At 42.7% G+C, this 72089-nt stretch overlaps 3 protein-coding genes and 2 long non-coding RNA genes across 10 annotated transcripts; 4 read left to right on the forward strand and 1 right to left on the reverse strand.

Annotated features, from left to right (window-relative positions):
* The first annotated feature begins 3174 nt into the window (after positions 1-3174).
* LOC145653043 (uncharacterized) lies at positions 3175-5126 on the forward strand. Its single transcript, XR_014119288.1, has 3 exons — positions 3175-3491; positions 3945-3995; positions 4717-5126. It is a non-coding gene; the product is annotated as an uncharacterized LOC145653043 (long non-coding RNA).
* A 14014-nt stretch (positions 5127-19140) lies between these two features.
* LOC145653051 (uncharacterized) lies at positions 19141-20616 on the forward strand. Its single transcript, XR_014119308.1, has 3 exons — positions 19141-19296; positions 19640-19722; positions 20195-20616. It is a non-coding gene; the product is annotated as an uncharacterized LOC145653051 (long non-coding RNA).
* Positions 20617-22435: 1819 nt separating this feature from the next.
* lactbl1b (lactamase, beta-like 1b) lies at positions 22436-34293 on the forward strand. The gene is given in 10 exon segments (XM_081705604.1): positions 22436-22582; positions 23666-23740; positions 24948-25105; positions 26798-26997; positions 31218-31354; positions 32045-32282; positions 32285-32428; positions 32431-32901; positions 32904-32943; positions 32945-34293. Coding segments are annotated over 10 exon segments (1707 nt in total). The 3' UTR covers positions 33042-34293.
* Positions 34294-34415: 122 nt separating this feature from the next.
* nmur3 (neuromedin U receptor 3) lies at positions 34416-42156 on the reverse strand. Of its 6 annotated transcripts, none has more exons than XM_035520146.2 (5): positions 42016-42156; positions 41490-41854; positions 40929-41018; positions 37484-38462; positions 34416-36632 (listed from the first exon to the last, which is right to left on the reverse strand). In XM_035520146.2, the coding sequence occupies exons 4-5, from the start codon at positions 38352-38354 to the stop codon at positions 36181-36183; spliced, it is 1323 nt and encodes a 440-aa protein (XP_035376039.1). In that variant the 5' UTR covers positions 38355-38462; positions 40929-41018; positions 41490-41854; positions 42016-42156; the 3' UTR covers positions 34416-36180. The 6 variants fall into 6 exon arrangements, with proteins under 6 accessions (XP_035376039.1, XP_035376042.1, XP_035376040.1 ...); XM_035520149.2 differs by lacking the exon at positions 42016-42156 and having other exon boundaries at positions 40929-41012; positions 41490-41525; positions 41678-42005; XM_035520147.2 differs by lacking the exon at positions 42016-42156 and having other exon boundaries at positions 41490-41525; positions 41678-42005.
* Positions 42157-57858: 15702 nt separating this feature from the next.
* On the forward strand, positions 57859-59224 carry si:ch211-220m17.5 (guanylin family protein). Its single transcript, XM_027025130.2, has 3 exons — positions 57859-58017; positions 58455-58650; positions 58853-59224. Exons 1-3 carry the CDS (start codon positions 57946-57948, stop codon positions 58909-58911), a joined length of 327 nt encoding a protein of 108 aa, XP_026880931.2. The 5' UTR covers positions 57859-57945; the 3' UTR covers positions 58912-59224.
* Positions 59225-72089: the final 12865 nt, after the last annotated feature.

Here is a 72089-nt window from a genome sequence, read left to right on the forward strand (position 1 = left end):
ATTTATTAATAACACCGCTCCTTTAAGGAAGTGCCATAACTGCTTTTACAGATTAATTCAGAGATGTTTTGATTATGACTATGAATGGCTCTCTCTTCGTAAGCATCTAACACAGGGCGTGATTTTATCATAACATTATCGTCATGTTATGTAACACACTAGCTGGCTGTCTCCAACTGCACTTTCAGGCACAGATTTTTTTTTTATGTGTATTTAGAATATAATTTGCCTTTATTTGTATATTTGACTTTCTCTGCTGGTTATGACTGCACTGTTTGTCTTTACAGGAGACAAACCACACTGTCACCCTAGTAGCATTTGAGTAGCCATTTTAAGCCATTAGTTCTGATTCTGCTTTAATAGTATAAAAATTGTTTGAGAATTTCTTCAATTTTACGTCATCATTTACATGAAACTTTACCGGGTTATTTTTTATTTTGTAAATATACTGTATTCGATATTAATACAATATTAAAGCAATAATATCAGCAATAATATCATAATCATAATATCAAAATAAGCATAATACTACATCAATCATAATAATATCATATCATAATATCAGGAATACTATCAGAAAATATGCCATATGACAGTAAATCTCTCCCTCAGAGTAAACCTATATGCCATCCAGGGCTGCTTGAACATACGAACATTAGCAAATATGTTATATTTTCCAGGGCAGGGCAGCAAAACAAGTTGATCTGAAATTACTGGACATGACAGCAGACATTTGTCTGCCTGCATGTGCTGTTTAGGGAGCGATCGTAGCAGCGCAGAAGGCCAGAAGAGGACTGAAAGAGAGGAATGAAAGAGAAGAAAAGGTGTTTCAGTTCATCATACCCGAACAGAAACAGCGAGTGGGTATAAAGAAATGCAGGTCTAATTAACGTAGGTGATGCTTGTCAAAGCCTGGATGTGTGTGTGTGTGTATGCGGGAGCACAGTGGAGAAGGACGTAACTCTGCCATGAAGGAATCCAGCACAGATTTGCGCCAAGATGCACATGTGCAGCAAAGACAGCAGACCGTGGGATTCAGAGGTCGTTCCCATAGCAACCTTTGCCCGGGGAGCTCTCTGACCCCTAGAGTCGGCCAATACAAGCACAGTACAGATTGTAGGTCGCATATGGTACGAACATTCCAATCAGGACTAATCTGGCTTGACTTGTGGGTCAGAGAAGATAGTGGAGAGCAGGTTTGAACAGAGCCCGGTTCAGGACTACCTCTGAATTCTCCCGTGACAGGCAAACACTTGTTTGACCTCACCTGTTTGAATAGATTTTAGCAAGAAATTGGGAGATTTTTTGAGGGAAGGGGTTTGCTATTATTGAAAAATCTGTTTTCTCAGTGTTATCCCTTCCTCTAAATTTAAATTCTGATTATGTTTCTGCTTGGCCCTGTTCTGTTTTTGATCTGTTGCCTGCCCCAAGTTGGATGTTACATATATGAACTGTGCAAAGTAATCTTGAGTGGGAGAAATGTGCTATATAAATAAAACTTATCAACTGATACTTTTTACAAAACTTTCTATATAGTGATGTATAGCAGTGACCATTATATTCTTGCACAGCTCCAAATGATGAGAAAAGATAAATTATTAAAGGTTTATTGATTAGAGGAAGTGTGTTCGAGGTGAAAGGTGCATCAGTAAATTCCTGCCCTTAAGTCAAACACCGTTTGATTAAACGCAGATCTCTTTGCAGCACGCGGTCATACATCCACCCAGCGGAAACAGGCCTCCTGCTCACCAGTCTGCTGGTTGTCTGGTACCTGTGACTCTTACTGGTGCTCGTTTTTCTCCAGAACCCTAGCGTGAGCTGCGAGAGTACAGAGGAAGCGAGGCACGTCTGCAGGGGAACGCACGGCCGCCGCGAGCGACCTGAAAAGAACCAGCCACGCCGTCAGCCGTGTGCCATTTGGCCGTTCGTTTATATGGCAGCACTATATAACAACTCCCGCCCACTGCCTGGAATAAGAGATCCTGACTTATGGCACATTGTCAAAGTATTGTGGAAGCAGTTTCTCATGCTGTTGAAATAATATATATGCTCAACATGATTATTACCACAGATGATATTCTTGGATGTAATATATATTGCAGTATATATTCCTTTCAATAGGATTCAAAAGGGGGTGGGGTGGGGTGGGGTGGGGTTGAGGGGGGGGCTACTTTCTTATTTTGTTTCTCTTATTGTATTTGGATGATTGTGATTTATGATATTGTGCTTCTTCTTTTTTTGGATAATAGTGATTGGTGGGCAGCTGTGTGTGTTTGTGTGTGTGTGTGTGTGTGTGTGTGTGTGTGTGTGTGTGTGTATATATATGTGTGTGTGCGCGCGCGTGCGTGCGTGTGTGTGTGTGTGTGTGTATATGGTGCATGTATATATATACGTGTGTGTGTGTGTGTGTGTGTGGTGTGTGTATATATTTATATATGTGTGTGTGTGTGTGCATATGTTCAGCTGGTCTTTAGCTATATGAATGATTTATTTGTCATGTTTTTAGAATTCCATTATAAAAAGCCCAATGGGTTCGTTTGTTAAAGATCAGAGAGATTCCAGGGCCATATGTCCTTCTACAGCCGCACACGCTTGTACTAGTCTTACTTCCACATTGTTGTTCAAGTCTTGCTTGGGGTCAGGTGGGTTTTATGGTCTGTATGGGAGAAGGTCTGGGATATGTTTATACGAAAACCATTCATTTATTCAGCCAAGAGGTCAACCAGACAAAAGATGCATGCACACACACACACGCACACACACACGTGCGCGCGCGCGCACGCACTGCATCCTCACTCATATGTACCTATAAATTAGAGAGTAGTGGCAATAAATATTTAATCGAAGTGGAAAATCAGTGCTAAGAGAGAACAGGTCCTTGGGTAAGTGATCCGGTACCTTCAGCAGATCTCAAGTGCTGGAATAAATACTTGTGTCTATCTGTCTCGCACCCTCAGCCCAGATAAAAAGACCACCCTCTGCACAAAAGCCCCATCTGACAGAAAACCTCCAAAAATATTTCTTCTTCATGTCTCTGACCTCTGGTTGAAGATCTCATGAGTCTACCACTCATAATCACGGTTGACTGGAGTCTCACTTCCTGCTCCAGATGACTTTTGGGAGGGGCGTGGCTTTTAATAGACGTTCCCATGCGGAGCAGCGACAAATGAGGTCTGCAGAGGCTAGCTCAGGCTTGCATTCTGGTGAGCTGAAACCACTCTGACCCCAGACAGAAGTTCTCCTCAGAACCTAGTATTCCAGAACCAGGAGAACTCCGGGAGAAGACGAACGACTGTCTTTTTTCTTTCTTTTTTTTTTTGGTAGGAATGGAAAGCAACCAGCACCCACAGAGCCGATCTCGCTCAGACTTTCTGTAGTAATTGAATTTCTCACATGGGATCAGATGAAGGATATTCCAAACTGCTGAATAAATTGCTCTGCACACTCCGATTCATTAAAGATTTAAGGGCCTCTTTGTACTTTTCTCCAAGGTTAGTCTACTTCCACTCAGTCCAGCGGCACCGTCTCATGGGGAAACAAACGAGAAACAGGCGTTTTCCTGTAATATCGTACTGACTCGGTGTGGTGTTAACTTTTATTATATTAACACTGTTGTCGATCCATCATAGAATACATTACTATTGGCCTAATAATCCTGACATTTTGGTAACTGGCTGTAATTTCCTTCTTACCAAGTCATTACCATTATGAGCAGTTATTTGCACTAAATATAGTAAATGGCAAAATAGTTACAGATGTTGTACTCAGGGGAATTATTCTGACATTTTCAAATGCTATACTCCAACTTTCTCATTCTGTCTCTAGCACACAAACAAACACATGCAAACATACAGACTCAAACACACTGTGTGTGTGTGTGTGTGTGTGTGTGTGTGTGTGTGTGTGTGTGTGTGTGTGTGTGTGTGTGTGTGTTAACTCTTTAGGTATGAAGGGGCCTACATTTGTCTACAGATTGCACCTCGCTAATCCTAAAGGTGAATTTGTCCCTGACCTTAACCTGACCTTAACCCAGAGTCCAACTATCCTCTGCCATGACCTTAAACCTAAGGGACAACCCACCCTAACCCTTTTATTAATTACGACCATAAGCATAACCTAACCTTAACCTCAGTGACCTCACACACACACACACACACGTCATACATCAGACTAATAACTGGTTTTATTTGTTGTAGCACATAAATATTAGGTAACCATACCTAAGAATACACTAGAGATAGTCTGCATAGTCGTTTTACTGTTATTTTCATAGACAAACACACACACACACACACACACACACACACACACAAATCCTATTATGCGTCAAGTCAGTTTGAAATGTACAGAGCAGTATAATGAGAGAAAGCGTGTCAGGATGTGTAGCACGGCTGTACTCAGGGACATGCTCCTCCCTGTAGCCCCGCTGCATATCCTGGTGCCAAAAGACTTCAGCAGATGTTAGTTTTACCTGTGTGACAGCAGGAATGTGATCTGAATCCAGACTCTCTCCAGCATAATAAATATAATCAGTTCTTGAAAGATTTTTTTTCTTTCCTTAATTTCTGTCTACACTAACAAGACTTTTTTTTTTTTTTTTTTACAAAACGTGAGAGATTTAATACGCAGATTATTGCTTTTGTGCCCATCATTGCAAATATCCAATGTCCTCTAACGCTCCGCCCTTGTGCCGCGGAATTCTGACACTTCCTTCAGGTTCGGTGAGCAAAGATGGTGGTCTCTGGTCCTGTCGAGTTCAAGGGAGCGTGAAGGTTTCCAGTTGACGGTTGTGCGCCAGCTGACCTCTGGAGCCCGGTGTCGGGGGGAAGCGTCTCTTCCAGAAGGGTTTGAGAGGCGCACAGCGGAGGGGGAAGGCAGAGGGACACTGTGGACAACCGAGGAGCTTTGACGTTAATTTGATTTGAAAGGCTCCGCTGCAGAAAACGGGACAAAACGACCTTAGCGAGAGAGGTGACACTCGCTGGCACCCACGCCTGTCCAGGAGAAGGGGGCGGGGCTGGCAGGGTAATCCCTCGGAGCTGCTGCCCGAGGACAGAGCCCGAGCAAGCGTTTCACGACTCATTTAATATCTGGAACGTGGACGCGGCACGAGGGGATAGGGGGGGATAGGAGGTGAGGGGAGGTGTGCTTAGAATGGAGGGGAGGGGATATGAGGTGAGGGGACATTAGCCGCTGCCCGCCGCTCATTAAGATCCGACGTGGGCGGGGTCGCAGCTCGTTAAGATGAGACGTGCGTGTGAACGTTTAACCTGCCTTCATCGCACCGGGTCCGCCTTGACGAGTGTGTCGCATACACACAGTCCGAACAGCACGGATGAGTTGTGTGAACTGCATTAGAATCGCATGAAAGCATTAGAAATTAAAATTTCATTAGAAATGAAAGCTTATTATTATTTTGAAGGCTACCCATTATCATGCATTATCATTGATAAAGTGAGGTATTAAGTAAAAGACCTTTGTAATCACTGTAGTTTTACACTTTGTCCTGTAACATTGCGTAGATTAACAAGCACCTGAAAATGCCTCGTCATTAGGAATGCAAATCCATTACAGACATCACTCCAAAATTAGCATAATTATGTTATATTTTTTTTAATTTAAATGCTTAAAGAGGACTGCTGCTTGTCATGTTTAATCGGCGATATCAGCAGTGTAGATTGTGTGAAGGTGAGTAAAAGAAGAACGCATTCTTCTCGAGAAAGCCGCACTCCGTCGACAGCAGCGGGGATGCTTCTCTCACACGGCTGCGGTCGAATAGCATAAGCCGCCTGGCTCTCTCCAGACATGTCCGAGTGAGACCCGAGGCATATGTCACATGCAAAATGCAGCAGCTCATGAATGTTTGAACGGAGTGAGGGAGTGATGACCTGTCGGGGGCATGGGGGGATGTCATGCAGGCCACGGTCTTCATGCCGAAGCAAACACAGCATAACACCTTGAGGAAGAGCTTCCCATGGGGGGCAGGTTAAACGGCACACAGGCACTGCAGGTTATAACGCTGGGTTACAGCGTCACGGTTATGGGGTGTAATTTGCATTAAGTACTGTTACAGCTTCATGTGATTAATTAATTGTGTGACTCGGTGTCTCTATAATGTAAAGTATTATTACATAATACATAATATTCAATGTTCTATCATCTCACAGGTTTACTCACGTTATACAGTCAGAAGCTCCATATATAGACTTACAGCCTCAATGGGTCCAAGGCAATCGTTGAAAAAAATAATATTAAAGCAGCGTCAGCAGAGGGCAAGCAGCTCCACGAAGCATCTGAACCCTGTTTGGCATATCGGCTCCCTCTGCTGTCTGCATAGCCCCGAGGAGAGCGCCCTGGTCAGCTGATCAGTGCAGAAAGGTCATCCAGGTCACGGGATCACCACCTCACCCAAGCCTCCTGAGGTGCTGCGTCAGCCGCTGTTGCTGGGCAGACGTCGCTATTCCGGGACGCGAGAAAAAAAGCGGTGCCGCGCCGAGCTCCAGTGCAGAGGGGCTAAAGGCGGGTCAGTTCCAGCCCCACATCCCCCCATCCGAGGACGCATCCGAGGACGCTGACAGATAAATCGATGGCTGTCAGTGTTGCTGGCGTTCCCCGGAGCATCGCGGGAATGCTGCGATGGGAAATGCGGCAGTGGCTGATGAGGTGTCACATTAGCGCACGGAGTGTGTCGCCAGCGGAAAAGAGCAAAGGTCACACCTCAGACGAACTGTCACGGGCACAGTGCACCTCATGAAGCACGAGATAGAAATTATATCAGAACCATAACAGAAAGCCACGAGTCACACTATTCAGTTATGATGTTTCACTTGTTGTACTGACACATATTAACTTTAAAAAGGGCATCACAAAACTGTGCAAAACTGAATAAGTCTTTATTCTTTCAACATTCTTCTAACACCATTTTGTTCTATGGCACCTTCTCTTCATCGTCTCGTATGCAAGACGTCCCATCTGCATCTAAACTGCATATGGAGAACTCGCACATGATGACTTACTGGTAAAACTAAAAAGTATTTGAGCCAAAATGAGCTCCATCATTTTGTCTAGGTTCACAATCGCATATCTTCAGATGTGTATTCTGATCAAACCTCTTTTAATCCTCCTACATCTTGTGCACACTTATTCCAGTATAATTTACCCCACTGCTTTTCCTCTAAGCACTAGAATTTTAAAATATTTTTTAAGAGGTGAAGAGGGGATGCAAACATCATAGTAATCTGGAATAATCTGTTATAATCTGTATGGTGAAGAGCAGTGCCTAAGTGAACGATGTGCAAGTCCATGTGTGTGCATCTGTACTTGCATGTCTGCTTCCCATTCTGCATGCTTGCATATATGAGTGTGTGTGTGTGTGTGTGTGTGTGTGTGTGTGTGTGTGTGTGTGTGTGTGTGTGGAGTCCTTCTGGATCCAGGCTGAAGCAACAGAGTGAGGCAGGGTCACTGACTAGACAGAGCTGCCCTGCTGAACTCCCAACACACACACACACACACACACACCTGCTGCACGTTTAATCTGTGTCAGAAGAAGAGCAAGCAGAGACGGTTGCAGCTCAGTAGAACCCAGCAGACCACAGTCAGATCCGACTCCTGCACAGGCTCAAAAATCAATTTGTCAGGCAGATTAATTAACAAGTGTGATTAACAAACCATCGGTCCAGATAGTGATGTTGAAGGCTTTCATTGTCCAATAAAGATTTCTCTTGTGCAATTAAAGAAACGGTTATTCACATTGACCTAGATTCTAATTAAACTGAATCGTTCCATTTGATATTTTTCCCCCTCTGATTATTCACTCAGTGTGCTGTCTTCTTACTGAATGTCCAATTTATGCTTTAATTGCGGATGAAACTGAAATGTATTTGCTACTGCTCTACATCAGCAAGCCAATCCTTAATCTTCGGATTTTTAATTACGTTTTTCAAATGAAGATGTACTTAAAAGAGATTGGCACATTTTTGACATTAAATATCTAGTACCTTTTGAGGGGGACTTTACGGACAGCTGGAAGATCTCTTTAGGAAATAACAAAGTTACTTTGCTGACCTCAAACACTTACTTCAGAGTTTCCAGATAAAGGAGCCGGATCGTGTAAAACTAATCACAGGATTTAGTCTATCCAGCTGTAGGTTGCAATACTCCTTGTGCGTGTGTGCTAGATTAATTGTGGATACACCAACCATATTTTTATCCATTTTGTTAGGTACGTACGACAAGAAGGTAATTGGAGATGTAGACATTTACATGGAAGACAGTGTCGAACTACAGCTAGTGTTGGCTCTCCTTGGAGAAAACAAGCTTTTTTTTTCCAGTGGAGGGGAATTGTATTCCAGTTCCAGCACACGCTGGTAGACTACAAGATCTGCCAAAAATCCTAACAAGGCTCTCTAGGTAGGATTAGGGAGATGGCCCTGACATTTGCTGTCAAGTGTAGAGGTTTATCTTTGCCGTTGAGTAATATAATGTAATGTAATGTAGCACAACAGGTTTCCTGTGTAGTGCCCTGGTTTGAAATGCAACTCTTTCTGAGCTAAAGCGCAGAATGGCTTTGTTCAGTTGAAGGATATTAGCTGAACCAGGCAGGAAACGGAGACCTTGGTATTCCACTGCAAGGCCAAGGGTTGTTGGCGCATTAATAGGTGCTGGCGGAGAGAGCTACCAGGAGTGTTCGAGGTGGTTGTAGACGTGACAGTAAAGCAGGCCATCAAGAGACCGAAAAGGTCTACAAAAAAATCAGAGACATGGCTGCGTCGTTAGTTGTGCCAAAATCAGATCTTAGGAAACTCAGCAAAATACTGACAACTAAGACAACTGCCCTCCAGGATGCAGGCATGGATGTGTCAAAGTCACGTGAATAGAAGATCATACCAACATGACCTCGGACAGTTTTCCCAAGACCGTTTCCCAAGATACCAAGACCACTGGTAAACCACAAGAACACAAGAGGCCTAGTTCCAATTTTCCAAAAGTTTCTCAATTACATAAAGCATTCTGGGACAGAATCTTCTAGACCAGTGAAATGAAGATTAACTAGCAGCATGGTAATGGGGGGGGGGGGTCCTAAGATCTGGCTTGTTAGAGAAACATAGTGGCATGGGTTTGCAAGGCTCTGTCGTACAGAAGACACAAATGTTCTTAAATAAAGGAAGGAAGGAAACAGAGAAGCTGCTCGGGCCAGGAATATTTGTCTCCAAGCAGCAGGCTTGTTTCAGAGAGGAGGGCTTACCATATATTGGAATATTTAACCAGGTAGCCAAGGCTGCGATCTTAGAAAGCGATACCGGTTCACGTGTTCACAGTCACTAAGAAGTAAAACGTGATTTTTAGCCTTCCATTTTTAGGTTCCTAGAAATTAGTTGCTTTGTGTTGAATCGCCACCCCGCCCTCCTTTTTATCCCGCGTCCGGCGAAAGCACATATGTCGGTGTCGTCTAGCTCCTGACCTCATACTTGGTGAGGAGTCTATGGGTAGGGGCCCCAGGGGGGCTGCTGTGGAACTTTGACCCTGACAGGAGCGCTAAAGCGCACCTTTTAAAACAAACCTGAAATTTAAAAACGATCGTGCTGGTCTGGCGTCGAAACGTGCGGGGTTTAAGCCCGAAGGCTCAGCTCTAACGATGTCCCTGGCCAAAACAATAGACAACAAATCTCTGTTAGACTGCTTGCACAGTGAACTGGGTTTACACACTCGTAGGGATGAGTGTTGAGTTGTCTTAACGGTTTAGTGGGAATGGATCCTGCAGAGGGACTGCGCAGACCTATGAAAGACGATCGGTGATCTCGGAACCTGCACATCCGCTCGCTGCTACAGAACACTAGGAACGTTTTTTTTTATATTATTATTTTGACTACGAAGAATGTTTTTAAAAGGTTCGCTATGCTTTCTCTCTCTTTTTTTGTCTTTAAGTTTCAGAGTGTACACGCTGGTGGTCCAGAGCTCCAAAGGCGGGGCTGGTTGATCGAGTGACGCCGTCGGTAACGGGGAAACAAGCGTGAAGCCCAAGGAAGCACTTACAACAGATGGAATTTCCTCTCTTTTGCATGTCATACAAATCACATGGCAACTCGCATGAATTGGGCCCCGCTCTCTCTCTCTCTCTCTCTCTCTCTCTCACACACACACACACACACACACACAGAGAGCCTGTTACACAGCAGTGCTCCTTCAGAAAGGTTTAATGGCAGCTCTCTGACCCAGATTAGGTCTCGCCGCTTCACGCGCTTGTGTGCAGATGCCCCGCACTTGGCGGTGGACTGAAAATAGGTCGGAGGTCAAGGCAGCTCAATAAAAAGGCAGTACAAGCAATCGGTGAGAGACTTACACAGGAACAAAGGCGGTCTGGTCTGTTTACCCCAGATAGGCAAAGCAAGAGGCGAAGGACCTTTTCACGACGCCTCATTATTACCGAGTGTGTGGCCACCCATTAGACGCGCGCACTACGGTTTGGCCGGTACACAACAACATTCTGCGGTGCGGGAGCAGATCGCACGTTGTGTTGTATAGAGGAACAGGCGGGAATACTATTTGTTTATGCCCCAGTGCCTTTAAAAAGAATTCCGTCTGAGCTGGAATGTCGACATTCTGAGGCGCCCCTGACTAAAACGAACTGAAATCATGTTAAAATTAACCTGTTGCACATCCTACGGCAAATGTGGATTATTATTATTTATTTATTTTTTACCTATCTGCTGTCGTTCTGGTTGGCCTACTGACAGTCCACGCTGAGATGCACTGACACTCACTTTTTCCATTTGAACAGAGCTAATAGTGTGTACACATATCTGCCTTTTTGCATTGAAACTTCTCTTTATGGAAGAGCATGAAATGGAGGAAGCGATTTCCAGCATGCCCCAAGGATCCATCTTGATTGCGAGCACTTGATCCTGAGGTGGAAAATCCTGTGGGATTGGTGTGGGTGGCGAAAGCTGGCAACGGGGACCGATGCTTAGGATGCAAATGACAAATAAAAGATTCGGAACATGGCTGCGAGGCAAACATACGCGGCTCTGCCTTTGCTCACTGGCTGCATTCAGTGCAAAGGGGGGGAAACGCCAGCCATGCGTTTCGCTGAGTGGAACGGTGACATCGGCAGAAAAACACATGGGGTTCATCGGGGGGCAGAAATGAGACCGAGTCTGTTCTGAGTATAACTACACACACACACACACTCCCCCCCGCCATGCGGCTACGGCTGTTCAACCACTGAACATATTACTCATATGTTAAGAGTATTAGCACAGAATCGGGGAGTGTCAAGCAGCATTTGCTGTTAGTCCCTCTCACTGGACAAACGGCAGAACAGGGAGGCACGACAACGACACTCTAATCCTCGGGCACCCTCTAGTGGTCAAATGTTATTCATCATTAAAGAGTAACTGAGTGTGCAGCTGTAAACAGAGTACAAAACACGCTGTTCTTTTACGATACTAATTACATGGCATATACAGAGAGTGCATAACATTTATTTCTTTGAAAAAAATAAATCCTTTCCTAACTGCTTGCTGCCTGTGGAGGGATAAGTTACAGTGCCACTGTGAAACTTATTTCTGTATATATATATATATATATAAAACTCCTATGAATCGACCACTAAACAGAACCTGTCACAGTAGGAATATAAACAGAGCCTTTTTCTGTGGGAATATAATTTGTTTTAGAATAAATTAACTTTTTTTTTTATTATTTCTTCTGGCCCCTTTTGATAGAGATTTTACAAACACAGATGTGCCATATCAAAAATATTTTTGCGTAAAGGTAAATGACCAGTAATGCCGTCTAATTTAGATTAATCGGCTGCCAAGGCTGGTCTAGACACATAACAGCCGGCAGAGGGCAGCATGACACACCATTCTTGCTCTCTAGCGCAGATGAACTCTACCGGTCAGTGTGTTGTTCAGTTTTTCCCTATATGGCATCGTAAGAGTTCCATCCTGTGATAATGAAGCTGTAATAATAATCCTCTCAGAAACAACGATGATGGGGGAAGCACATTACATGTGATGAAGAGGCAGTTTATGCCCCCCACCTCTAAATAATCCCCCTTCAAAAAAATCAGGACATACAGACCTCAACTCTCGGCCTTGACACTGAAACCAAAACCAAGGATCTGTGTAAAGAATTCTAAAAATAAATAGTCCTAATTATTGTAAGAACGGACTTTACTCAGTCATTCAGTGGAGTATGAAAAGGAGAACTGAAGACGGGTTGTAGGGGCTCCTCTTCGCACGAGGCTTTATTCCTCAAAGACTACACTTTTTTCGGTACCTCGGGAACACTGAACAAATGGCGATACATGAGGCCGGAGAGAGTACACCCACAGTGTCTTCTTCCAGCTCGTCTGACCTTGTGGGGAGCAGCATGGCTTCACATGACACAGAGTCCTCGCCCCAGGCTGCTCTTACGGATACATCGCTCTCCCACGCGCCAGAGGTGTGATTTACGGCCATTGAGATTTCTCACCACGTTCACGTCGGCAAATCTAAGGAACAGCTAAGTACCCAAGAAGCAAGTCTTGCAATTAAGTGTTGAACTGTAGTTTTTGCATTTTCTATTTTGCTAATATTTCGCAATTAATCATTTCCGATTTAAATTTATATCAAGGCATCACCATGGAGTGTTCAATTTTGCACTGCAATTCACCTTTGCAAATCTAGCTCGCAAGTCTAATACCAGTGAATATCACTGAACTGACTGCAGTGTTACTCAGTGAAGCCTCAAATCTATTGCTGCTCACTCGGCAGTTCTGAACCAGGATAAGCCATCGGAGTTTACACCTTCCCAGTGCCATATGTGCCTTGTGGAGAAGTCCGGAATAACGTGCTTCTCTGTTTAGCTGGGAGACGTCTCATCTGTTTTCTTTTTCCTTTCTGTGTACTGCAGAAAAGTCATTAGCTGTCAGCTGACTTTCTGCTGGCCCAGGCGGAGAGGAGGCTCTGCTAACGTTCGCTAAGATGAGCACAGACTTTCCACCACACAGGAACCAGGTCAACTGTCAGCTCATCTCATGTTACTCTTCTGTGTGGTGAAAATGCTCGGCCTCTCCATGTTCCAGGATAACATTCTGAATCCGTGTTCTGGGATAACATTCTGAATTCGTGTTCTGGGATAACATTCTGAATCCGTGTTCTGGGATAAGATTCTGAATCTGTGTTCCGGGATAATATTCTGAATTTGTGTTTTGGGATAACATTCTGAATCCATGTTCCAGAGAAACATTCTGAATCCGTGTTCTGGGATGATGTCCAGAATCCATATTCTGTGATGACATCCTTTATCTGTGTTCTGCTTTAAAGCAGACAGCTGTTTCCTGTTGATGATTGAAGTTTTGTAATATCCGGGTCCAAGAAGTGTATCGGATGAACGATGCTGCACTATTTACAATCTCACATCATCTAAAATTCATTCTGTAATGGTTTACCTCTGACGTTTTGTTCTCTCTTTGATGTTTGCACGTAAAACCACACAGAAGATGCTTTGTTATTTTCACTCTTGCTTTTCATTTACTTTGGGAGTGTGTTGTGAACACCACACACAGACACACACACACACACACACACACACACACAGAATCATCTCACTAGCCATTATTTGTGTCTTCTGTTACATTATTTGTACACTGTTGCATCTCATGTGCTTCCAGTCATTTGATCTCTGAATTGCCCTACAAGAGATGGGCTAAATAATTAATGCCCCCCTAACAATCCCCCCGACCTGTTGAACGTGCAACCGATGTATACACATGTTCTGTTACACCTATGTGTGTAATATGTACACACACTTCATTTTCATGCATGCATTTGGGAAAAGGAACAAAGCTCGAGGCCCAACAGTCAGCTGACTTCCTGCATTGCCGTTGTTTTGTTTTTTCCAGTTGGGCTCATTCAGCTAAGACAATCATGACAATTAGCCATTTGGTGGCAGAAATGAAATCAGTACTGAAGCAAACGGTAATGAATAAAGCACACAAGTACCACAGAAAGCCCCGGTCCTTTCCAGAAGATGCTGGTGACCTGGGTTTACCCTCCCGGGATTGCGTATTGACAAGTCTGCCAAGCTGACATTGCACTCAATGTGAATCTGACATCCCCTGTTAGTCGCATTTACAGATGAGTTTCGAATGGTTCAGCAAACGTCTGCAGTACTGGCTTTGAATGGAAGCGGAAATGAAACAGGTGCCGGTGATGGCCAGATCTACATACACAGCACACACGTCAGTAGAAACCCCTACCTTCTCACGACTGAAGCTTCAAAGCATAGACAACAGAAAGAGTCATGTTTCTCCCAGATCCAACCACAACATATGTAAAACAACCACAAAGAGACATAAACCACAGAGAGAGAGAGAGAGAGTTCTAATACAAAGTTGCTGATCTATCATTCTGCTGACATTTGGAAAGGCATTTTAACGGGAGAAGCTGAAAAATGCTTCTGAACCGTTGTCTCAGCCTAAGAAGACCCGTTACTAAGCAGTAAAACAGGGCAACGCACTCTACTAATAAATTATTACTAATAAATTACTAATAAATGATTGTTGCTGCCATACTTACCTTCAGCTAAGGGGTTGTGATTTATGGTTTTTTGAGCGATTATTGATTTGATGGTATGTGACTGTAGTGTATTGGAAGGTCCCTCCTACCTACAGCTAACATTACAAACAGAATCTGTTATAATGTCTAATAAAAATTATTTTATTCAGAATATGACATATTATATTCTTACTGGAAAAGGTACCCAAATATCAATACTCGGTCTGATACCAGAAGAGAAGTGTTTTGTTTGCTGTTGCCGCTGGCTGATTATATCAACATGTTTGCCTTTCATCTGTTTTAAAAGAAACGTTTCATGTTTGCACTAACCAGGCTGATCCAATGTCTTCTGCAAGATGTCGCCTTATTTAAAGTGAGATCTGCTTAACGAGAGCTGGAAAGTCAGAACTCACTTTAAGCTGTTTAAAGCAAGATTAAAGATTAAAACAACATTAAATAACTTGCACACTCTTAACAGTTTTTAGAAGGTTCTGGGGACCAGGTGAATGAGATCTGTTGTGCACTATTTTGTAGATTCAAAGGAGGTAAATCACTCTTTGTGTGCACTAGTTCTACAAGAGACACATCCGGGGACTCCAAAGATGAAACAGCAGAGACGCTCTTTGCAGAGCTGTAATTCTGCTGTGATCTGAAAGTGCATTTTAACTGGAGAAGCTATTTTCACCTTCATCATGAGAAGACCTGGTACTGAGTACTAAACCCGGTACTGAGTACTAAAACAGCACTATACATACTGATAAACGTAGTTTTCACCAGGCTAATTGCCACAGGTCAGCTTTCAATGCCTTCATAGTTTCTGCTTTCTCTGAATGTGACGTATTGTAAATCCAATCAAATGTATGAATCAATCTTTAACCGATTCCAGATCTTAAACACATATCTGCCACTTTGTTACAAACCCCTACGTTGTACCTACAGTGACTGCCCACTTTACTAGGTGCATCTATGTGTGTTCAATTACACACTAGTCCATCTGTTATCATGCACAATTCATCATCCACGCTCTGCCCACTCGTCACTGGTCAGTTTCTGACCACAGGACCACTGCAGCACAAATATTATTCTCGGCACTGCACAGGGCACTGACATGATTATGTATATCCTGTTTACAATGGTCCTCTGGTCAGAAATTGGTCACTGATACAGATATAGATGATGGCTAGCACAAGCTAAGCGTGCCGACAGTCTCTAACTGTGCATCTCCGAGGTGCTTCTCACAGAGTGTGGTTTATATTATATGGATTTGTGGATATAATATATAACCATACAATTATGGATGTATATAAAAATCAAGCTTTTCTCAAAAGAGCACTAGAAAAACAATTGCTGGAACTGTTTCCACAACTACTTATGCATTGCTCGGTCTGCCAGGTGTTTGTGTTTTTCCTTTCTGCAATACCAGAGTAAGTGGTTATGCAGTGCATATTACAAGTGCAACTGAGTCACACAGAAGAGACAGTGTTTGTTCTGCTTATTCATTTGTTATGTTACGAGGGTGCTGTGATGATGCTGTCCGCCTGGCCCACACGAGCACATGATGTAACGTCCTTGAAAATGCCTGAGAGACAGGTCCTGTGCACAAACAGACAGTGGAAAACCTACGAGCATATCAGCAAGTGTGCACGTCTAAGTGCACGTCCAATTCGGTGTTGAATTTTTCAATTTTGAACACTTTAGTGTCAAAGGAGCCACCCATGCATCTGGACTTCTCATTTTGTAACTGCACATGTTTCAGCGTAGTTACTGAATAATTTGCACAGTAGTTACTGAATAACATGTGACGTCCTGCGATGCAACGCACACAATTGGAGAATTTCACCTTGTTCGGGCTTAGCAAGCCAGCTCTGAAAGTTGAGTGTTCAGCGTGCCCGCTCAGAGTCACAGGCACCCGACGAGTACCCAGGCTGAGCAATCTGCAAGACTGCTGTGCTTTCACCAGCTCCAGCGTTAGCAGACATGGCTGGTGGGAGATAATCCAAAATCCCCCAATCAGACGCAAGCGGGATTTCAACCCCGGCTGTGACACCAACATCTGTTGAGACTTCAGAGCGGGCCGGTCAGCACAGAGCTGCCCGTGAACTTCACCTTGCGTCCGGGAGTAAGTCTGAAATAAGTGGCCATTTGTTTTGTGTTGATCCTAGCGCTGATATGAAGTTTGAACCGGTGTCAAGTGGTTTTTCAAGCCTGAGCTTGTCTGGTACTCGGTGTGAATCGAGCGGCGATCAGATCCTTGCTGCAGTGAGTGTTTTAACGCTCCACAATCAAATATCTATATTCCCAGGACTGGTGGTGTGATGATGTTTGCGATGTGTGCTGCAGTTTCGTCCTGAGAGGCGCCGCGTCACATAAGGCTTGCCTCAACTCGAAGCACTGACGTACCTCGTGATGCTATAATTGTCAGTGATGGTGCACTCACACCCACAGCTTATTATAGCAGGTGCCTGGAAGACATTTAGTCTCGCTACTGCCATATTTCTCTCTTGTTCTTCATTTTACTTCCCTCTAGGAAATTGGCCAGGGGTTGTTTTATCTCTGCTTGCTTAGGACTTTAAAGGACTGGACAGAAGCTCAGTTCGGAGGAGCCAGCGGAAAGTAGGCCTGCAGTGCTGAAGCAGAGAGCAAAGAGCATTTTAATCAGACTCAGAATCCTGGATCATCAAGCCTGCCACAGCCAGCCATTCCATATTACGGAAAAATAAATGAAAAAGGCGGGAAAATGGGAAGCATTTTCTACAGTTGTACAAATCCCAAATGCTCCAAATTCAGGTTACATCTGTCTCCAATTATTTAAGTCCAGTATCAATAATGTTCAGCAAAATTCAGCGGTATATCTCCCTAAAAACAAGGTTTCTCCGAGCAAGGCTTTGCTCTGTTCTGACCGATATCTGTCTGATCTCTGGCCTCATCGTAGGCTCAGAAGAGCTTTTAGCTACAGTGGTTTTCCAAGATAATTCAGATTTATGAGCAGTGTCGTATTTAAATGAGCCAAACATGACCTGGTATTCACGCTCGTCTCATGTATACTCGTTCTGAATTACGATCAGGAATAATGTGCCAATCAAACAGCAGAGATCCACAGCTTGATGACATTCAACCATGAGAGAGAGTTCCTTGGGACTGTGATGGCCCAAGCGCCACAGGGCATGGAGCAGGACACACAGCCCTCGCTCCACAAAGACGGACATTTATTTCCACGAGAGACGATGTCAGCAAGACCATGCAAATGTAAAGGGGAGTGGCTACGTTTGATTGACAGTGTGCTGGCATGATAGACAGACAGATGCTGTAACTGGCTGCGGATAGCCCAGCACCTTCATGCCATATTTAAGGCCATTTTAGAGTGATAATAAGGCCATTGTAGATATGAAATATTAAAGGCCACTGGAGAGTGGTAAGTCAAATGAATTTTTTATGTTTTTCCTAAAAAATTAAAAACATAAAAATATGAAATTAAAAAATCTAGACACTGCAGAAATGGAAGCACAGCAGCGTTCCAGAGGCATCCTGGGTTTTCCATAAGGAACCGGGGAAGGAATGTCGGAACATTCAGCTCTGCTTTCCGTACAGTCTCGGTATCTCTCGAACTTTCGGAGACGATCTTAAGCACCCGCAGAGAGTTTGTTAGGTGATATTTTTATAAAATATGACATTTCACGCATTTGTATAGCAATTTAAGTGCTGTTGTTGTTGGGCTACACAGCCTATGTTTATTTTCAGTGGCGGTTATGTATCAGGCATGATTATGATGTAGGGCAGAGGTTCACTTGGTTAGAGGCGGTTATGTCCATGAATACATGATCGTACATCTCAAAGCATAAAGGCTTTCATCTGTGTCTGGTCAGTGTCTCGCTCAGTCTAGTCCAGTACATGTTCTTGTCTAGCAATGGTGAAATCACCTTCTAGCAAACCTGAGAGAAATTTGCAACATATAATTTATGTGCATTTTCAGGATAATTTGTTTGCTGTGTGTATCACTCTAGTGAGGGCCCAAGTTAGTACTTCTCCCGGCTCGGTAATTTGTTTTCCCACTCCGAGTCACACGGAAATCTCATGGCAGTGTCTTATCTAGTATCCCTAACCCATCTGGAGAACTCCCCATTTCCCATTTTCCCCATTTCATAACAGTGGAAATAGTACTGGACTTCTCAAGCAATCATCATATACCGATCAAACTTCTGGGTGGATAAATCGAATTAAATCAGAGTGTATGGGTTTAAACATCATTAACTTCTGGTAAGCAAATCCACATGATAAAGCTATGGGGCATAAACACATGACTTGATATTTACAGAAGGGAGTTTTATCAGGGAAAAAAAAAGCTCTTTGAGAGTATAATATGCTCAGTTGAAGAATTGCCGGATTCAACTCAGTAGGAGTCTACTAGCCATTAGCCTCCAATAAATTCAGTGTGTGTGTGTTTGTGTGTGTGTGTGCGTGTGTGCGCGAGTGTGTGTGTGTGCGTGTGAGTGAGTTTGTGTGTGTGTGTCTGTGTGTGTGTGTGTGTGTGTGTGTGTGTGTGTGTGTGTGTCTGTGTATGTGTGTGTGTGTGTGTGTGTGTGTGTGTGTGTGTGTTTGTGTGTGTGTGTGCGTGTGTGCGCGAGTGTGTGTGTGTGCGTGTGAGTGAGTTTGTGTGTGTGTGTCTGTGTGTGTGTGTGTGTGTGTGTGTGTGTGTGTGTGTGTGTGAGTGTGTGTTTCAGAGATGTTTATATACACTCTGTGGCAGTTCCAGTGGGTGAGTAATTAATTACACCGCACCTGCAAATCCAGAAGTCCTGACCCTACAACTTATTTTAGTCATCCTCACTTTTTTTAAAGACTGCAATTTTGACAATTAAAGATTTCTTCTGAGTAACACTATTCTCACAACACTGTCCTTGAGGTATTTTCTAAAATGTCTGTGGATTAATCTTATTACAGAAATGAGTCGAACCTTATGGCTTGACAGCCATTATTCGCCTTTCTATGGATAGAAATGGAGATTACATGTCTTCAGAAGAATATAACTGTAGAAATATCTCAAACCTTTCGTGTTCCTTTAACCTTTTTGCTCCTTGCTCAATTCATGGTGTGCAAAGAGACGGAGAAAATTCCCAAGAGTATTTTGGTGCAAATATACCTGGCAACCACTGACAGGAGCAGAGAACAGGCAGTGGTGTAGGTGAGAAGTACCCCCAGCATGATGGAGTCCACACAGCGTCTTCATCTATTCTGAGTGTTTTCATCTTTTTTTAAGTGTCCTTATCTATTTTGATAGCTGGGAAAGCATTGGGTGCTTGTGTTTATGACTCCCACTGTACATATTGTAATAATAAGCAATGATGTACTTTTTAAGTTAAAGTTAAGTTAAAGCAAAATGTTTTAATTTGCATATCTATGTAATGGACAAAATGGGATAAATTGGTACATATGTCATGAGAGGCTAGGGTTAGGATGTAAAAACAACAGTCAGTTAGAAAACTTTGACACATCAGAGTTGTGACAGATATCACAAATTTGCATGAACTGAAAATGACTTGATATCGTCAGAAAGAAACAAGGCTCAAGAATTTTAAAACCCGCATATAGAATTTCACATTGCACGCCATTCGTGGAATGTTATGCGATTCTCTAACACTCCTGCCTTTTTTAAGGACGTGATGTCTAGTTTTCACCCCTCTCCATCCTGAGGGCAGAGCTGGTGGAGGCCCAGAGGTGCAGCATCTTATCCAACTTTTATCCTCTGCACCGAAGTGAAGACCAGAAGCCCTTTGGCAACATCCCTTGAGCTGATTGGCTGCTGGCTTCTTTGAGGGTGGAGAAGGGACCATGGGGATGGGCTTGTCATTGTCTGAAGGCCAAGCACACGTAACACCATCTTCACTTATGCCTAAACCCTAAACCCCAAGCCCTAAACCCTAAGCCCTAAACCCTAAACCTTAAGATCTAAGCCCTAAGCCCTAAGCCCTAAACCTTAAGCCCTAAGTAGAAACATCTTAAGTTTCAACAGACAACAAAACTGATCAATGGGAAATAATTCCTCATCCAGTTTAGCTGCAAAACTCTTGACAAATGTGGCTTGCATAATCATGTTAGGATACATTTTTAATATCAACCAAACCAAAAGGCCTTTGGTCTTGATCAGTTTTAGAAATGCCATCATAAAGGCATTTTTCCCACTGAGTACGGGCAAGCATGCTGGAGAATATCTCTGTCATGGTGTGTGTGTGAACATACATTAGTGTATGTTCTGGGCCCCTCAGGTGTGACAGTTTCTGCTCATTCTCACACTTGATCTTGGCCCCAGATCTCATTAGTCCTATGTGACTCGAACTGTTTTGTCAATGGACCCCGTGTTATCACGTCTACCTCCTAGACTCCTCCCTGTGTGTGTTCATCTGCGTGGCCACACCCATCCCAGGTATCACACCTGTACCTTGTTTTATGTTGTTACCGTGTGTATGTAAAGCCCTGTTCAGTCGTTCACCTTTGTTGATGTTTGACCCCATGTTTGACTCCACATATGCGGTGTAGCAGCTGCATTGCTGAAGTTAGCCTGCCTGTTACATTCTTGGTGTTGTTAGTGCCGGATGTCCTTCCTGCTTGGTGTTGTTTTGTTCCTTGTTGTAATAAACATCTTCGTGCATCTGACACGGCTCCTTTCCACATCCTGCCTCTCCTCCCCAACGATACAGTAACTTTATCTGTTTTAACTCTATCATCTGAGTTCAGTGCAAGCGGAGCTCAGAGAGGGGACTCCTTTCCGCTCACATTTCCTTTGGCATTTCCCTTTGTCCACAGACGTTTCTGAGCGAGAGATTCGCTCAATTTGAGGAAACGTCAATGTTCCTGAGCAGTGGTGACTGGTACAGCATCAGCAGGGTCAAACCAGATTGAAGTGACTTTCAGGGATTAAAAATGTCCCTGCACCGATGGGTCTGAAGCAGAGTAAATCTCGGGATTATGATGTCAGCAAGTAGTGGGCGAGGAAATTAAATTGACGAGAGAAGCGCCGATGGCCCAGACTGTGGCTCGGTCACCATGGAGATGACGGGAATGAACAACGCTTGCACTAAGGCATTTTAGGTTTGAGGTGGACCATAAGGTATTCAGCACTTTTGGATGTTACCTTTGCAATACGATTGTGCATATGATCTGATTTGTACAGCACGTGTAGGGAATGTATACATAGTTTTTGTAACTGGTGAGTACCTTGGCCTGTATTTCGTGTCGCACTTGTACAGAATTTGTGGGTGCATTTCCACTCAGTGTACCTTCATGTGTGATTTTGAGATGACAGGTGACAGGTCTAATGGTTAATATCATCTTTTTATCCACCTAACTGGTGAATTGTGGCAACGACAATTGTGTCTATTGCCAGGCCTGTTGTCTGGTCATGTTTTCCAACATGCCCATTTGGCACTGGTTGAGGGACAGCTGGCTCCTCTGGGGAGGTGCCGGATCTACTTTCAACTACCCGAATTGTCTGAACAAATGGTTCCAGTCCGGTGGAATTGTTGTTTTCAAATCTGCGAAAGGAAGAAATATGTCTAAGTAATTTTTTTTCTAGTACTTCAAACGTCCATGGAAATGTAATGAAGAGGGCATTAATGCTAAGATACACTTCATCTTAAGCTTCCTGATCTGTCACACATGGTGGGGGAGACCAGTCCAACTCATTTTGCTCCAAATAGGTTTGTTTGTCAGAAGGACCAGGAAGGAAGGGCTGAACAAGCAAGCCTGGCTCCGTTCATCTGCTGCAAGCTGTCAAGCTTTAAATAATTTGATGTCATTTGAATACCGAAGCATTTCTTTTGCTCACTATGTAATTGCGCGTTGGCTTGTTCCAGCGTTCTCCAGTGGCTGCCCTCCGGAACCTTACCGAAGCCAGCAATATGAAAGGAAAATAAATCCTTTTGGGCCTGGCCTTCCTCCTCATGCTGGCTGTCAGCATGACAGCCTGCTTCCTGAGGCAGTATCATTTGCCCAGGCTAATACCAGCTGAGCAAGAGGCGTCACTGAAGACGGCTAATAAAACTTGGGCCCCAACTGTCTTCCTTTCTCACCTCTCATCCTATGTCCTGTCTAATATTACCCTTAAAGTGATGAAATGGTCATGACCTGACCTGAAATTCCAAACCATAGGTATTACAAAAAACAATTTAAGCACTTTTTCTTTGTAGTATGCTTGAACACTAATCTAGTGCAGGAGAAGGATCTGTGGTAGTGCATGACATACACAACTGCGTACTGTGTGACTAACCCCTGTGAAAATTAGACTGCGGTATTGTAAACAATACCTGGAGGTTTATACTGAAATCATTTCACAGCAGGCATGACGATTATCACATAGATGTTAATAGAAAGTCCCACAGTCAGAAGAACATGATGGCATACACAGAGACTGTTTTAAGGTTCTAATAAAGGTGTATGCATGAATAGCCCAGTGAATGAGTTTACCTGTAAATCCTCTTAAGCGCTGTCTTAAAAGGTGGACGCAGGGTTAGAACACCATAAAGCAGCAGATTGCCTTTTAAAGCAGATTAGAAGGTGAGTGAGCGATATATGTGTGTGCTGCATAATCTGAAGCAGCCTTTGAAATTGGTGGCCTATTTTAAAATGGCTAATATCTTTTTCTGTGGTTTAAAGAAAATATGTTTCTTGCCTTATAAAATCTATAATGCTATATTACATTTTATTAAGATTGTGGGCCATAATTCACCTTTATTTATTAATTCATTTAGGATCATCTTGGAATTTGACTGATCAATCTCGGAACCATGGCTGACAAACATAATTATGGTATTTTGTGTGTCAGGATTCTATTAGCGAAGTGCTGTATTTCACGTTTCAGTGCATACAGTTTCATGATAGTGTTAGTGGTGTTTATTTATTTATGGTGTTAATTGTCTTTATTTATTTATTTATTGTTTATGTTTATATGTTTATGTGTCTGCCAGTGTGCACATATATGTTGGTATATTTCCAAAGATGTCAGCTCATACAAAAATAACCTGGCTGGTGTCCTGTGTCCCAGCGTCACCAGGCTGCATCATGCACTTCACTTCCTGTGACGTAACCATGTTATTCTGGTTGAAAATGAGTTTCTTTGTTTGTCAGCCGAGGAAATATGTCCCTGTTTTCCTGAACCCACTTTGCTAGAGCACCCCCTCCCCAGGCTGAAGGAGGCACTACAGAAAGTAATCACCATTACAAACCTCAGAAAAGCCCTTCGTGCTCCGATGCATAACACATTATCACCTCCTGGCCTGCAAGGGATACCCGAGTTCCATCTCTTAAATGTCCCAGGTTCTGTGCATTAAATGCTTCATACAGTGTGTGGCTCTTAGATGCCTTTTTTCCCATGCCTGTTACTTGGCAACTTAGTCACCCTCACGTCAAACCAGTCCTGTAGCATGGAGAGTGCACCTGAAAGAGCAGGGAACATTACCAGGGTGCACGCCTTTAAAAGCTTTGAAAGTGCCTCTGCCTTACAGCACGCCTGCGCCATGGGCAGCTGCAACGTTTTGGAATAATGAAGCAGAGGCCAGGCAGGGGATTGGACTGGCCACGGACCCGCAGGGCGTAAGGAGCTACTTCCAATAAAGGATCATTAAGAGTTGTTGTCAAGGGCTTGAAGATCCAGAGAATGGAATGTCTCACAATGGGATAACTTTTTTTAATCTTTTTTTTTTTAATAATTCTAAAAGTACGTTTTGTTGGATTATATAATTATACTGTTATATAATGAACAGTATTTAAAGGAAGGACATTTTATTTAAATGTTTTTCCATAAAAAGAGCAAATGCAAGCTGATGGAGTAAACTTGTGAAAAGTGACATCTGTAACAGTCAAAACTGACCAAATGACTCATGTCTTTGCATGACAAAGATCTGAGCAGAAACCCTGGTCTGGGAAGCCTGGTCTGGGCAGTGTGGTCTGGGGTCTCTTGTTCAGCTCTGAAGGCTGTGGTGTATAATTTCAGAAGGTACGAGTGGTAATAGTGAGAGTGGTAATGGTATGTGTGGTGATGGTGAGTGTGGTAATGGTATGTGTGGTAATAGTGAGAGTGGTAATGGTATGTGTGGTAATAGTGAGAGTGGTAATGGTATGTGTGGTAATAGTGAGAGTGGTAATGGTATGTGTGGTAATAGTGAGAGTGGTAATGGTATGTGTGGTGATGGTGAGTGTGGTAATGGTATGTGTGGTAATAGTGAGTGTGGTAATGGTATGTGTGGTAATAGTGAGAGTGGTAATGGTATGTGTGGTAATAGTGAGAGTGGTAATGTTATGTGTGGTAATAGTGAGTGTGGTAATGGTATGTGTTGTAATAGTGAGAGTGGTAATGGTATGTGTGGTGATGGTGAGTGTGGTAACGGTGAGTGTGGTGATACCGTGCCCTCTAAGGTGGATGCGGTTATGCATCAGAGCATCAACCCCACAAGTCTCCCCACGCTGTCAACTATCATCCTTTACAACAACACCGTACTGCGGACGGGAAACTTTGGCAAGAGGAACGGCTCCAACCCCAGCTCCGCACCTCCTGACGAGTATTCAGTTTACAGGTGAGGCATCATTACCGTAATTGTCGAGCGCGATTGCTCTGCAAATATTGTCCCCGTTAAACGATCCCGAGGGGAGGGGCTGAGGCGTGATGTGTTGAAAGCTAAAAGCAATATCACAGCTCAGGCAGAGATGGGACTGAATTTCCATGGGGCTCTATTTCCACGAGACTCTCTGTCCGCTTGTGGCCAAGACTGCTCCCGTCTGTCTCTAAATGTCCATTTAAGCACCTCATCACGTTTCTCCTTGTAATTGACAGGTGCCCATATACCAAGTTAAACTGATTATTTACCACTGGAGGATGTTTCTCTTTTGTAGTAGAACTGTGCATAAGATCAACCCAATTTGTCCTCCTATTGTGATCTACAAACTGTTAATCTCCACAGAGGCTCGAATTGCACCGTTTACAGTATTACTTTTTTTAAGGGGTCCTGTTGTTCTGTAGACTAGCACAAAACAGGAGGGGTAAATCAAGACACAACTGCAAATCTGTTAACCTATTGTGAATGAAGTAATTGCTTAATCTGCACACACACTGCCAATATGTTTGCGAGTAGATCCAAACGGATACGTTCTGAGTTCTAGAATATAGTAATGATTTTCTCATAAATAAAACAAGAAAATGGAAAATAATACCCTATTCACCTCAAATTAAATCAGAAATTTAATGAAAGGTGTTGATAAACTTGGTTGAATTTCAGACCATGAACACTGATTGTAATTACTTGCATTATTCAGTACACATGTTTAAAGTGATTATACATTATAAACCATGAGGCTAATTTTGCATGGTTCTTTTTCCCCAACCAATAGCAACTCCTTAAAACTTTCACTTATTCTAACTTGAAATTGCATTTGCATTTAGCAAAGCAACAAAAAAATGGTTATAAAAGCTTGTTCCCACCTGAGACGCAATTCAAAGAAAAGCGCAAGTTTGTGCACATTGATTTCCTTATTCAGGTTTTCAAAAAGACATTTACAATTGTAATAGCTATTGTTATTTTCACTGTGCCTGGACTGGGTGTTTTTATGCTTGATTAAAGATGCAGAAATGTTGGAGGAAACAAACAGTACAGAAGTTTGTAATAAAACCTCTTGCATAGCACAGATGTGACAATACTAGACCATCCCTGACATTTTCTTTTCATAAAAATGCTGAAAACATTTTGAATGAAACACTTGTTCACATCGATGTCAATTTCGTATCGTAATTTCATCTCACTTTGCAAACAGTAAACTTGGAATCGACGTGTTGGATTTGATGGAAGGATCAGGCGTGATTCGGGTGCTTGGTGTTCTGCGTGACTAAGGGTGATTGCACGGATAAATAGCCATCAGAGCCAAACAAGAATGCGTTTGCACTCTCAGGGTCTGCTGGGGCCCTGCGCTGTGAGTGTATGATGTCCAAATCATCGGGACAAGAGCCTGCAAATCACAAAAAGAACAAGTGTACATCAACTCCTAATGCCTACTGAAAGATGTCCAAGCATAGTTGCAGTTGTGTCAATCACCAATCAGTCAAGCTGGCTCACTAGACTCTGGCTGAGCCAAAGAATCACAGATCAAGCCATAATGGCATTAACTACCATGGAAACAGTTTGCCAAAGAATGGTGTGAAAACCAAAGCATCACTGCTGAAAGGCCTGATGACACCTAAATTTATAGTGTGATTCTCATTCTTGTGGTCCCTGTAGGATTGCCAGCATATCCAAGATCTTCCCCACACTGATGCTCTACCAGCTGTGGGAGAATGGGAACATGGCTTCCTTAGATGATTCATTGGAGAAGTACGTGGAGAACTTCAGCATCAAAAACCCACTGGGTGGGGGCAAAGGTAGGGTTCAGATCAGCTCCTCCGGAGTCACCCTACGCCGGATGACCGGCCAGCTCTCCGGTAGGTCCCACACCTCCTGTTCCATCTCCGTGACATCCTCCGGGCCTCTGGATCTGTCAATGGAATTCTCTCCAACTGTAATTTCACTAATGGTGACCATATAGTCACCAGTCACGCCATGTAGACATGCAGTTCAAGACAATCTCACTGGCTGTCTTGCGCTATATGTGTTGGCCATCTCTTTACGCTGAACGCGGGGTCCGTGTTAGCTGAACTCTCTCAGCCCCGCAGTGATAACGTGTGAAATCACTGGCACCACTGATGGGCATGATAGACCGGTACCAGCACAACACCCACTAACGTGATGCTCCCATGTGACTACAACTGCTAAAGAATGCCCCAGCACCCAAGTGATATCCACTCAACAGTGCTCCTGTGTTCATCAGCTCACCACTAATGAATGAGATGCAGGGTAGCTGACTAATGGTGAATGGCCACAGCAGAATAACATGTAGGCCAGGTAAGTGTTTCTAGTGGAGCTGCTAACTATGATACATCTGTTCACCAGACTGGGGAGCTATGACGGCTGCATCACACACAGTGTGAGGTACTACAGTATTGTTCATTTAAAATGTGGGATATGTTTGAGCATATTTAGAATTCAATTAGAATGTAAGGTATATTTGAGAACATTTAGAATTCCTCTTGTTCTGAGGTGTAACGCGAGGAGGCAGAGCAGGATGCTGAGACGAGTCGTGTAAAACACACTGACACGTTTATTCCAACACAACACAGGAGCCCACCCTCTGGACTGATCAGTGCGGATGAGTCTCTGGCGAACGAGCTGAATACATTCTTCGCTCGCTTCGAAGCTACATCTAGCAGCGCTAATGCTAACAGCGCTAGTGCTAACAGCGCCAATGCTAACAGCGCTAGTGCTAATGGTGCTATCGGCGCAGCCAATGGCGCATGCGCACCCACCATAGAACAGCGCCCTCTCATCATCACGGAGAGTGACGTGAGGAGAGTGTTTAAAAGGGTGAATACCAGGAAGGCGGTGGGACCAGACGGTATCTGCGGGAGGGTCCTCAAAGCCTGCGCAGATCAGCTAGCCCCGGTATTCACCGACATCTTCAATCTCTCCCTGACGCTCCGTATCATCCCGTCCAGCTTCAAGTGATCCACCATCGTCCCCGTCCCGAAGAAACCTCGACCCTCCGGCCTCAATGACTACCGCCCTGTTGCCCTCACATCAGTCGTGATGAAGTGCTTTGAAAAGCTAGTCAGAGACTTCATCACATCTTCACTGCCAGCCTCCATGGACCCACTGCAGTTTGCATACCGCCACAACCGCTCCACTGACGATGCAATTGCACATCTGCTGGACACTACACTGACTCACCTGGACGAAGGGAGGGGAAATTATGTTAAAATGCTGTTTGTCGACTACAGTTCAGCATTTAACACTATCATCCCCTCCCTACTCACTACTAAGTTGGAGGATCTAGGACTGCATACATCCCTGTGCGACTGGATCTCCAACTTCCTAACAGACAGACCACAATCAGTACGGGTGGGCAACTGCGCCTCATCCACCCTCACCCTCAGCACTGGAGCTCCTCAGGGTTGTGTCCTAAGCCCCCTGCTCTACTCACTGTACACCTACGACTGCACAGCCACTTCCAGCTCCACCATCATTGTCAAGTTAGCTGACAATACCTTCGTCATGGGTCTGATCTCGGACAACGACGAGAGGGCCTACCTGGAGGAGACTAAACACCTGGAAAACTGGTGCCAGGAAAATAATCTCCTCCTAAACGTCAGTAAGACAAAGGAGCTGATCGTGGATTGCAGCAAGAAGCAGGAGCGGCACTACCAACCTGTGATCAGTGGAACCACGGTGGAGAGAGTAGATAGTTTCAGGTACCTTGGTGTTCATATTTCGCAGGACCTGTCCTGGTCCCGCCATACCAGCTCCCTGGCAAAGATGGCTCGTCAGTGTCTTTACCACCTCAGATGCCTAAGAGACTTCAGACTGCCCTCCAAGGTACTGCGGAACTTCTACACCTGCACTATCGAGAGCATCCTCACGGGGAACATCACAGTCTGGTTTGGGAATAGCACCAAGCAGGACAGACAAGCACTCCAAAGGGTAGTGCATTCAGCAGAGCGCATCACTCACACAGAACTTCCTGACCTGCAGACCATCTACTACAAGCGGTGCCAGACCAAAGCCAGGAGGATTGTGAAGGACCCCACCCATCCCAACAATAGGCTCTTCTCTCTGTTGAGGTCAGGGAGGCGCTTTCGCTCCCTGAAGACCAAGACAGAGAGGCTGAAGAGGAGCTTCTTCCCACAGGCCATTCGGGCCCTGAATCAGGGAAACTGATAAACTGTGGGGACCACCACCACCATCTAACATAACTGTATATCTGTATATATATATATATATATATATATATATATATATATATATATATATATATATATATATATATATATATATATATATATATATATATATATATTTATATTCAATTACCTTGTAACACAACAACTGTAGATATGTTATTATACGAAATGGACCTGTACGTTCTGTAGATTGTGTACATATATACACAACCATATACATTGTACATTGTGTATATAATCATAATATACATATATTGTACATACATTGTTAATATATTTTGTACATACGTAGAATATATATATTTCTCTTTGCATATATATATTTCACATATAGAGAATATCTATATTTCTCTATGCACCCCTGTTTTCTTTTCCTCAGTTTGGACAGAGCACTCTCCACCATTTCACTGCGAGTTATACTGTGAACTTGAACTTGAACCAAAACGAGGACGACGTAGCTCGTGTGGTTAAACACTGACAGCAACTAACGTTTAGACCTTAAATACACGCATGACAAAGATGGAGAGCGAGAAACGGGGGGCGAGGTCCTACAAACGAACGCACATGCTCGCACACACACATACACACACGGAGGGGTCTGGGAGGAGGGACCATATTGTGACAGCCCCTCCCTAAGGTATGACTCCCAGCGCACCAGCCTATCGGGCTATGGCCCCAGGACCGAGCGACCCGACATGGGCCAGCATGAGCAGGACGGAGGGGAGGGGAGGGACCAAGATGGACACAGGGATGGACACAGGGATGGACACAGGGACGGACACAGGGACGGACACACTGATGGGAACGGGCACAGACACAAAGGCGGACAAAGTGATCGGTACAGGTACAGTAACAGGGACAGGGACATGCACAAAATTACACCATGGATATTGAAAAAGTTAGCGGAAGCCGGCAGGAACCCCAGCCTGTCCCCCAGTCATTGGTTGGGTTGGAGTCTGACCAGCTGGGGCGGAATTGTCCTTCGCCGGCTTGGGTGGCAGCTGTTCAGGTTTTGGTGCAAGCCTGTCGGGAAGTGCACCAGCTGCTTCGCCCGTTTCTGGGGTGGGCCCTGGTGCCGCTGCCTTCTTGCCTCTACAAAGCTTAGGCGTAGGCGCAAGTGCTTTGGGGCAGAAATACACAAACACACACACACATACACACACAGAGGGAGGGGCCGTGTCGTGACATGAGTGAGTTTTTCTCTTTACTTCTGTTACTTTCGGCTTGCTCATTAGGGACCTGAACTCGGATTCTCTGTAATGCTGATTTCTGTAAACCTGCTTAGCGACAACTCCTGATGTAAAAGCCCCAAATACATTGGCAGGTGTAAAAGTATCAAATATGGTGGCATGTGTAGAGGAAGAGGAGTTTCCCAGAGGAAGAGGAGTTTCTCAGAGCTATCTCTGAAATCCCACTAGCCTACTGCAGGCAATTAAGACTGCAGTTTCCATGGCTATAATAGCTGACATTACTATCCAAGCGAGCTTTGTTTCCCCAAGAAGAGACAATTTAAGACCCCTCCTACAAATGAATATTAATCTCAAGATAATAGTCATATTGTGCTGTAGCTGCTCTGTGCCACTTATGGCATATTTCATCTGCAGTTCATCTACATAAGTACTATTCCAGTTAAATTATGGTAATTTGTAACCCTACTAAACTACATGTTTCAACAAAAAGAGGAGATTTCAGAAATTGAGGGCAAAGGTTTTAGGTGTTAAAAATGATTTATACGGTTCAGACAACTTATCCTTGCAACCCTCACAAATGTATAAACACACAGTATATCAATCCATATAAAAGTCTATGAAATAAATAAAATTCTCCATTTTGGGGGTGAATTTCTCACCATAACCTTCTGCCTGCAGGTTTGCCTAGAAGACTTCCGGCAAGTAATCTTCTGTGGAAAGGCAAGACTCAGGCTGCCATCAACCTTCTGCAGGATGATGTGCTGGTCGCTGACCCAGGAACCAAGTCCTTCTCCAATCATAACAAAGATCTGCATGTATATAATTAATTTGTCCCTGCATTATCACGCTGCCACGCATCACACATGTAACTTGGCAATGAATCATCTTAGCTGGATTGGCTGTGGAAAAGTACTTAAAGGAAGAACATGTGTAGCTGGTGTTTCCTCCTACAGTTTCAGAGATTCAGAATCCCCGCTGTAAACGACAGCTGTTCTCATTCGCTTTGGTACATTTCTTGAGTCACCATAAACATTTGCAAAATAAGTGTTTCCTAAAATAATCTATGCAAACAGCACCAACCATCAAAAGCCTGCAGTTTGCTCAAAATCCGTATTTTGAGGCTATCCTCAGTAAATATAAAGTAAATATAGTCTTAAATATAGTCTGAAAAGTAAATATGTCAGTGAACAAGTCCTTGTGTTATGGTTTACAAAAAGACAAAATTCTTAAAGCCATGTTGTTAACATAATTGCTAAATGTACTCTATGTTTTCTGAGATTTTGATGACTTTGTTTTATGAGTTTGATGCACTTTTTCTGTGGAAAAGGTGACTAGATGATGTGGAGGTTGAACAAGTAGTTTTGAGAGTTTCAGCACTGATCTGAGAAATGCACCAAAATGACAGAGAAAAACTAACATATCATGCCATCTGTGCGGAAATGTGCATTAGCGTAACATTTATGATATTAAAAAAGGTTATTATTATGATTTCTTACAACTGAAAGCTGATGTTAGCTTTCAGCTGTCTTCGTTTCCGAAGGTGTCACTACAGCAACCTGGCCTTCTCGCTGCTGGCTCATGTCCTGGCTGAGAAGGTGGTTGGGGTGAGCTACCAGCGCTGGATCACGGACAGCATCCTTAACCATCCGGGCATGGAGCACACGGCCTTCGACAACAACCCAGCCATGTGCAATCAGATGGCAGTGGGCATGTACGCCAGCAGCAGGCCGGCACCACTGCACGACCGGGCTGGTACCGCCCCTTGGGGCAGATGGTTTCCACGGCGGTCGACCTGGCCAAGCTGGCTATGGCTCTGTTGGGAGCTTACCGCCGCAAGGTGCTAGGTACGGACACCCTGAAGGTGATGCTGACCCCGGTGCTCCGCTGCGAGAGGATTACTTCGCTAACCGCACCGGAATGCCGTGGGAGGTGAAGGAGCAGTTCGGCTACGAGCTGGTCTGGAAAGACGGGGACCTGGACGGCTATTTCACCACCCTTTCCCTCCTTGTGTGGCTCAAGCTGGGCTTGGTTCTTCTGATGGCGAGTGCCAGGCCCCAGAACCAGGACGTGGAAGGCAAGGCCTATTCCTACCTCATTCCAGCCATGGAGAGAGCCTTCAGAGAGGCCAAGCGGACCCTCAACCCTCCGCTCAACCTCGCCCCATATGTAGGGTTCTTCACATACGCCAACATCGCCTTCTATGATATCAGTACAGGACCAGGGGAAGTTCTGGTCATGCAGAAGTTTGTATCTCAGATCAAAGACCCGATGCCGGAGCGGTACCGCACAATAAAGCTGAATTGTCTGGTGGAGCGGGTGTTTAGAGTGGTGTCCGAGAACGAGTACCCCTGCGTCTTACACATGGGTCGCTGCAGGCCCAGGATGGATAGCTCTTCAATTTCCATGTTTGACAGCAGGGGGATATCACATGGGTTTGACGCGCCAGGACTGAACACTTACAGCGTCATCCAAATCACTCACAGGCCCACACTTGCAGTGTGAAGTCTAGAGTGCTAAAGAAGTTATGCAGAAAATGCTCTTAAGAGAGCAGGACATGTGAACTACAATGAACTTCAATATTATAAGCATTTCAGGAAATGCCCTGTTTGCCCCACAATGTGCAGAGCCTCTTTTGTTTTGTATCACTTTATTTTTCTCCTACATAATGATGCCCCACCACACACACACACACACACACATACACATATATCCCCCCCCACACACCCACACACATATCCCCCCAACACACACACACACACACACGCACACATACACATATATCCCCCCCCATACACCCACACACACATATCCCTACCACACACACACACACACACACACACACACATATACCCCCCCCACACACACACACACACGTTTAAGCTTTATGGTGTTTTTATTTTTTTAATTCATTTACAGTTGATTTGCCAAAAAACAGCCAAGTACTGGCCCGGTCGGATCATAGCCACTGGGGAGGAACAAGCCCGATACCAGCGAACCTCGGTACAGCAGAGTTTAGGGTTTATTTGCATTCAGCCCAATGCTAAAAAATACTAAACCAGGCACTCCCGAGCAGATCAGAAGCTCCGTGACTGTAAACACAGTCATTAAACCAAAGCACAGTTTTAGTAAGAGTCTAGTTTAAGGAATTATGCTAAAGTACTGAAATTCCTATCAGCCCAGGGTATTTATCTTTTGTATGAGATGTACATAGGTTGCTTGTCATTAAACATGCTATTATACATGCTGTTATTATTGTTATTATATACAGTAATATGTGAATGCTATTTTACTGTGGTCATGCTTTCCCTCAGTGAGGACTCTTTAGAAGTAATCTTACTGACCTCACTATGAAATCAAACCATGATGTTTCTGTCACGTTATAATCCTATTTAATTCAGTTTTAATTCCACAATTCTGAATAATGGTGGAATAATTCTATCCTAGTCAGAGACAGAAACTGAATCTGAAACAGAGACAACACATTACACACAATACTAACAGGATGGGCATAAACTGTAGTGTAATTTTGGAATTCATTTCTGAGGTAAAAATGTAAAAAATTATGAATGATGAACAAAGTGTCATTCAGTAATCTCACTCGTGACCCTTTTAAACATAATTTAAATTGGAGTAGCAGTAGATTAGAACTCTGAATTTCAATTATGTCCAAAAGTGTCACGACAAGGTTGAATGACACTTTGTTTGTATCATTCATGAATGAGCAATGTTTTTGTTTTTCTGTTGTAGTTATTGTAGGTTTATATATATATATATAGAAATATTTTCCATATACATATTGTGTTTATGTATGGACCATAAACACAACACGTTATATAATTATATAAGACTTCAGTACTGATTCACTGACAATAAATAAACGCATCAGAAATATGCCAAGAAAGGCATATATTGTTTATTGAGTTTCAAGAATGCAACCATTTCACTTTACGACAGTTCAGAATATTATTTAGAAATGTACAGACAACATGAGTGATTATACGAGAAATTTTGTATGTATTTTAAATAACATCAAGGTTTAAGGCAACTGAGAGATGTATTGTACTCATTTGGCTTTAGCGTTGCTGGCCATAAGTCTGGTGGGTGACACAGGACCTTGACCTATCAAGCAGTTTCACATTTTTTTTAATCCATGAATTTGGCCTGCTCACTCAAGCTGTTTCTTTAACTTTTACAGACAACTCTTTTAAGTTATTACAAAATTACTGATATTTACAGAATTGGATCTTTTGTAATGGCGTACGTAAGGAGCATACAAACAGCTAGCAGGAGTGAATAATACTACACAAGTTTTTCAATTCTAAGACCTGCTTCCAGGCTAATGTCTGTGCGACGTGGCTGGTGTGTGCGAGTTGTCGGGGTGGCGGTCCTGATCTGACTACTGCAGGCCCGCATTCCTTCTGTGTCACCAGAGACTTCACTCACTGGGTGCGGTAGGTCCCCAGTCCACACGCGAGCGGAGCAGGGTGTTCAGGGAGAGGCCAAGGTTCAACACTTTGATTCAATTTGGGGGGGGGGGGTCTGTGAGACTCTGATGATGACGATGATGATGTTTTGATATGTTACACCTCTTAGGAGCATTACCTTTGTTTTTATAAAGCACATTCTGACGCAACATATCAAACCAGAAATAAAATCTTCTTCACTTAAGATAGCATTCACACATACCAGAAGCACTTTCCGGATCCCACAGAAGTTGGACATTGCCAGAATACGTTATGCCCTTGGATTGCCTTGTTGTTTTCTGTGTAAGCCCTGTTTTCCACTGTGTCTCTTTCTCTGAGAGCATCTTTATGAGCCAAAAGCTGATAATGCTTCGCTGGCGTGTTCTTCTTGAGAATAAGAGTTAGCCTGCCATGTTGTCCCTTTCATTTCTTTGGAACAGAGACCTAAAGTAAGACTCCTCTTTTGCTACCAAGGCAACTAAAGTCCATTAGAGGTACCCGTACTTCATCAATGAAAGCAATTCAGCCTCTTTTTTTCCAGTGTATTCATTAAACTGGTTTATTTCTTATTTTTCAGAATCAGTTAAAAGATCACATCATTTTTATCCACGCAGATTAAATGTTGCGTTCTGTTGTCAGCAACTACTTGTGCCAAACCTGTCCTTAGTAAATTCTGCCCATAATATCATTACCATATCAATGAGTACACTCTGTTAAAGTGGATAAATAAAACCCACAAGGGAAAAAAAGATGTCGGTGAATAAAAGACACGGAAACAGTACGGAACTTAAAAAGGTTACAAACCGTGATTCTTATTGACATGTTGCAAATGAGATCATCTAAATGAAGCAAGAAAGTCCTTTTTGTTTTACACAATCCATTGACCTGCACAACTAGATTAGACATTAATATTCCTGTCCATCTACAGCCATACAGCAATTTATGAAACACTAGTTCCTGTTATGTATCCTTGCAACATATGAACTGCATATGAATGAATGGTAATAGCCTATCAGAATGACAATGACCTTGAATGCCTTATTACCAGCATGAGGTGTTTGAAAACACTCTACAAAATGGACTTCCTGTTGCTCACAGGTGCTCAGAAGAGGTTTGTCAGTGAGGAGAACTGCCTCAACCTGGTGGGCAGCTAAATGCCCTCGATCAGGGACAGCGTGTCACATGAACGTGGTCTCGAGCTCCTGGTCCCACCCTCTGCTGTAGATAACAGCGGGGCGCGGGTCTGTCTGAGCCCTGCCCCGTGTCTGGGTGTTGGTCACCAAGGCTACTGCGCCTTTGCGGAAGGACGGCCTGTTACAGTAGGGCGGCGAGCCACCCTGCGAGGCGCTGGGCTCCAGGCGGCTGCACACAAGCTCGAGGAAGCGCTCGCGGAAGCGTGTGGAGAGGAGGTTGTAAATGACGGGGTTGACAGCGGAGCTGAGGTAGAACAGGACGCCGGAGAGGATGTGCACGTACTCGAAGACGTTGTGCATGTGGTCGGTCCAGCGCGTAATGAAACTCCACAAGAGACGATCGATGTGGAATGGAGCCCAGCAGATTGCGAAGACCAGCACTACCACAGCTGCAGCAAGCACAGAGAAGAGCCGTGAGAGAGCCACACTGCTGCTAACTGCAGGGGAGGAGAGGCAAGAAGGTGACAGGCAGGAGATCTTGAAGTAACGCCCCTAGTTTTAGCTTTTAGCTGCAAACTATTTTCTCTAAAATGGTTATTCAAGTGTAAAGACCAATATACATTTCTGAAGAAAGATGAATCTAGCACTTAACAATATATTGTATATTACACAGTACATAAATATATGGGTACATTATGGTATGACATAAGGAAGGGGAGTTCACCATGTACACATTTACCATTTTACACAGAAAATCATTACTTTAAATTTCGCATTGCAATAATTATTGAGACTGTCCTGGGCTTTGTTCTCTGAGCTACTGTTTTAAAAAATACTGTATTGCTGGTATATAACAGAAGTTCCCCACTTTTTGTTATGTGTATATATCCTAATATTTGCCTGAAACAATTGTATGTTCTACTGGTTAAGTAATTCAGTGGTCTTCCTTTGTAACAGCCTTTGGCTAAATGGTTGAAAAAGTAGCATGCTTGTCTGAGGAAGTACCCATTGGAGAGAACAACCAAACTTTCATATTTAATCAATGTAGTCTATTTCATGTTTATGCATTGTATAATCCCAATTCAAAGACTAGCTGGTCTATAAGTGACAGTGGTAGCTCAGTGGTTAAGGTACTTGACTTGTAATTGGAAAGTTGCTGGTTCAAGCCCCACAGCTGCTGTTGGGCCCCTGAGCAAGACCCCTTGATTTCTCAAGTTGTACTCAGTCATAATTGTGAGTTGCTTTTATCCAAAGCGTCAGCTAAATGCCATAAATGTAGAATGCAGTGCCGAATCTGTAACACATATTCAACACACGGGAGTGCCACAGAGCGTCTTTAGCAACTCACCCAGCATCTTTGTGACCTGTCTCCTGCGGCTGCTCTCCACTCGGATCGTCCAGCTGGTGCGGGTGCCGCTGCCCTTCTCGGGTTTCCTGCCCCGCTGCCGGTGCTCCCTGCCCAGTCGGACCCCGATCGCCAGGTATAGCCCACTGATCACAACCATGGGCACGAAGTAGAAAAGCACAGTGGTCACCTGGATCACCAGGTTGTAGATCCACTGCGGCTTGAGAAGGTTGCAGGTGGCCGACTCCAGCACCTTCTCAGGCAGGTAGTAGTAGCGGAGGCCGTGGAGAGAGGTGTTGGGGATGGCGCAGACCAGGGACGCGAGCCACACCCCGCCGATGACCCTCTGGGCGTGCTTGTTAGTGACGGCATAGCGGGTCTTCAGGGGGTGGACCACGGCCACGTACCGCTCCACGCTCAGGACCGTGACGTTAAGCACGGACGCAAAGCAAACTGTCTCGAACAAGAAGACCTTGAAGCTGCAGACGCCTTCGGCGAAAGGGAAGGGGTAGTTCTGCCACAGGTCGTAGATCTCCAGGGGCATCCCGAACAGTAGGACCAGCAGGTCGGAGACGGCCAGGCTGAAGAGGTACAGGTTGGTGGGTGTTCGCATTTTCCTGTGCTTTGTGATCACAGTGCAGGTGAGGAGGTTCCCCACCACCCCTGTGACGAAAATGAGGACGTAAGTCAGAGTCACTGGGAGGAAGAAGGGAGACCTCCTTGGCCCGAGGAGCCTGAAGAGTACGTCGTCCAGCGTCAGAAGCTGACACTGTCCGCTGCCGTTGCCGGTGTGGTTAAAAGTGGTGACGTTACACAGAGAAAGGCCAAATTCTGATCCATTCAGTAAAGGATCACAAAAGCAGCTTAAGGACATTGTTCAGGAGGAAATCCTCAAGATCCAACTCAGGAAATGAATCCTTACAGGTTGCTAAAGACACCACGGTCTGCAGCTCTTGGGCTTCATCGTCAGTATAATAGAAGCCTGTTGAAAAAAGATTGAACCTATTGCCACAATGTATGAGACACTCAGAAATAATAACCACAATAATCAATCATATTCATAATGCTCACGTTTATGACCCTGCTGTCGAAAGATCCTTCCCAGACATAAGTAACAACAGATAACAAAAATAAAGTAAAATTAAAAGTTAAAATATGAGAAAATAAATCTAATATAAATACTATACAATATAAAAAAATGCAAACTGAAACAAAATAAAAATACAATAGCCTGAATAATAAGAGTAAAATAAAACTATAAAAAAAAATTATAATCTAGGAAACTAGGGAAATTAAATTTCTCTACTTTTTAAACCTTTTTTAAAGGTATTCTGAGTGCCTTACAGACGTCAACTGCTCTCAGACAGGGTCCTAATGCACTTAAATCCTGATCACCCACAGCTCAGGTACCTGATTTCACAGACCTAAAAAACTGGAAGTAGCAGATCTGAGTGTCGATGCAGATCTGAGTGTAGATGCAGATCTGAGTGTAGATGCAGATCTGAGTGTAGGTGTGGATCTGAGTGTAGATGCAGATCTGAGTATAGATGTGGATCTGAGTGTAGATGCAGATCTGAGTGTAGGTGTGGATCAGAGTGTAGATGCAGATCTGAGTGTAGGTGTGGATCAGAGTGTAGATACAGATCTGAGTGTAGGTGTGGATCTGAGTGTAGATGCAGATCTGAGTGTAGGTGTGGATCAGAGTGTAGATGCAGATCTGAGTATAGGTGTGGATCTGAGTGTAGATGCAGATCTGAGTGTAGGTGTGGATCTGAGTGTAGATGCAGATCTGAGTGTAGGTGTGGATCTGAGCGTAGATGCAGATCTGAGTGTAGGTGTGGATCAGAGTGTAGATGCAGATCTGAGTGTAGGTGTGGATCTGAGTGTAGATGCAGATCTGAGTGTAGGTGTGGATCTGAGTGTAGATGCAGATCTGAGTGTAGGTGTGGATCAGAGTGTAGATGCAGATCTGAGTGTAGGTGTGGATCTGAGTGTAGATGCAGATCTGAGTATAGATGTGGATCTGAGTGTAGATGCAGATCTGAGTGTAGGTGTGGATCAGAGTGTAGATGCAGATCTGAGTGTAGATGCAGATCTGAGTGTAGATGCAGATCTGAGTATAGATGTGGATCTGAGTGTAGATGCAGATCTGAGTGTAGGTGTGGATCTGAGTGTAGATGCAGATCTGAGTGTAGGTGTGGATCTGAGTGTAGATGCAGATCTGAGTGTAGGTGTGGATCTGAGTGTAGATGCAGATCTGAGTATAGATGTGGATCTGAGTGTAGATGCAGATCTGAGTGTAGATGTGGATCTCAGTGTAGATGCAGATCTGAGTGTAGATGTGGATCTGAGTGTAGATGCAGATCTGAGTGTAGATGCAGATCTGAGTGAAAGTGTGGAGTTCTGTGAGCACTGTGTTAATTTAAGGGCTGAGAAGACCATGTTGAAGCTGGATCTGCCATGTACTTGTACACAAGTAAAAATAATTTAAGATGAATCATTATTTAGAATGGAACTGAGTGTATGGACTCTAAAAGTGAATTTATGTGTAAACTGACAAGCTAATCCATCCTCAATGCCCTCATGACTTTACCTTCTCAACTTGCACTGCTGTTTAAAAGTAATATGATACATATTTCAGCTACATCGGTCATATACCTTAAAACCCATTACACCTATTTAACCCATTCACTGCTAGACCAAAAACCATTACATTTCTGTTTAGTGTCTCTTATCACAGATCATTAAACACTAAGAGGATCATTTCACTCATAGATGTTTACACCTGTAATGCCCATAATACACTCACAAAGGAGGAGGAAGTCAATAAAGAAACTAGGAACAACCATCGTAAAACACAAAAGAAAGTATTCAGGTTAGCATTACATTCCAGCCTTCCACCAGAAGCCAACAGTTACAAGGTAGAAGATACTATTAAGTACTATCCACACCAAGTTGCCACTGATGGGCTCCTGAGCAAGACCCTTAACCCTCAATTCCCAAGTTGTATTCAGTCATAACTGTAAACTGTTTTGGATTTTTTTAAAAAGTGTCATCTAAATGCTGCAAAATATCATTGCTGGAAAGCATACGTTAGACTAAGGAAAAGGTGAAATTCAACTAGGAAACATTAATAAAATTGAATTGGTTATATTTCTTTACTTTCAAGTAAGATGCTACATTTTTTTTAAGGATATAACCTCAGCCATGTGTGTCAACGGGTGTTCAGTGTCAGTCCTAACAGAGACATTTATATTATGCAATCACCTTCCTACATTAGAGATGGTGTTGAGTCATACCAGCGATACAAAAATGCATTTAGGAAATTGACTTATTTTGAGTTTTAGTCTCATCCTCATCTGTTTTAATTCAAAAACACTAAATAGGAATAGGAATTCTTATATGCCATCACCCCTACAAAATGAGGCAGTAGACTGCACATACCCACCTGCGGGAGGCCAGGGTGTGACCGGGGCGACAGCGGGGAGCAGAAAGCACCAGAGATGAATGAAATCAGTCTGCTCAAGACATACTGTACCTTACACACAGAAGAAATGGAGGCAGGTGTTAGTAATGGTCTCTCACTATTAAGATGCCAAGAACCAACGTTACAGAACATAAGCTGCTGTACTTCATTTCATATAGATTAATATGACCTAAACTTCCTTCTAAATAGCCACGTGGTTTAATGTGACAACTCTGTAATAGTCACAAATAATCCAATCACTGAATTTACCTCCCACCGAAATACGATTCGCAATGATAATCGCCGCTGGCTGTATAAACGTGTAATCACGGAGATCATAGCGCATGTGGAGCATGTTAACTATCACGACGCCAAAACGCAGATACAAGTACCGATTTTCAATTGGAAATAGAAGCGTTTTCAACACAGAGAAAAAGATACTTACATAACTAATGGATTTACATTTTCCCAAACACCATATTTAACTTTTTAGCAGACCGACTGGCATTTTAAGCATTTGTACAGATTATTTAAGTCACGCACCTGTTCATATTCCAAACGCCTGTATCGCATCCCATCCTAAATTAAACGATAGACACCGGTAAAAATAATAACTTTTTTTCAGTCCAGTTTTCATTAAAACAACATTAGACCAACATCTCGTTAATACACAGCGATAAGGGACGACCAAAACACGGCAGAAGACGCGCAAAGACTGTGGAAGATCAAACCTCCTCGCCTGCAAGCAGTACTTTCACCGAGCTCCCGTGTAGTCCCGTGTTGCCGTGATCGGCGCTCTGAAGGCGCGCTACCCAGACCACCTGCTGGCCGGGGGGCAGGCGCGCTAGCCAGACCACCCGGGGGGACGGGCGCGCACTCTCCGCCCTCTTTTTACGCAAAGGAAATTGCTAAATAAACACATAAACAAAGTCGGACCAAGCAAAACATTGCAATATTCCTGCGTGCAATTAACGTAACGAAATAGTGACGAGAGGTTTACATAACATCAAAGGCTTTCTTTACACGTTTCCTTAGAGAATTAAAAAACAAATAAAAGTCGCATCCCCACCACGGAACCTGCAGCAGTCCTACAGCCAACGTTTGCCTTCCCGGGACTATAGGACGCATTTTATTGTTCAGGCGTGAGTGCTTTCAGCCGTACCCTGCCAAGTTCCAGCAGTCAGCATTTGGCCTTGCTTAGGGGGAAAACAGCGAATAAACAAGAAAGGATTGTGAGCATATGTTATTGCTGTTGTTGTTGTTTTCAGTTTTGCTACATTTGCTTTCCGTCTCTGTCTCTCTCCCTCTTTTCTCTGTCTACCTTTCTTTTGGTCTCTCTCTCTCCCCCCCCCTCTCTCTCTCTCTCTCTCTCTCTCTCTCTCTCTCTCTCTCTCTCTCTCTCTCTCTCTGTCACCCCCCACCTCTCTCATGACTGTTTTTAAATCTTTACTGCAAGTGCAACCGTCGTGCCCAATTTATTTCTAATTTATATCTAATGGTGGTCTGTTCATTTTTAAAGGCTATTAAGAAAGCCTGTGAAAAAAAGATATGGCAATACAGTGAAGACTTTTCCTATGATTCGGTATATTAAGAATTAACTTTTTAGTCGATAAAAGTCTTCCATTTTATAGCCATTTTAATACCATCTATCCATTTGGAGGAATTGATAAACTTCATATTCCGGGTGTGCCCTGGACTACGGTTTGCATCCAGACCCATATTTCAATCGAGTGGCGTTCTTTGTTCGGTTTGCATTCATTATACGGTGCATCTGCGCATCTGCTTGGTCTGTCGGCCTGTAATGGCTCTTTCGGCTGATTCGGTCACTGGTGAGCGAGTGGCCGTTTTTTAAGTCGAACAGACCGGGTAACGGTGCGAAACCTCGAAGGCTTCGTTGTCAGCTTGAAACCACTCGATAACGTGGTTTAAAAATTCTGCGGCCCGAGGACGTAGCAGAAACGGGGGGTTTGGGGGACTTTGAGTTAATCGAAAGGAATTGGGTGAAAAAAATAAGATTCTCATGTTTTGTATGAAGGAACAGACTGAAAAAGGCGCAGAATTTATCCCACCAAAGTGAAGGTGGTATTTAGCTTCCCTACACCTGGTAGTAAATGACGGCTTCTTTTAAAAATGTCATTCGTGGCTCCACTGTTAACAAAGCACCTGTCATTCTTTACCTGCTATGATTACTACCCGGAGTGTGGTAGCGCATCACTGTAATATACATGACGTAAATGTATTTATAGAAGTTCGGAGGCGTAGGAAAATCTGTGAACATATGGTGCTGTGCTACTAGCATTAAACTGGATGACAGTACGTACACAAGTGTGTGTGTGTGTGGGGGGGGGCATACCAGGACGACCAGATGAAACTTTCAATTAAATAAACAAAGGTAGACTTTATTATTTATTTGCAAAACCATGTAGAGGAATCTAATGTGATGGAATGCACGTGGTAATAAGTCTAAAATGAAAGTGTGAAGCTTTCAGCTATGTACTCTGACCCAACCACTCTGACCAAACACATTGACCAACTACACTGACCCAACCACTCTAACCCAACCACACTGACCCAACCACACTGACCATCCACTCTGACCAACCACACTGACCAACCACACTCTGACCAAACACACTGACCAACCACTCTGACCCAACCACACTGATCCAACCACACTCTGATCCAACCACACTCAGACCAACCACACTCTGATCCAACCACACTCAGACCAACCACATTCTAACCCAACCACTCTGACCCAACCACTCTGACCCAACCACACTCTGATCCGACCACACTCTGACCCAACCACACTCTGACCCAACCACACTCAGACCAACCACACTCTGACCCAACCACTCTGACCCAACCACACTTTGATCCAACCACACTCTGACCAACCACACTGACCAACCACACTCTGACCAAACACACTGACCAACCACTCTGACCCAACCACACTGATCCAACCACACTCTGATCCAACCACACTCAGACCAACCACACTCTGATCCAACCACACTCAGACCAACCACATTCTAACCCAACCACTCTGACCCAACCACTCTGACCCAACCACACTCTGATCCGACCACACTCTGACCCAACCACACTCTGACCCAACCACACTCAGACCAACCACACTCTGACCCAACCACTCTGACCCAACCACACTTTGATCCAACCACACTCTGACCCAACCACACTCTGATCCAACCACACTCTGACCCAACCACACTCTGATCCAGCCACATACTGACCAACCACACTCTGATCGAACCACACTCTGATTGAACCACACTCTGATTGAACCACTCTGCACCACACAACCTTGGCCTCAGAAGGTTCTCATTGTCTGAAATGGTGTCACAGAGGTAATAACAGTTAATAAACCTCTGGGTCAGTTCCATGCAGTCTGTGTTAAAGGGTATTGGGACGAATAAGGACTGCAAAGCATTATGAAGATGACAAAATCCCTTCAGGTGACTGGTGTAACCCTCCTGAACATCACTGGAAGGTGGTTCAGAATTATCCTGACCTTCAAAAAATAAACCAACCAGTCATATCTAAATCTGGCTTTTATTTAGTTTACCATTGAAGATCTTGGGTTGAAGATTGAAATGCAATTTGAACAACATTTGAAGTTTCATTGTGTCTATCAGAAATTCTTATTCAGTAAGGCTCGTGTTGAAAATAATCAATAATCAGACATTTACCTCTGCCTGTACTATTCATAGCTTAGAAGAAAGCATTATTACAATAGCCCAGTATGCAGTATTTCACCAGTGATGTCCAAGTATGTGTTTTCATATTGCTGATTGAAGCAACGTGAGTGTTGTGATTCATGTCCCTGTTCTCTCCATCTTCCAGCATGTGTGTGTGTGTGTTCCAGTCAGTACATAATCCTTCAGGCCATTTCTATATTAAAGTCCATCTGCCCCTTTAGTTTTACTTTTGCTTTATAGTTATTTATATGAGGTAATCCCAGTGAGATTATAGATTATATTGTGCTAGAGGGATGTACTCAGACTGTTAGTAAATAACATAAACGTAACGCAGTAAAAACCTGGATGTAACTGGTTTTGTGCCGTGAGTGGTTGCCATGACTCCTTACCATGAGATCTCTGCACACCACTAGTTGGGAGGCAATGCCCCTCTGTCCTGTGTTGGCTGTGGTTTGGATGCTGAATACCTCATGGGGTACATTAGAGACTACATAACCCAGCATGCTTTTCTTTAGGAAAAATAATATATATGATTGATGGATTTAAAGGAACTGACTGCAGAAGGAGAGCTTTAAATTAATATGGTCCCCCCAAAAATTTATTTATTTGACTTAGAGGTGAAATGTAGTCCTAAAAAATATTCTACTGTGAAACAGAGCATCTCAACATTGAAACCTCACTGTAACCTTAATTTAACCCTTCAATCAGGTTATGAAATAATCCAGCGTCATGTATTGATTTCCTGTGAAAACATGGCTTTAAAGAGGCATGGGAGACCACAGGCTTGTTTGTAGATGGTCTATTAAATGTATTGTTTGCAGAAATGTATTGAAGTATTCCACACTCTGGAAGCATTTTTAGCTCAGGGACCTGCCAGGTCCGACATGGGCTCACTTGACTCTGAGTCCACAAGCCTGTTAACCAGCCGGCAGAGGCAGGATGTGTGTGTGGGTCAGCTTTATCTGGGACAAACCGTGAACCACTGGCAGAGGAACGGTTAAACAACAGCATGCAGCCAAAACCACAAAGAACTAAGACAGAATGGGGACCCCCGACACTATAGCGCAGCCACAACAGACGTGAACCGGCACAAAATGATCCCCAGGAAGGCTGGCTAAATCTAGGAGCTCAGACTGAAGCCAGTGGAGAAGGCCAGGGAGAGGAGAACGCTGGCCAGGCTCTTGGTCAGCAAAAACAAAACCACATACCCCTTTATGTGGCACTTAATGCAGGAGACTTCACTTGCACATCCTTCCCACCTGCAGCTATCAGACTCTGTGGCACCATGCTTACCTTGTACGTCTAAAACGGACTTTTCCCCACTGCTGTACTTTCTCAAGCCTCTGTTGCCTTCGCTGTTATTGTCATGCCATATTTGTCGCATAACCGGCTATTTGTGTCCAGACATTTGTATCTGTTTATACAATTATACTACACGCTTGCTGTATGTTATAGGCTCGTGCTGCAGTTACACCTACACTTTTCATTTGGGATCAATAACGTGTTGTCTTATCTTATCTTATCTTATCTTATCTTATCTTATCTTATCTTATCTTAAACTTGGAAACATAGCACAGGAACTCTGAGATTCATAGATTTCACAATAGAGACATGGACAACTTGTGTATGTGTCCTGGGACTGACGAGCGTGAAACATAAACTGTATATACAGCTTATGGTCTGAAACAGGGGACAGGTGGCACTGGTGATCAGGTGGGTGGGTGGAGTTGAGCAGAGAGGGTGGAGTTTTGTCACAGAGGGTGGGTAAGAATCTTTTAAATGGGAGTCTGTGTGGCATATGATGTCAATGCTTGTTTCCCTGCTGCACAGCAAGGAGCCCTCCCTGAAAACATGAGAAACTGATATCCAATATCTTTTACAGAAGCAGAGAGATAGTGGGATCAAATCTTTAGAAGCTCAGAGAACTGAAAACGTAACTCTAAAGAAAGTATATTGGATACCTTCCAGTCCCCTTAAGGCCGGTCTGTCTGATAGTGCCACCTACTGGAGTTGAGGTTAGGTGCCGCTGTGGACCAGGTTCCAGGGTAGTGTCCACATATCTTCTGAACAGAGGTCCATGGCTTATTATCATAGTTACAGTGATGTAGTCAGAGATTATTGCTCAGAGCATTCACTTCACTGGGACCCAGACTGTTCAGATGTTTCAACTCTAATAACGATTCTAGATGGCAAAACACAACAGGGCCATCTGTATTGTTATAATTTCGAAATCTCGGCAGATTGGAAGAATATATTAGACATAGCAACAGATCAGCAGATTGCTATCCAAAATTGGAGAAATATTTTTGAAATCTGAGAAATATCTATTATAGTGGTGCTGCTTCTAAGACAATGGTCATTGACAGTTACACCCATACATAGGATCTTAATGGTGTAATATGCAATGTATACCATTCAACTGTCAGTCCCTGTGGTGTAATCCCACTCCATTTATTCTGGTCCTTGTCTTTCATACCCATCTCTGGATGTGAGACATCATTACCTGGGGCCCATTTAAGACTGCTACAAACAGAGATGGTCCAGTTTTGTGTTTGTAGTCTGTGAATTGGATTGTGATTATTTGAAGAGATTGGCTGGTAATGAATCTTGTGCTTTTGCTATTAACTTTGAAATTGCATTTATCCCCCCAAGGATCGCTCACTTGGTTTCCATCATGAATAAATCTTGGAGGAAGGAATAAATCTTATAAATGGTTTAAATACATGAAATAAATCTTGTAAATATGTTAAATATATGGAATAAACCTTGTAAATGATTTTCTTAGCACCACCAGGAGTGGCTGCCATTCTAGGCGGTTCAGGTTTTGTCTATATTTCTATAATAGTTAGGGAGGGATGGAAATATTTTGTCTTTTGTTTATTTCCATTTTTGGAGGCAGTTCAACTGTGTTTTATAAAATAGTTGTTGTGGTGTTTTTGTTTATTTTGGCCCAGGTCACATCATAAGTCAAACCAGTGTATATACAATCCTGCTATCATGATTTCCCTCATTCTGTCATTTCCATTTTCATGCATATGCATACAAGACACATCACATTTCACACCACACAATCTACTGTTAAGACAGCAAGAATTCCTTCGCTGCTAGTGGCTAATATGATCTTCAAGAACTCCAGGGTCCTCCAGGATGATGCAGAGACTGCGGCCTCTTTCAGGGAGCCCCACTCATCCCCTGTCGATGAGACAGAAAACGAGAGGAATGAGAGTGAGACATACAGTAACCATAACAGGGTAGCCTGCAAACGCTCAAGATGTCCTCCTACATGTGACATTTATTAACACAGCCACTGCCATGTCTAGCAGGAGATGTCTAACCTGAAAGGACCAGTTGTTATCACCAAATACCTCGAGAGATATAATCAGTGGAAAGCTGGAGAAACCAGGAGAAACTTGCAGGTGGTTTGATCAGACACTTTCGGAGGGTTTGTCTTTTCCAATGTAAAGGGATTTTTAATGCTGATGGATGTTGAATTAACGATACACCTGTTTGTAATAGCAGCTGCTGTTATGGCAAAAGTGAAATTAGGAAATTCTCAGAGAGATAGAGAGATAGATAGTGCAACGTTGCGCGGTAGACGGCAGACACGTGCAGAGAGGAGTGAGATTTATTATGGGCAAATCCAAAATCAGAGTCGTTAAGGCAGTCCAGGGTCGAAGAGCTCACACTGAGAGTATGAGGCTACATGATTAACAAAGCAAACACACGGAGGCAAACAGGGGAGGCAGGCTATAACAAAGACTAGAGAAAACACAGGGCTAAGAAACACGAAGGCTGGAATACAAATTTACAGGCTTTGCAAAAACATCAAAACAACCAAACACATTCACATAAACGCAACCATTCAATGAAATAAACACATTCAGAAGAACAGCCCAAAACACTGGGATCCAGACAGGGTTTAAATACATGAACTTAATACTAGAAACGTGGGACAGGTGTGGAAAATCAAATGAGGGGTGGAGAAAACGAAACCATGGAATGGAACTAAAAAGCACAAGACAGGGAAAATATGGAATCCAAGAGGGACTGATCGTGATAGATAGATAGATAGATAGATAGATAGATAGATAGATAGATAGATAGATAGATAGATAGATAGATAGATAGATAGATAGATAGATAGATAGATAGATAGATAGATAGATAGATAGATAGATAGATAGATAGATAGATGTATATTTATTCATGTTATTTTATCTACTGTCTGTTATAAAATGACATTTTATTTTATATATGCTCCCCCTTGGCCATGTCATTAGCCACCATGGAATTTCATGTCATTACTGTGCCAATAAAATACAACTTTACATAAAAAATTGACGCATACTCTTTTGCACCTTCACCATCATAATCATCATCATCAACAACAACCTCTCTATCAACACTCATCGCTTGTCTTGAGAAGATGAAGCACCGCGCATCAGGTTCAGTCTCCTCCAGCAGAACTAGCAGTACACTCTCTGGCCACAACATTCCGTCATTGATTTGGGTGCAAATCTTGACCCTCAACTCACCCACAAAGACCAAAACAATCACCTCTGCGAGACTCTGCTTTCACCACTTCAGAAATACTGCCCAGCTTCGTTCTGCTCTCACCTTAGTAGACGCTTAACAGCTGGTTCACGCTTTTCTCGCCTCCAGACTAGATTATTGCAGACGCACTTCTCATTGGGATTCCTAGGAAGAGTCTTCGGAGATTACAGTACATTACAGATTACGGATTACAGCTATTGCTGTACTAGAATTCTGATGAGAGTGTGAAATATCGAACACATTACACCCATTCTCCATTCTCTCCACTGGTTGCCCATCTCTGCTAGAAGCCCTCCATACTCAGCAGTGTATCTATGGCAATACCCCCCCCCCAACCCACAGCTGTGGACTCACCCACTGTGGAGGTTGCGCCTGCGTGTCTGATGGCCAACGACTGATGGAACTCTAAGTGATATGTGCCCAAAGACCTCATGGTTCATCTGTTGGCCCCTTCCACAAACATGATTTACATCCTTTCCAACTTGCGTATCTAAATGAGGTAATTATAACATGGCAACAGATAATAAGCAGTACTGCACATCAAGAGAGCGACACTTGCCCATATATCAAATGGGTAATATGGAGAAGTTAGTAACATAACCTACGTCAGCGCATTATGTCCCTCTACAATTACATAAGCACTGGGATGGTTTCCACTGTGGGACTGAGAGGACCAAGATAAAGAAATAGGGTTTATACATCATTACATCCATGGAATTACTTCCCGAATTATTTTCCCAATATATCACTGCAGTGTACTTATAGGTGTGGAAGATAATATTAATAACTACGTAGCATTTGAGAGAAATTAAATATCTCTAATATTAGGTTTGTGACTAAATGCTAAAACTGCGTTCTCTGAATGTACAACCACTAAAGAGACAGTGGTCCTACATAAGAGTGTCAATGCCTTTTTAAGAGCATTTGTTATCACATTAAATGATACAGTTACCGTTATTGAGGTAATGAAGATGTCTCCATGCACATCAAAAACAGCGTTTTGTGTTTGACACACGGTAATTAAGAACGCATAATTCCTCGTTTTCTACAGTTCAGGAGCCCACCAATGAGATGCACATGGAATTTCGTAATCCATTATACACAATGCATCCTTGCAGTAAGCAAATACCAATCACAGCCACGAGAAACAAACAAAAAATATTATACAATTTACGAATAATACTTAAAAGTATTCTGTAGTGATGAGGAGCGGTATTATGTTTTTTTGTTAGCTTTGTTTTGCTTAATTTTGTTGTTTTGTTTTTGTTATTTGCTTGTTTGTTTGAGACTAATTCTCTATTTGATTTGCTCTAAAAAATAAGCAGAAGAAACTTCCATGGGAAAAGCAACACGGATGATCAGTAAGTTGTCAGTAAATCTTATGTTTGCTAAAATGGGTCATGCGGGTGTTTATGCAGGCTACACCCAGTGGTCTCTAGGTCTTCAAGGTACCTCACAAAAGGAAAAACATCTGCAACATGTGACACATGACCTAGGATTGTATTTGATTTCACATTTTGAGATGTGGGCTTCATTTCCAAACCACAGCAACAACATGGGAAATCTGGACCTCTGAATTAGCAGAGGCCAGTCTAAACATGGCAAACTCCCTCAAGCCTTTATCCAGCACTAAAATCCACCTACTGGACACACTCCAGCGCTACCCTGGGCTTGCTTCATATCCAGTCATGCTTGCAGAACCAGAGACAGATGGAATCTGTATTATCCCCAGTGAGAGTAATCAACCCACGCTCTGTAATCAAACAAAGAACAAAGAACAACACTTTCTTCCTGCATCTCACACACAGTTTGGCAGCGTGAGGGCTGACACTGTAGCTAATGGCCTCAGTGACAACTGATAATCTTTCTGCTTTTTAGTCATATACTCAGTGTTTGTGCTTTCGGTTCAGAAAATGTGGGCTTTGGGACTCAGCCCTTGTCATTTTCAGGATGGTAGTAGATTTCAGTAGATTGAGGCCTAAAGAAGTCCCGTCTTGCCCTTTTGATCGGTGTCCACTATGGCCACACACACACTCTATACACCTGACCGCAAAAAAGTCACAAAAGGAGAAAAAAGAGATACTGGTGCAGTTAGAACACACCACAGCTAAGTGGCCGTCGAGAGGCGTCCCCTTTACTACGATAAAGTATAAACACCACATGAAAGTCCAGGCTCGAACTGTCCTGAAGATTTGACAGAGACTCTGGGAAAGTCTTTGTCTGGAGCTCAATCACTCTGTGCTCTGCACTGGGTTTCGGCTGGTGTCAGATTATGCAGTGGATTCGCAGTGCTGATCGCGGCTGCTATCAGGCGTCCGGTTTTTTATCATGCTACACTTTTGACCCATATCCTTTAGAGTCATGCAGACTGGCACGGATATTTATTTACACCACACTCCCCGCAGGGCACATCTCACTACAACTCACCATAAAACATATCATATAATCTCACCACAACTCACCATAAAACATTGTCCATAAAGCCATCATATAAAGTTTCATAAGGCACACAGCACTTACTATTTTATATTTTATATATAGCTCAGGTTAGGAAACCTAAGAAGAAGCTGATCTCCACTCTCAGAACTTTAGAAGCCCAAGGAATGAATGTCATGATTTAAACATCTAGCGTTTTGAACAAAAACTGGTTTTAGGTCATAAACCTTCAGAAGCACTTTGCTTGTACAGCTGATGAAGAGACCCTGTTTCTGTGGAAACCTGGCGAACCTCACTGCAATTTTGAACATCTCTACATCTTTACGGTGCACTGCAATTCCCCCCTGGAGTTGTTTTTAATATACACCCATCAGACCCTGACAGATTAAGTGAATAATATACCCTGTGAATGGGTAAGTCATTTCAGGCAGCAAGTGAACAGTCAGTTCTTGAATTCGATGTGTTGGAAGCAGGATAAAGGGGCAAGTGTAAGGATCTGAGCGGTCAAATTCTGATAGCTAGACAACTGGGTCAGAGCATCTCTATATGGGCAGGTATTGTGCGATGTCCCTGGGATGCTGTGGTTAGTACTCTCCAAAAAATGGTACGAGGAAGGCCAACAGGTGAACGGGCAACATGGGTGTTCACGACACATTGCTTCAGGTGGGGCGCAAAGGTTAGCCTGTCTCATCTGATCCCACATAAGAGCTACCATAGTACAAATAGCTGAAAAATTAATGCGTAGGGGACTACGTAGCTGTAGACGGGTCCGAGGGCCCACGCTGACCCCTGTCCACCATCAAACGAGCCCAGAATTGGCACGGGAGCATCAGAACTGGACCATGGAACAATGATGTCCTTTGCATCATGTGGTTAACTGGGTGTGTGTTACTGGACCTAAAGGATCTGCAACTAAGGACACCTTCAGGACACCTTCAGGACACCTTCAAAGGTCTTGTAAAGTTCAACAGATCAGAGCTGTTTTAGTGACATGAGGGAACCTAGAAATCGGTAGGGTTTCACTGGTTTTAATGTCATGGTTGAGTCGTGTATACTACCACCTAGCTGCACCAGCAGTTAATTCCAATTCATGTCTATTTATTTTACAGCTGGCGCACCACGCTGTCCAAGACTTGTGTGAAATGTATACTGGGTATGAATTTTCAGTGCAACAGTCGATATTTTAAAATATGAACCATAAGCAGCCATGACAGCAGTGAGGATGCCTCTGCTCTGTTCACAGGAGCCCTGACGTGAGGCGCTTCTCACCAACACAGACAAAATACAGGCGTCTCGACGACCAGCACATTCCTATAATTCTATTCTTTCACATCCCAAGTCCTTCACCCTCGGATCAGAGCTGCTCAGGGGCGACGGGGGCCGTGCAGTCATGGAGGTTTTCAGTAATGAGGGTTTTTCCGCACATAGAGGATTTAGTCTGTTCCTATAGATGAGTTCACTGACACAAAAAACTCTAGCGGACATTCATGTGACAAATAAATTCACCCTATTCAGAGTCTACATGAAGTCGTCACACACCTTGTTCTGCAGATAGCGCTCGCAATGTGCATCGAAGGTACCTAAAGAAGAAGAAAACCTTTTATCTTAGGTACGCTTACACCCTATCAGTGTGTGTGTGTGTGTGTGTGTGTGTGTGTGTGTGTGTGTGTGTGTGTGTGTGTGTGTGTGTGTGTGTGTGTGTGTGTCTGCTGTGCTCACAGGCAAGTTCATACTGAAAAGGTCAGGAGTAGGCTTGCCTGATTGTGATGGATTACAGTTGGGCATTGCTTCAGCAGACCATAACTCAAGGTGTGGCATAGTCATTTAAAACAGTCTTTATGACAGTGTCTACACTTCTGTGACGTATATATGGGGGTGTGTCCTAGGAATGAGACCACTATCATGTTTCCTTTGTAAATACAGACTTTTTCAACCCAAGCAATTCTTGCATGAAAATGCAGATTTGAATGTAAATAAAATTCAACCTACAGCATCCCAGTTCAATTAAATAATCGGTATGATTACATTTTCTAAATGATCGTCACTGTTGTGATGCACTTCAACACAGAGCCGTACGTTCTTGAAAAGGTCAGTGAATGATAAATAAGGAACCGAGTTTACCAGAAACTGCCTCTGTCATGTCTAAGGCTCCTTCAGCAACAGAAGGGTCCTTTGCCATTCTAATGCCCGCTATTGACTAATAATCTCATATTTATGGAGCTGTCTTACCCACTCTGTGAAATCTAATGGTTGATAATAGCACATAATTGATGTAAGTGTGCCCATTCAATCCTCAAGTGTTTTGCTGTCTGACTGAGTTCTGATCTGTAGCAGAGCGAGCGCGCACATCAAAAACGTCAGACACAGGTGCTCCTGAGTGGGACCTGGAGGTGCCCTGACACAGAAACGTTATCAGCACTGACGGAAACTCTAGACATGTTTAATCACCGCACTGGTATCTACCAGAACGATTCTACTAAAAAAAATCAACGTAATATCAGTTCCTTAATATATTAGTCATATCATGAATTCTGAATGGTTTTAACAATGTCAGATATTTAATTCTGCTCACATACAGAAGCAGCAAGACTTATATGAAAAGGGACAGTATTACAAAGAGTGATTGCAATAAGACAGAAACCTGTAAAAAAAAAATGTTAAAGAAACAACAACATTTAAAACAATTGTTTACATGGACACCTGAATAGGACTGGCAGCATAAAAAAATTGCTTAAAAAAAACAGCACATGGCTTTAAACAGCTTTAAACCATCACAGTCAAAGTCAAAACAAAACATGGAGTGAATATAAAACCGGAGACATCTGACAATAATCCCAGCAATAATCCCAGCACCACCTTTTAGGTATCCTCTGCAGGATAAGGATTAGGGAAAGCCACCAGAAGCCTTTGAATGGTATCCTTTCCAACAGAGATCCTGAAATTTTAGGTTGTAACAGCCTAGAAAACTAAATCTTACTACATTAAAGAGTGATAGTCCTTTAGTTGATGTTATAAGCTTTAAAAGGGCCGCCTTCTGAATAAAGAACTCAGATTTCTACGTTATGCTCTCTAAACCATTCTTTCTCATTATTGTGCAGGAAACCATACAAACAAGGAATCAGTTCTAGCATTAGCACGACTGCTCTAGATAAGTCATATGTGTAAGACTTAACATTTTCGCAGAAAGTGTTTTGACAGCACTAGTATAAAGATATAAAGTATAACATTTACTTCACATGAAAGTAAACACTGTGAACTTTAGAGCTTGATTGTATTATTAATTTGTGATCTTATATGAATTGCATAAGCTTTATGCCACACCCTTTTGACAGACACAGCTGTAGGGCAGCAGCATAGGTTAGTGCCCGAGTCTACTGCTAATGATAACACACTACAGATAATGCTCAGGACTTTTTTGGTATTTATTTGTTTAACCTGCTTTTAGACATTAAATGTTTGTAATTTCCCTTCCTCAAACACATGTCTGGGTGACAGGGGACTGAATCCTGGTGTTTAAATATCATTTTAGCATATGATATGTATTGCATAACAATAAAAAATTGGGATTTTACCTTTAGATTTCTCACACAACGCAAAATATACGTTCTAGAGGAAAACTACATGGATGTAGAGTATGTATTGTTTTATGGCAAGTCTTCTGTCATCGAGCCAAAATCAGAAAATAATTTAATGAAGACGTTGTAATGATTGTTTAAAATATTCTCTTTAAGATGCCAGTACACTCTTCAGAGTCATTCTGCTATTACCACAGTATTTCACAACATAACCTTTTGAATTTGTTATCCTCAGAAGTCATATCAGACAGCTGATAAAGAAAGTGACTATTATTGGTAATACCACACAAGTAAATGAAACTGAATGAAACAACAGTTGATAAACAGTCATATCTTTGAGACTTCATATAGATATCAAGTCCCTTGATGATTTACGGGTGCATGGAGTGTGAAGATTAAATGAGTTGAGATGTAGTTTACAGTTGAGATATTCTCTGCCTACCTAGTCAGCTCTTTTTTTGTTACAGAGACTGCCAGAAAAGCTTTAAAAAACTAAGGAGAATTTTCTTTTGTAACTTAGATCATGTACAAAATTCTTTGTTAAAGCATAAATTCCAGTGGGCCTCAAGAAGAATGATAATGTCCCAATCCATGTGGAGCATGAGCCTACAGAGATTGGCTATGTCTCAAAACGTGATTAACGTATCACGTGTAGTAGCAGAATCCAAGGCAGACACTCAGGCAACATTTTCCACCATGAAAAAAAGAAAGAAGATGAATATCAAAATATGTTGGGGAGAAGAAATGTGGTTGTTAAGAGCATTGTCCTGAGAAGTCTGGAATCTTCTATGTGAAGAGAAGCAAAATATAATTTTCTGATGATTGTTGATAATTTGCACGTGGCAGTTCTCAGACTCGTCTGAGGGAGCTTATGATCCTACCAGCAAATTTGAAAAGAAAGTACCCAAAGAACCCATCAGACAAGCAGACATAGCTTTCAAAACCGTCTAAAACTATGTACCTTTTCTTTATCATCACATAAGATGCAGATCGATTGAGGAGACTATCTGTCTGCAAACGCAGTCCGATCTCATCGCTTTGGAATAAACACTTTCAAAACTGAAACTGCATTGTAAAAGACGATACAGAAAATAGTCTAGAAAAGCAGTCTGAAGGGGTTTTTTTTCCTCTCAGCATTTCAAACACAACTAACGAATTCAATGTTTACGTGAACAGGCTTAGACCAAATTGTTATCCTTGGGGTTATGCAAGACCAGGGCTTCTCAGAGGGCACGCTTACCTGCAAGGACATTTGATTTGGTCGTTCAGTAAACCAGGGGTTTTACTGTAATTGTGTATGATGTTATACTGAAATTGTACGCAATGTGTTAGTGAAATTTTGCCTAATGTCATGCCTTCTGCAGAAATTCAAAACAGGTCATTTTGCACAAATCATTCTGTAGCCCTGGTATTCACTGTCTACACTATTACACTATGAATAAATATGAATCCATTACTCAATGTGCAAACCATGTTTATTCTTCATTTGTATACGTTTTTGTCTTTTTGGCTCATAGTGCACCACAGACCTTGGCTCTCCAAAATTTAATATTTTGGATGTGCCTGTCCTAGACTGACCAATCAGCTTCCCAAAGAAACAAAAAGGAAAGCGGGTGAACTGAAGGCCGGGTTTGGGAATAGCCCTGTGAGAAATGGAGCCGGGAGCAGAGCTGCCCGGACCGCAGCTTGACCTGTGGTGCGCCGGTCCGTCTCCATGCAGGTATTACACACAGGTCGAGCCTGCATCCTAGCCAGTGCACATTGGTAACTGGATCCCTGCTCTCGACGTTCCTGGTCTGTATCCTGCAGTGGCAACCATCTGTTCATCGCATGTGATGAAAACAGTCCTGAGCCTCTGGACCTCTCAAAAAAACAAGTTTTTTTTTGTCAACATCTTCAAACATCCCCCCCCCCCCTTCTCCAGTTACATTCAACAGCAACCTGAAAAAAGCAGCAGTTCCTAGCAGATCTACATAACCTGCAGCTCCTATCCAAGTGACCACTCTGACTGTCTTATGCTGTCCTCAGCTGGGCTGAGACGGACAGTTAAGCGCTTATTGCGATTTTCACACTGCTTTCAATATCAGAGAAACTCATGGAATGACCAGTGATTCAGAGTAAATATCTGGTACTGTGGTACTGACATCTTGAAAGAGAACACTTGTATCAGGCTAGAAGTCCTTGAGAATAGGTATTTTATGATGCCAAACCAGACTGTGATTGTTCAGTTGGTTTATATATCTTATTTACTTAAGTGTTCACACATTTTTTGGAGGGTTCAGTTACCTTGGATGTGTTATTGTAAAAACAAACATCGTAACCAATATAGAACAGAATGACTCTTCTAGTTTGTATGAATATATAGAGCATATATTTTGTTTTTTTCCACTCTGCTAAACAAAGCAACCTTTGTGCATTTTTGCTAGAGTTACTAATTAACCCTCACTAGAGTATGACATCATGCATTCGATGAGGTTAGTCAGGATTTATCAAATCCCGTTTATGGTGCTGTAAAACTGATTGTGTTCATTCATTAACTCTGGAGGAAAAACCTACCTGTGAGTGGTTGGATTTGGCCATGGCCCAAGGTGGGAATGCTTTATAAGGAGGGACAGTCAGAGGGTTAGGGCATAACACTGAGGTGAGCTCACTTGCAAAGCACCTGGAAGACACCTAAGAAAGACCGACTGCTTCTGTCTAGACATCAGCATGAAGGCCATCCTATCAACCGCACTGTTCTTCACCACTCTGTACCTGGTCTCTGAGGCTGTCCAAGTCCACGTAAGTGCCGCAATCTCAATTTGTCTACCTGCCTCGTCTCCTACGTCTGTGTCCGTGTGAGATAAACCGAAGTTGTTTCTTTTTTGGCCAAAGAAAGACTGCCGGAGCTTCGGAAACCTAATCATTTTTTGTTCCTAAAGCCGCACAAGTAGAGAATTCGTCATCCGTGTGACATTTTCATTCTGTCTACAAATGACAGCCACATAAGTCATTGAGACGCTATTGCCCTCTTGAGGAGAATTGCTCTGTTCATTAAGATCGAACCTTTGTGATGTGTTCCTCACATTTTAGATTCTGACTGCATCAAGTCTGAATGAAACCCGGTTTTATTCAAATGTATAAGATGGTCCAGGCCTTAACACACTCCTTCCTCGAGGGTTCTGCCTGGATAATTACTCATTCACGCTGTTCTGTTCTCTTCGACCCGGTTCCGGCAGGATGGAGACTATTCCTTCTCGGCCGAATCTGTGAAAGTACTCCAGCATTTGCTGGAGAGCAGCACCGTGACCCAGAAGCCAAGCCCACGCCTCGCCCAGACTAGCTTTGGAGCTGTCTGCGCCAGCCCCACGCTGCCTCAGGAGTTCCTTCCTCTGTGCCAGCAAAGCGGCTCAGCCATGGTCTTCTCCAGGCTAGGTGAGTGTCAGTTTGAGAAGCAAGGCTAAACTCAATCACATTCTTAAATATCCAACTTAAACCTGAGGTCAGTCTTTATTAAGCCACAGTCGGTTACATGCTTATTCAGAGCTGACTTTAAAAAGCCTTGGCTCGTTCCATTTCTTTTTATTTTGAGTTTTTAACTGTTTTTACTTAAATTATCATTTTCCACCCTTTTCAGCTTCTACACCCATGGATGTGTGTGAAATCTGCGCATTTGCTGCCTGTACCGGCTGCTAGATGCCTTCCCTCTTCAGCTGGTGAAGGACCTTTCCCACTTCACCGTAACAGATTCGATGTCCAAACCCAGGGGCCACATTTCCTTCGCGCTCCCAAATGATGCCATCGTCTAAATGACTGTTCTGGAGCTGTTACTAGTTGCTTGAAAGCATGCACGTACTGATTTGTAGTTTGGAATTTAGATTTTTTTCTTTGTTACAGCATAATGTTGTTTATTTAATGAAGTCTTATTTTTCTATTTCTTATGTATTTCTTACATTTTCAGTCTTATGTTCACCAGCGCGCTATGTGTGCAATAAAAATGTCTTCACAAGGATTGTGTCGGTTTTTGCAGCTGTGAGAATTTTAATTATATAAAAATATTATATTTACTGCTTTATGCTACAGTAGCCATGTGTGGCTGCTCCAGTTTTGCTCAGAGCACCTGGTCTGAAATACAAGACCGATAATTTGGCACAAATATCCCACAGACTGAATTCATGATTCCTGGATGGTTCAAGCATTGCTTTGGTTGTTTTTCAAAGTGCTACTAAAAATTCTGAGTGAGTGCAGACCGTCTATTAGAAGCGAAGAACTTCTGTATGGGCTTAAAGTACCTGTCCCACTAGATTGGTAATATAAACCAGAACATAATTTTCCCTGGTTGCTGGATTCATGCATAATCCTACAGCCTGCACTTGTGGTAATTCCAAACGTTCCGAACACTGTTACTGAGCCTCACTAGTGTGCCCCTAGTTTCTCTCCTGGAACAACAAGGATTCGTCAGCTGGCTCTCAAAACGTACATGAGGGCAAAATAAATAAAACTCTTCTGCAACAGGCATGAGAAGTCATGGGGTAGAACAGTAATCGTCAAAAGCACACTCTTCTCCATGGAATACCATCATTGTGTGCTCAGCAAGGTTGTCATTTCTAAACAGGCAGCATGAATATTCCTATAAGGGAAGGAAGGTGATGACCAGTTCCTGACATAAATGAAAACGCATTTCCCCCATATTCTGAACTGCGTGTTGTTAACATAAAAATATTCCCCTATAACGGTACACAGTATTAGAAACTAGACCTACATTTATATTGTCAAAAAGATGGTAATTTGCTCCAGTTCACAAATTCTGCCAGAGGAACTGGTGTTGTAACATGCATGTATAGGACTGAGTAACAATGAGCTTGAACTAAAAATAGTGCCACAAAAATATAGAAAAAAATATATATATAAGAGGTAAATATCCTGTTTAGAGCTGTTTATCTGCTCCAAACAGAAACCTGGTAAATCCCTCTTCATGCCTTCTTTTGGCTGTATTTGGTTTTCCCCACAGTTCTGAGTGAGGGCTCAGTGTTCTGGAAGTTTCTGCTGTGCTGAAAGATGTTTTTGTGTGTGTGTGAATCAAACCTGAAAATCTAAAGGCACCTGAAAACCTTTGTTTTATAGAATGCCTTGCAAGATATCAGAATTATTTTTGAAAAAAAAAAAAAAACACTTTTTATTGCTTATTTTTGTTACAGTTTTATTAATTTAGTGTTTATTTATAGTGTTTTACATGCAAATAACCAGTTGCACAGATGATTAGCTCATCATTTCTGCAGTCTTTAAGCAGGTGTGTTTACTGGACAACTGAAATCTTTAAGCAGATGTGTTTAATAGACAACTGCAGTCTTTAAGCAGGTGTGTTTACTGGAAAACTGCAGTCTTTAAGCAGGTGTGTTTACTGGACAACTGCAGTCTTTAAGCAGGTGTGTTTACTAGAAAACTGCAGTCTTTAAGCAGGTGTGTTTACTGGACAACTGCAGTCTTTAAGCAGGTGTGTTTACTAGAAAACTGCAGTCTTTACGCAGGTGTGTTTACTGGACAACTGCAGTCTTTAAGCAGGTGTGTTTACTGGACAACTGCAGTCTTTAAGCAGGTGTGTTTACTATACAACTGCAGTCTTTAAGCAGGTGTGTTTACTGGACAGCTGAACTGTAAAGTACTCCTGAAAAGCAGTGAGCAGACTGATCACTAACTGATCCCAGACCTGCAGCAGTCACCCAGCACCCTCCCAGCAAATTCTCTTTATTGCAGCAGTTAGTAAGTCAGATAAAACAACATGGTACAGTACGTTCCTGAATAACTGACTGACGTGTGTGTGAAAGGGCTATGTGGCTCGTACCTGTGTATTATTGCTCTGCGCGGGATGTTTCCACGGCTACGGAGCCCCATGCATGCAAGAATCCTGTTGTCAGTCAATCAGTGCATTATTAGTGGCTTTCTGGCACCTGGTGCTGTGCCAGTTAATTTACATTGCAGGGGAGGGGATGCCAGTTGGGTACAGAAGAAGAGCAGCAAATGTTTACCCAAATGTTTTTCTCTATTCACAGGGAGAGTGAAAATAAAGGTCTGGCTCCCAGGTGCACGCAATATAAAGCATCATGCCTGCGTTTTGACAGAGCCGGTATAACGGACGAGAGACACATCATCGCATCAGACTGCAGAGGTGTTACTACAAGCTGTTTACTCTGGTCAAACACAAACAGGATTTTCGCTCTGCTGTGTGTTCTCTGGGTAACAGAAATGCAATGAGATGTGTAAATCTGTTTTACTGATTTATGTATTATGAGCATTTTGCATAGGGTTTAAATGGATTAAGTTGTTAAGAGGTTGTTTTTTTTTGGATCAGGGACCTTAGATTAACTTAGATTAGGCTTGTCCGTTGTTGTTCGACAGCCTTTAATAGATTATAGCCATAATCATTTGCCCAAGATGTAACACAAATTCCCCTGGATATCAAGATTTATCTGTGTAACATTCCAGAGGCAATGTGGCTCCTCCAAAATGCTCCATGCTGACTCACAAAGTTTCAGACCTGGGAACCGTTAGCTGCTGTCCTATCAGCATCCAGCGAAGGTGAATTTGTGTGGCAATCTATCAGGTGTTTATGATGCTCACATGTGAAGGACACAGCACAGCACACACGTTTGGTCACAAAAGAAGAAGTTAGGGCAATGGTAATATCCTCTTTTGTTATCAGCACACAATTAACCTGCATAACAGGTTACTTAGTAAAGTCCTAACTAAACACTCTCCTCTTCTCTTTAATTACTCTACTGAACCACGCCCACTAAACATTTTCTCCTCTGCCAGGAAGTAAAGAAATTCCTGTGGGATCCTGCTTTCCGATCTCCCAAAGTTTAGAGGTTACCGAAAGTCAGTGGGGACATATCCGTGGGCTGCGGATGCTCAACAGAGCAAGACTAAACCCTGTGTCCTGTCAGCGAGAGGCGTCAGTGAAACAGTTAGACATTACAGAAGCAGAGTCACAGGGACCACCTTCCTGTCAGGACCGCTCACGCCGCACACAGCACAGAGGAAACATACAACAGGCCTTTCTACCAATCACAGGGGATTAGAAACCACATGAAGAAGAATAAGGAGACTTTTTAAAATCACTCTCCCAGTGTTAACCCAATAGTCTTGTGACCACTGGTCAATTCTATCTGAATGTAAAATTTAAGGGGAAAAAGCCAAAAATATAATTAACATATGATCATTTATTATCAGTGACCTTTTGTAAGTGATGGTCACAACTTCCCAACTATTGAAATTATTTAAGTACCATAAAACTATAAAAACCCACAACACATGTACATGCTAAACATGTATATGCTAAAGATAGTTCACATGGCCTATTGCATTTGGACCCCCTGACCTAGCTAAGGACTCGCTAAAGTACTTTTGCAATTTGAAGCAATATTATCAATTAATGCTTCATAAAATAACATGAAACATGAAACACGCTACTGACATTTATCAATAATTGGAACCAAACTGGCAGACGGACATTCTTCTCCAGTGTTTGTGTTGTCAAGGGTTGCGTTGGCAGGGGTTTACTGTACCACAATAGTCCGAGTACACTGCCTGCCCTGGTGCCAGGGTGGGGGAGGGGCGGATAAAAACATGCTGTTGTTTTTGTTGGAGATCCGGACTCTACTCTGATCAAAGCTTTTCCCGGGGTTTAACAGGGTTTTTATGCTCACATGATGTTAAGGGTTGTTATGGTCACCCTTCACTTTCATCTCCAGACACTAGTATGCTGTTAATGCAAAACTTCCTCTGAGGTAATAATCAAACGGGGGCCAGGTTGAGAGTTAACACGGAGAAAGAAGGGCCCTTTTTCGCGGGTTGTCGTCAGGCCGAGGCACGCTAATGCGTCTGCTTGTTCTCCCAGCCCAGGTGGGTTATGACAATGCTTTGCTTTTTACGACACAGCAGAGTCAGCTTCTTAATGGAAGCAGCGAAGAATCGTAAAAAAGCGGGACGAGGTAGACGATTCCCGTGTCCCCCGGGCACCGTCTGTGCCGGCCCAGAAGTGCCTGAAGAGCGGGTCAACAAGATGATTGCAGTCATAATCTTTTCAAAACCTTTGAAAAAGAGACATTACACACACATCTGTAGTTGTGGCTGATAGCAGCCCTGTAACGCATTTCAACAGTGTGATTCCACTAGAATAGACATGGCGGGGGAGGCGTTGCGCGTGGCTGAAGTTTACTACCTTGTTTGATCTCGATCATCGTTTTACCCCTCTGTTCCATCTCTCAGATTTTCACCATTTCCTTACGTCAACCCCACCCTCCTGACTTGTGTGACTCACACGCACACCACTGAAAATCTTTCTCTGGCCCAGTAACCGTCACGCTCAGCTCCCCCGGGAATAATTGCCCTCCTGCTCTGTTCCTCTGCATTGTGTAGCCTCATCAGTGGCCAGACTGATTTCTTACACAGTCTCCCAGACACGTAGGCCCATTCCAAGCCACCTCGAGCTCGACAGTGGCAGCAGCACACAATCACAATCCCCCCCTCCAACCCGTGGGCGCCCACGCCGACTGAACTGAGCAGAGAATGCCTCTCATTTAAATATTTATTTATTTACTAAAAACTTATCTTGGTCTGATAAAGAGTAATAAGTACAGCAAGAACCTGGTACAAGATTATTGCCCCTTGTTACAGGTGTTGAAACAGCAATATGGGTCATTTCCCCCATTAGCAATGTGCCGTAGTTGTGCAGTAATGCAGGAGCATGCATATGTTGTGTCATCAGTGTTTTGCTGTGGTCTTGTTTACTGTCACAGATTAAGGGTTAGAGATTAAGGGCTGGGTTACTCATAACAATGGTTCTTCCACTGCACGTTCTCTACAGGCTAAGAACGTGTAGGTAATGTAGTTTTGGTTGCTCTCGTCTGTCTGCCATGTCTCTACACTTATATTATCCCTCCACCAGACTCTGGTGAGATCCATTAGGCCTGAGGTAGCAGGGTCTTTTGTAACATTTAAGATGTCATCCTGCCAAAGCAGATATCTTGAAATGTGGAGCTACCGCCTCCTAGTGTTTCAAGGGGGCAGGACACTGCAGTCTGGATGTGTGACTTGCTATTTTTGTATAGGCTTGATAATTTTGCATAGATAGGTCATTACTGGCCATTATTGATAAGCATTTGGCCTCTTGCTTGTCAGTGGGTTCTCCATATATATATATGTTGGGCCCCTGAGCAAGCTAAATGCCACATATATATATATATATATATATATATATATATATATATATATATATATATATATATATATATGCATTTGATATTTGATATTTCCTATCCCTTACAAGATAAGATCATCTACTAATTATTTAATTATGAGATATTTACATACACAAACAAACAATTCCAGGTGAATGTGCCTCTTTAAATGAGAATGGAAATCTTGAGAATTTCAGCGAAGTGGACAGTGAAACATAACAAGTCTCTTGGATAGTTGCCAAATCATTCTCAGCTGCTACTGTGAACATGCACGCGCACTAATTCATCATCTCAGACGCAAGCGAATCGATTCTGACTACAGGGAACAAAGCAAAATTCTCAGCCTTAATGAGAAGAACTGAAAATGAGGACTGGAGGCCAGAAGCAACATCAGACTGACAGATCAAAGTTGCTGAAGTCAAAAGTCTGCGAAACTGCCCATGAACTGTCTCCCTGAGGTACAGACATCTCAACCGGAGTTGCTCAGAAGAGACCGTGTGAAGCTGCTTTATGCTGGAGGGCAGTTTTATAGAACGATACACACATAAAGAAGAAGAAAAAAACAGATGGAAACAGGACACGTGGAGGAGAAGAGTCAGACTCATGGCATGCAAATCGCTTTTCTTTTTCTTTCTTTTTTTTTGCAGTCAATCGTCCACCAGGGGGAGACATTTACTACAAGAACATTTGGATCACTAGTCTAAGAAAATGAGATGACGTTGGTTATTCAAATGGTGAATTCAAATTGATCAAACTGTCTTTGCCTTGAATAGTTTACTTGTTAATACTACATACAGTATAATAGAGGCACATAGTCCGTGTTCCAGACCAAAAACTGAAACCCACCATCAAACCCTAATTTGTTTGACTTCATCATTGAACCCTGATTAATTTGACTACATCATTAAACTGATTAATTTGACTAGATCATTGAACCCTGACTCATTATACTTCATCTTTGAACTGTGACTCATTATACTTCATCTTTGAACTGTGACTCATTATACTTTACCTTTGAACCCTGACTCATTAGACTTCACCTTTAGCATGTCAGGACGTGTTCTCCATGAAGCCCAAAAGTCTCAAAATATCATCACCAGCGTGAGTGTGAGAGAGCCCAAACCCACCTGGCACTGTAAAAACCCTTGAGTCACTTTCAGAGTCATTAATAATAATAATAATTATTATTATTATTATTGTTGTTGTTGTTGTTGTTGTTATAACCTTTATTTATACAGCACATTTCATACATTAAGAATGCAGCTAAAAGTGCTTTACAATACAAAATAAAGATTTCATAAATAACAGAGAAAGAAGACAGAGAGCAATCAAGAAATAAAACAAAAAGTCAATAAAGAAAAGCAATTACAGAGAAGGAGATGTATTATTAATATGTAAAATGTGCAAGAAAAATATAACATATTAAAACAAACATAAAAGCAATATACCAGTGAAATAAGGGAATTACAAACTTTAATTAAACATATTTCTTTACTTCAGTGTTTAACTAAAGACTTTATCTGTTTTATATAGGAGTATGTTTACTGGTGATGTTTACTGGTGATGCATTCCAGACCTTTCGTGCATAAAACCAGAATACTGCCTGTCTGCTCTTTTAAGTGTTATACTCGGGACATGAGAAAGGCTGAAGGGGATCTTTAGACACTCACAGATGTGTGAAGGTGCCAAACCAGTAAGAGACTTAAAAACTAGTAGTAGATGTCATTTCTACAGGAAACAGGCTGCCGATGCTCCAAGTGATTGAATGGGATTTTGCTTTCCGTGATAACATTCTTGCTGCTGCATTTTTCCCAAGTCGTAGTTCGTTTCCTGTAGTTGTAGTTTGTTGTAGTCCCAATACAGCAATGCAATACAGTAATCGCGTAAACCAAAAAAAAAAAAGTATGGATCAATTTCTTAGCATGTCACTAGGATGGAGACTGAATCCCACTTGTGCTGTTTTCTTTAAATGATAGAATGCGCTTTTATATATATGGTTTAACAGATAAATCAGAGTCCAGAATTACCCTTGAGGTTTTGCCTGTGGAGTGAGATTTCCACATTTTTTCTCTATGCCACACTACCCATTATAATTTAGTTCTGCCTTGTCTTTATTTAGCTGCATGTCAATCTTTTTAAAGCCATTCATGACTCATGGTTGAATAAAAACAGGTTTGTAACAGAGAGTTTGAAAAACTACCGATGGGGTAAAATACTGTTCCTTTCTTCATTTGTGTTCTCTTTCATGTCAGCAGAAGCAGGAATACTAAAACATACCGCAGTTATCTGAGATAATATCCAACATTCCATTTAAGTTATGAACTAAGCCTCATGACTAAATCCAGAGAGTGGTCATGATTATGTGAAACTAGTCATGTGTGGAGTGTAACCAAATGTGGTCAGATTGCATTAATTCAGCAGCTTTTTATGTCTGATCGACATCATTTTTTGTCTTTATCATCACTATCATCGTCATCGTCACCAGTTACACTGGTGGATGATAGTACGGACAGTTCGGATAAGAAGAAGGCAACCACTTGACCTTTTTTTACCTTTAAGAAGAAAGGCGAGGTTTTCAAAAGTAGAAATCTTTCCAAATTAAGTGGGGGTTTTTTTGAGATTTAAAATGGAAAATGATACTGGAAAAAAACAACTGCCAGACCACCTACCTTCTTACATTCCTGTGCAATATTTGTTACATAAGCACAACAGACCGGTGCTGTTTATACTGAAACCAGAGGACACTGCAGAGATGTTGCAAAATAGGCAAATATTTTTTTAGGAAGCAATATGCATCATTACATGTACAGTACAAGCAGAGGTGTTTCCTGATTATCTGACCCCATTTTTTTCCCAGTTAATTATTTTAAAGGACAGGTGCAGAAGCACGAACCGAAACCGATCTCTGATCAGAGTCGATGGGCCGCTTCTACGTAAAGAACAACAAACATGTCCTTCTCTCTTTATCTCAGTCATTGTGGCCCTGCAAACCATCTCAAGATAAGCAGACCAGCGTGCTCTGACCCAGCCAAAGAGAGCGAGGGAAACCCTAACAAAGGAAATCAACTGTGGCCTTCAGCAGAAATGAAAACAAAGCAGCAAATGCATACATACACATACATACACACACGTATAAACACACACATAACCCATCCACACTCACACACAAACATAAACACAGACATAACCCATCCCCACACACACACACACAAACACATACATACACACACATGTATAAACACACACATAACCCATCCACACTCACACACAAACATAAACACAGACATAACCCATCCCCACACACACACACACACACACACACACACACACACACACACACACACACACACACACACAAATTTGAGGGCTCAGTAAGAAGAGCTGGAGGATGAAAAAGGGAAAGACTTCCCCAACACACAGTCTTATCCTCACATGGCCTTCATAAACCCATTAGGAATGTGGTAAAAGGAAGGTGTGGGATCCAGAAGCTTTTCCCCCACAGCCACATGCTTAACAAAACCGGCCAAGGGATTAAAGACAGACAACACTTTCACTGAATTACAAAACTGAAATCTTCTTTCAGTTAAACGCTCATATACTGAGCAGCTCTTGATTCCTCCCATGGGAAGAGAACAGGGTTAGGAGAAAAGAGTTTAAGAAAAGGTCCTTAATGAATCTCACATTAAAACTTCTCCAGAGTGTTATATTTCACATTTCTCATATGAAAGGACTCATATAAATAAATAAAATAAATGTTATGTAGATATTTAAAAATTCTCTAAAAGGGATATAGAGTTTATCTGTCCATAAAGAATGCATGCACTATTTATTTGAATCTGGGAACAAACAAAAAACAAATAAAAACATGTATAAAGTTCATAAATGAGTTCTGGCCGTGGAGGTTGGAGGGTCTTGCCAAAGCTGAGGCAAGATGTGTTAATGGCACTGGGTTAGCGCCACTGTCTGAGGCGCACGCCGGGACATGTCCTCTTCCCTGAAAGCAGGTTGTTTGGTGTGAATATGCTCTGCGCCCCTGGTGGGATTGCGTTCAGAATCTGCCTCTCACACTGGTCTGTAATCAGGGTTAAGCGAGGGATTACAGACAGGGAGGCAGGACAACACAAACCAGCCTTCGGAGAGGTCGGGTGCCCAAGACCGGCTGGCCCACAGGAGTCCATTAATAATCCCATTTCATGGACAGATGGAGGAGTGCAGAGATGGATAGAGGATTAATCGCCTCCCGATTAAGAAAACAGCTTTGTTTGAAAATGCGCGACGTAACAGACAGAGCTCTGTATGGACTGTTTCTGTGAAACGGCTTCACATATTTCTTAAAGGTGTAATTTAAAAGCAATCTGAAAAATACTTCACCCAAAAATTGGGATGTTGCAGCCAATAAGTGAGAGTTAGTGAAGGCTGATAAGAATTAGGAACATCATGCCCAGATCAAAGTTGTGCAGTTTTAGCTGTGTGTGTGTTTTTGGTTGAAACATTCCTTTAAAATATATTAATATTTCCCTGAGTGATAAACATTTGTTTAAGCTATTTAAGCTCAACTGCTGAACTGAACTGGTTGCCAAACCCAGATCTGTTCTGCTAGGACGGTAGACAGGACTGCAAGCTGAACAATGGCTTGTGATATGGACCAAGCCCCACACTCCTCTCAGATAACTATAACAACTCTATAATGAAGCCGGTCTTTAAAATCCTCTTTAATCATATGCATCGTCTTGACAGTCATTCTGGAATCATTCAGGTTCATCAACCAAGTTAATTGGACGTTAAGGACATTTTCGTTTGTTTTTTTAAGTGAGGCAGGATCTTTCACTGTGCAACCATGATAATATTTGACATGAACGGATGAGAAATAGCATTTCCGTAAAATGCAATATTTGTGTTAGAAATAGATCTTGCAGACACCCTAACTGATTTGTATAGGGTAAGAAAGAACAGATTTTCTGTCTCTTTGCAAGGGCTTAGGGGAATAACCTAGCCTTTGTGTCAGTTAATAAAAGGATTAATGTGCCATCATAAATGAGAAATGTAGCATTGATTGTTTGACCTTTAGCAAGTAACCATTTCATCATACAAAGAAACAAATCCAGGACTGATTGCAGAACAGAAGAGGTTCGTTTGTGCCCTAAATCTCAGTAATATTTCAATTTAATTGCTCCTAAACAGAAATATGTACTTCTCAGACTGAAACACCCTAATTATCAGGAGATGGTATGTTAAAGCCTTACGTAGATCTAGACTAAACCTGCAGTAGGATGGCCTACAGTTTAGAAGAGTTCACATTTACCTCCATTATCTGCAGTAGGATCCAATACAAAGTATAAGAGTTTAAACTCTCTAATTAATAAACGTTTGTTTTTTTCTTAGACATATATTAAGGTCATTCGTCTAATGGACTACTATTAATTCCATAAGAGTTGCTGCAATCTCGTCCCACAGCAGTACCATGGGGTTCGTTTATTTGGTTTTATTTATCACTGCAGTAATCCGACCAAGGGAAACGGTAATAGGATAATAGGCATTGTTGCAATAGTCATAAAATCGGACTGAAGCCATTATGCATAATGGTCTTTTTAGGAGCAGTTATACCCGCATAGATTGGTCGTTTCCGAGCTATTGTGAAGGTGAAAGAGCTATCATCGTTTAACAGACAGAGACAAACAATGGGGAAAGTATGTGCTCCCAGCATATGCAGAAATGTGCCAACACAATCAGTACCAACACAGTCGGTGTGGTGTCGAATATGTCCTGTGTATGCACTTAATATGAATTAATTGATGAGCGAGATTCATTGAGGAAATAGGCAGGTTAGGTCTTATCCAATGCCACATAGCGTGGAATCGTATCTGGTTCACTTTCCATTCCCATTTAAATGTTATTTACAACAGAGAATAAGATTTATCTACTATAGACTTCTAGATACATGTTAATAATCTGACATCAGCTGTGGAGAGTAGAGCGTCCCAGGGTTACGTGTTATGTGTTGTCTCCTGCTCCGAACGCCGTTATGGCAGACCTGAGCCTAGAGGTGCCAGGGATGGAATATTTGTCTTTGATATTTTTCATCTATATATGTGCATAAAACAGTGTCACGGAGCAAATCAGCAAAGGTGAAAAGAACATTTTTCTCCAAGGGGGATCTATGTCAGCAAGGTCGTGCCATTATGCTGTAGAGAGACTGAACTCGTGTGTTTGTTTTGTTTCAGTTATCTTCCAGGTTTTTAATGTAGTTGTAATAAAGTTCCCAAATTTAAAGGCTGTTCCATTGTCCAAAAGCAGTGTAAGGCCCCTCGAGGTTTAACCAATGCCTCCTCGTATTGTGACTTTTTTTTAAATGAAGCAAATAGTTCATGAAGATGATATTCAAATATATAGCTTCTCTCATGCATGGATTTCTCAAACAGCTTTAAAAAATGTCATTGTCTCGGTTTTAAAAATGCATTCTCTGCATCGATTCAGTGAAACAGTGCACTAGATTTTTCTAAACGATTGTATTAAAACAGTTGGCTGTGGACTTTTGGGCTTCTGATAAAGGCTAACACAGTTTAAGTATCTGTTCATCCAGGCATCACTTTGGACCGACATTTAAACCACTCAAAATCGTCATGACAACTAGCCTATGACCAGCTCGAGCTCTGGCTGGTCCGTGTGGTGCATACGGGGGGGTCAACCTCCTGCTGCATTCCTCCCAGCAGGGAGAGGCGCCGAGCCAGTGCACGTGACGAGGACCGGGCTGATGCGTTTTGCGCGGCCTCTGCGTAGCTATGGCGGTGAGGCTCTCGCTGCTGGAGACAATTCGACTCCAAGGCAAAGACTTTGGCACGTCTGGAGGAGTGGAGTTGGCTCTCTCCTGCAGCGGCGAGATCCGGAAATGGCAGGTAATGAAGCCTGAGGCTCTGAACGGAGGAGTTTTGCCAAGCACATTAGTTCCTACAAGTGCTCTTGTGCACAGCTGAGAATGGGCCCATGCAAGAGGCTTTTTGAAGACTTAAGTGTTTCCTTTTGTTAAGAACCATGAGTGCCCGTAACAGAGCTTAATGACATCTGCCTGAGACGTTAGCGGACAGGGACTGCCGTAAACCACGTGCTGTTTGAGGACTGCAACTGCCGTGTCAAATTGCTCTCCTTTGTTGCCCAGCTGCTCAGAACGCAAGTCCTTGAGAACTTCTTCAGTTAATAATCTGAGCCGAGCATTTGCAGAAGTGTCTTGAATGCCCAAGGTTGTTGACACAGTACAGTATTACAAAATCAGCATATTACATTTCCTTTCAAAAAGCACCATCCATGATCACACCTTTTTTTCTACATTATTTCGACACTAGATTAGCACTTCCTTCCAGGAGTAAGACTTGCGTGTATGTAAATATGGTAATATGACAAATATGTAAAAGTATTATAAAAGTGTTATACTGGATGTCCTTGGTGTCACTGAGAAAGCCAGCATAGTAAAGAGGTCTGGAACAAATCAAGAAGAAAACATTTGTTTTCAATTAAGTCACTTTGGGCTTCGGTCCAACTGTCTAGAGGCCCAGTGTAATCAGCCCCTTCCTAAAAGCTCGGTTATTCTAGATCCAGTTTGTTCTCTTGGTTGCTTTTTATGACTTCCTTATGTTTAACTTT

Source organism: Electrophorus electricus, chromosome 22 (genome assembly GCF_041902795.1).
Source record: "Electrophorus electricus isolate QZ-2024a chromosome 22, ASM4190279v1, whole genome shotgun sequence".
Classification (NCBI taxonomy): Eukaryota; Metazoa; Chordata; class Actinopteri; order Gymnotiformes; family Gymnotidae; genus Electrophorus; species Electrophorus electricus.

What these genes read in the sequence shown, in the direction of transcription:
- nmur3 (XM_035520146.2), bottom strand. Translation starts at nt 38,354, where the DNA reads ATGTCCTTAAGCTGCTTTTGTGATCCTTTACTGAATGGATCAGAATTT. An exon ending in ACAGGTCACAAAGATGCTGG is followed by an intron (nt 36,633 to 37,483) that starts GTGAGTTGCTAA and finishes CCTCCCCTGCAG; the next exon opens with TTAGCAGCAGTGTGGCTCTC.
- si:ch211-220m17.5 (XM_027025130.2), top strand. Translation starts at nt 57,946, where the DNA reads ATGAAGGCCATCCTATCAACCGCACTGTTCTTCACCACTCTGTACCTG. An exon ending in CTGAGGCTGTCCAAGTCCAC is followed by an intron (nt 58,018 to 58,454) that starts GTAAGTGCCGCA and finishes CGGTTCCGGCAG; the next exon opens with GATGGAGACTATTCCTTCTC. An exon ending in CATGGTCTTCTCCAGGCTAG is followed by an intron (nt 58,651 to 58,852) that starts GTGAGTGTCAGT and finishes CACCCTTTTCAG; the next exon opens with CTTCTACACCCATGGATGTG.